The sequence below is a fragment of the Babylonia areolata genome, chromosome 12, assembly GCF_041734735.1.
Source record: "Babylonia areolata isolate BAREFJ2019XMU chromosome 12, ASM4173473v1, whole genome shotgun sequence".
Classification (NCBI taxonomy): domain Eukaryota; kingdom Metazoa; phylum Mollusca; class Gastropoda; order Neogastropoda; family Buccinidae; genus Babylonia; species Babylonia areolata.
The window spans coordinates 25,333,966-25,406,054 of NC_134887.1; the positions used below are offsets into that span (position 1 = coordinate 25,333,966).

General features: G+C 42.9%; 2 protein-coding genes across 2 annotated transcripts; one reads left to right on the plus strand and one right to left on the minus strand.

Moving 5' to 3' along the window:
- Positions 1 to 12,491: 12,491 nt before the first annotated feature.
- LOC143287871 (adhesion G protein-coupled receptor L4-like) lies at positions 12,492 to 25,098 on the plus strand. The gene is made up of 6 exons (XM_076596108.1): positions 12,492 to 12,571; positions 13,829 to 13,944; positions 15,997 to 16,184; positions 17,564 to 17,634; positions 22,280 to 23,297; positions 24,901 to 25,098. Exons 1-6 carry the CDS (start codon positions 12,492 to 12,494, stop codon positions 25,096 to 25,098), a joined length of 1,671 nt encoding a protein of 556 aa, XP_076452223.1.
- An 11,235-nt stretch (positions 25,099 to 36,333) lies between these two features.
- Positions 36,334 to 41,617, minus strand: LOC143287872 (uncharacterized). The gene is made up of 4 exons (XM_076596109.1): positions 41,567 to 41,617; positions 40,266 to 40,402; positions 39,434 to 39,578; positions 36,334 to 36,447 (listed from the first exon to the last, which is right to left on the minus strand). Exons 1-4 carry the CDS (start codon positions 41,615 to 41,617, stop codon positions 36,334 to 36,336), a joined length of 447 nt encoding a protein of 148 aa, XP_076452224.1.
- Between the last annotated feature and the right edge of the window lie 30,472 nt (positions 41,618 to 72,089).

Genomic DNA, 72,089 nt, shown 5'->3' on the forward strand with positions numbered 1-72,089 from the left:
GGCATTCACTTTTCAGGGGGAGATCCTGCTCCTCTGTCAGGCCGTTCCTTACTTTGTCTTGGATAATTGTGGAATGACATGTTTGGTGCTTGTCAGATCTTTCACAAGCTTGAACGCTTGTTGTTGTTGTTGCACAGGCTGTCTTCAATGTCTTGGCACTGCTCCTCGATTCGTTCCTAATCTGCTCTTTTCATCCTTTTCTTGATCTCCTGGTTGAGAGCTTTGTTCTGCTTGGCCCCATCTACCTCAGTCTTCATCTTCTTCAGCTCCCTTCTATTGTCACACAGGTCCAGGACATCTGACGTGACCCAGGGCTTCTTTGCTGGTCGATGTTTGGAAAGAATCTCAGTAATAACATTTGTCATGGTTGAACATAATTCTTTTGTAGCCCTATTTTTTGATATTCTTCGGGTGAAGGTGGAATAAGATAAGATAAGATAAGATAAGATAAGATAAGAATAACTTTATTATCTCCACCTGGAGAATTTGGTCAGGTGCATTATCACAACATAGACAAGTAAACAACATGGGGACCATAACTGTAAAAGCCAACAACAGCCCCAACAAATATTACGAAGATACAAATGTAAAAAATATCACATACATCGTTTCATACATACATCCACACACTGCAGGTAATAACTAGTATTCTTAATGTAAAAACAGAAAGAATTAAGAAACATTATTTGAATATAATTATAAACATAGCCTACTATACTGCACATTGATTATAATAGACAGATAAGATAAGAATAAAGATGAATTGCGGAAAACCACAACCAGATAATCAGCACCCCCCCGCACCGCACCCCCCCCCACCCCACCCCACACACGCAGATAACTTGATCAAACAAGAGTAATAAACATATGTTCTCAAATAAAAGCATTTCACATATTCGCTTTTAAAAACATTGCAATTAATTATTACATCGTAATTATTAAACAGAAATATATTTAGAATATGGACGTTAGCATTAGACATATTCATTGTACATTCATCCTGCATATTGCACATTATTCTTCCTACATATTGCACATTCATTATAACCAATTGTCACGTTTTAAGCTCAGTAAACACACACACACACACACACACACACACACACACAAACAAACACAAACACACACCACAACTAGAACAAGGTACAGCCTATCATGCACGGACTTTCACACGTCTCACATGAGAGTGCGCGCGCGCACACACACACACACAGAGTTCTCAAGAATTTAAAAGGTGGATTGAACGTGGGATAAAAGTCTTCAGAGCTCTGGATTTCAACTTAAAAGTTCTGTAGCGTCGTCCTGATGGCAATAGCTCATAATACTTTGCTAAAATATGGGTGTCGTCAGTTGCTATCTGCCTGCTTTTTTTAACCACTCGACTTTCATACAGCTCTTGCATACTAGCTTGTTTCACTCCCACAATTTTACTGCATACACTCATGACATCGTTCAAAACACGCTTACTCCTCACTCCCAAACTTCCATACCAGCACATAAATGAAACTGTAAGCACAGACTCGATACAACATCGATAATAACTTTGAAGAATATTTGAATTTATACCAACATTTCTAAGCTTCTGTAAACAAAAAATTCTAGATTGACATTTCTTATGAATGGAATCAACATTTCTGTCAAAAGTCAGCTTATTGTCTAAGATGGTCCCTAAATATCTATATTCATTGACCCTCTCCACTGTTTGACCATCAATAACAAGGTCAGCTACAGGCAAGGGGTCTTTCCGAAAATCTATTAACATTTCTTTTGTTTTCAATACGTTGAGATCCAGATAGTTTCTCTCACACCAGGAACAGAACTTTTTAATTTCACTGAAATAAATAGCATCAGAGTTGGACAGATCTTCAATTGCTGAATCATCAGAATATTTTATGACAGGAGTTTCCTCCGTGCCTCTGCAGTCATTTGTGTACAGTGTAAAAAGAACAGGGGACAGCACTGTACCTTGGGGTACCACAAGGTCATGGTCACTTCCGACATCAGCTCCTGGGAAAGTTCTTGTCTTGGCAGTGCTCACACTTGACTGGAAATGCTTTTTGATAATAGTGTTGTCTATTTGGCTGTGGTACTGTCCGTCTGGGTGGTGCCAAGTCCGCCTTCTGGATGCTTTGTGGAGGCCGACCGTCTTGGCCATAATGTCGTTAACCATTGTATCTGGCAAATACCAGGAGCCTATGGCCTAAGGCTTCTGTTTTTTTTGAGTCTGCATTGCAGGACAGTCCACAAGTGCCTTTCTAGTTGTTGAAAGCATCGTCTCCTACTTTGGCGTTCCAGTCCCCTTGCACAATGACGATGTCTTTCTTGGGGGTTTGATCCAAAACTTCTTGCTCTTCGTGTAATTCCACAACCTCGTCGTCATAATTGCTTGGTGGTGCCTGACTACTACTACTGTCCACTGGAAACTACTGACCATTACTGTCCACTGACAACTACTGAACACTGACCACTACAGACCACTGACCACCGCTGACTACAACTGATCGCTGACCACTTCTGACCACTATTGGCCACCGCTAATCGCTAACCACCACTGACTGACCACTAATGCCCATTGCTGACCACCACTGACCGCCGACCACCACTGACCATTGCTGCCCACTGCTGCCCACTAACCATGACTGACCTCGGGGAATATAGACCTTGGGGAACATCGACATGCTTTCGAGCTTAGTTACCGTGCAGATATATAAAATATCCTCCCTCCTCCCACGCGCCCCACAAAGCAAAACAAAGTATTAAAGTCATGAACTGTCAGTGAAGGAAATGACAAATCAACGGTTACTTAAGTAAACGCTGAAATGTCGCAAAATCAACTGAAATATGGCCAATCCGCTGATAAGTCGTCGACCGGCGACATTTTGACGGTTCTCTGACATGCTGAATTGCAAGAATTCAGCAGTTAACAGAGGAGGTGACAATTCAGCGGTTAACACCCTCCTTGCATATAATATTGTCGCCGGCGACATTATGTGCAGGAGAGCGACAATATATGCAGTGAGGGTTTGCACATAAAAATTGTCGCCGGCGACAACATATGCTACAATATCTCACTTTGCCTGTGCCTCTGCATGTCTGCTGTGTGTGTCTGCCTGTGTATGCGTGTGTATGTGTCTGCCTGTTTGTATGTTTATGTCTGTGTGTGTGGTTCTGTGTGTCTGTTTTCTTGTTTAAAGCCAGCATGTATCCTTCAGTAAGTCAGTGTATATACAAACAGCTGTACGTTGTACCTGTGAGGCCAACAGAATCGCTGCAGCAGAGCAACGCAGACAGGCCAGGAAAAGCAGTGCCAGCAAGTCCCCGACAGCCGCCACCATCCCCTGTCCACACTGCGTCAGAACCTTCCGGGCGCGGATTGGCCTGACGAGTCATCTGCGCACCCACAGAGCCCAACCCACCCACCCCTAGGATGACTAGATGGTCCTCGTTGATCCCGACGGACGAACCACACATGTTGTACCTTGGGTTTCTGCTTATGAATATCATATGTACTTTTACATTTAGGCATGCAGGTATACATGCGTGCACGTGTGTGTGTGTGAGTTTTCGAATGTATGTGTGTGTGCGCGCGCGTCAGATGGTGTGTGTGTGTGTGTGTGTGTGTGTGTGTGTGTGTGTGTGTGTGTGTGTGTGTGTGAAAACAACCAATAAAAAGAACTGAAAACACGAACAATCCATGCAAACACGCATACCCCACCAAAAAAAACAAATTTTAAAAAGAAAAAAAAAAGAAGAAAAAAACAACCCCAACCATATGCCTTTAATGAATCACATTACATTGATTATCAATACTTATTACGGATTAAAATATCTGTTGATTAGTCAAGTTAGGATGTTATATTGCAATCTCATCTTTTAACTCACTCAGTACGGCCAGTCCTCTCTTCTCCTCTACACAGACCCCTCGGATGTCCAGTGGGTGTCTGAATGACCCAACCTTTAGCTTCCGTCGTCAGAATTGTGGTATTCTTTGTCAACATTCGCCTCTTCAGTATGAGAGCCTTCCGCTTGCAATATTTTGATGATGGCAACTGGGGTGAAACGCTGTTAACGTCGTCTCTTTCGCCGTTCGTATGGAGAGAGTTAAACAAAATTTCACCAATTATGATTATCAAACACACACACACACACACACACACACACACTAACTCACATGCGTGAACAGTTACTTTTCACTCACCAGTAACCGTCTTTTTCGCCTATCTTTGTCAAATAACACTTATGGCTAAAAGACGCTAAACTGAAAAAGGAGACAACAACAACAACAAAACACGCGCGCGCGCGTGCGAGTATCGACACGCTTCAACAATTGCCTGTAGCGGTTCTCTCTCTCCCTCTCTCTCTCAGGCTGAGCAGAGCACGTGTTCCCAGAATCTGCTACTGTCCGTAAGCGAATTTGTTACATACCTTAAATCTTCTCCTCTGTATACTTCTCGTTTCTCATTTTGAGTCCGTTTGTAATTTTTTTTTCTGATGGTGCAGTGCCAGTTCTATTTTATCCTCAGATTTGCGAGTTCTAAATTTTCCTAATGACGAAAGCGTGTCTTTTCAGCTTCAAACAATATACATCAAACCATTTAGCTTTTCTATATTTCTGCCAGTCCGGGTAAGTGTTTTTCATGCACACAGACACATGTGACAAATATTCTGTGAATTTTACAGCTGTTACTTCTAAATCTACATCATGCACTGTGTGTTTTTTGTCAAAAGATTTTGTGCCTCTGGGGAGTCGTCAATTTCCTCTTGTGTGGGTGGGTGTATGCTCGTGCGCGCCGGTGCGTGACAGACAGCTGGGCATTCAGAGAGAGTGAATGAGTGAGCGGCGCGCGTGCGTGTGTATCTATATGTGTGTGTGTGTGTGTGTGTGTGTGTGTGTGTGTGTGCGCGCGCGCGCGCGCGCGCATGTGTGAAGATTGAAGTTTACTTTCCGTCGTCCCAGACAATTTTCTCTATTTCAGTACACCCGTTATTGTTTACCACAACATATTCCTTGCGAATACACACCGATGTCTCAAAAGGCAAATGATCAGATTAAGACTGCTCTTCTACTACCACACCAAACAGCGAAAAAGGCGTATCAACAGTGTCACGGACCGTGTTGTCGTTATAATGATTTAAGGGAAAATATTATAATAAATTGTTGCGTGTTCTCCCATAGACCGAGACAAACCGGACTGAAAAAAAAGAAGTTTGCTGACACTAAGTTATCCTCCCTCAGCCCACCTTAAGCATTTACATACTCATGTACACACACACTCGTCTGTAGTTCACTGGCACGGAAATGTCTGTCTTGAATGGAACTGAAGAGCCGATATGCGATGAACGAAGACTGACATGGAAACAAAAATTAAAGACGACGACACTCAATGATGAACACTTCCAACAGTATCACTACGCAGGCTTCCTCATCTTTCTATAATGCACAGAAAAATAAGAAGGAAAAAAAACCGTCTGGAGATTGTAGAATGTGGGGAGCACCCTCAACCCACGGTTCAGACCGCCTAGTCCGCGGGCAGGTCCGCCTGAGCCACCTCACAAGTCAACAAACTTCAAACTGCAAAATCTTTACAACACTTCCCAACTCACACACATGCAAACCGAAACATTTCTCCCATGCAGTTCTCGTGCAACAGCAAATCTGCCGGCTTATACTGATTCAGCAATTCTGAAGTCACGTCCCTTAAGGTTCAACTGCACGCGAACGTAATTAAGCGCGTAAATATGCAACTGGTGCAACGTTCGTGACAAACTAACAGCAACAAATTATCATTAACGGTGCTGTCATCTGGACCTATGTCGGTAAAGTTTCCCCTTTTATCACAAGGACAGGTGTCGTCTTGTATGCACAAATAAAAAAAACCGTGACACAATTCAAGTATTTCTCACCATTCTCATTCGTGGTTTTATCCTCAGATTGTCTTGAACAGTCACGTAGAAACAGGTCATGACTGTGCCAGCCGAGTTCATCATCCGTCGATCAGTGTTTCAAAAGGATTGTTTGTCCCTACTCTGCTGTTGAGATCACAACAGATCGTGAAGTATGAATCATCAATATTGTTCATTAAATAAGATAAACAAAAGTCCAGATTCGCAATGCCGTTTTCCCAAATCGTTGATAATAATGGTGAGTCATTAGGAGGCAAGTAGGCAAAACCAAAATCACATCTTTGTTTATAGCAAATAATTTTGCAGGAACACATGAAACAGAGTATTTTCAAATGGAAATACGTTGTACTAGTTTTGCTAACGTTTACTTAACTAAAACCTAAGACACCTCCTGACATTTTACCGAGTACTGACAGGTTGGCATATTCAGATTACACTGAATTTTTATTCGAAAAAAACAAACAAACGTTTCGTTTATTCATTTATAGTCTGTTCATTTAAGATGACGATATTAGACTGAAACAAACAAACAACAACAAAACAACGCATCAGAGGAAGGCCCTCACCCCACCCCTTGTGCTTCTTTTTAGTAAATCTGATCCGCCGCTACCTTCTCGGCACCGATGTGACATCCGCCTGCATATTCGGTTCTTTTGTATTGTTGATGGTGATGATGGTGTTGTAGAAACGAATTATACATAAATATATACACTTTGCATTATCAAACCAGATGAAAAGTAGTCGCTGTTGTTGCTGTTCACCCCTACCCCTGCTCCCACAACCCCGTCCCCTCTCCCCCCCGCTTCCCTCCCACTCCCCTAGCTTTCCGAAGACATAAAAATGTACATTTTGCACGGACAAGAAAAACAAACAAACAAAGCGCCTTCTGGAACAGTGGCTTGTCAAAAGTGAGCACTGTTCAATGTTGCCTGGTCTGTCATACATCTCCAACTGGTGCAGCTGCAGGACATGTCACCTGACCTTGTGCCGATCATGGCCAGGAAGCACATTTGAGACACTCCTGCATGGTCACCACTATACAGAGCTTAGACTTCAGTGGCCAAGAGATGTCCCACCGTGTTTCATAGTGGCGTGTTCGATACAGATATCTCTAGCTGTTCTGTAAATATCAGTGCTGATGAATTCTTCCACTCTGAACCATGTCCTTCATTTTGACGGATCTCTGGGGATCTATATTTTCACCTGATTCCCTAGTATCACAACAGCTATAATGGACATGCTGTGAAAGGTGTTTAGACCGTCCAGAATAACACTGTTATAATGACAATGCCTTTTCCCGTCATGCTCAAACACCTTTTGTTTCATGTATTTTGAGTATGCGCATAATCACCAGATAAGGCTTTGCATCACCTTCAGGCACAGTTACCTACTCAATACTTGCACTGCCCAAGTAGTCAAGAACACACTGAAGGGTTCACGACACGTGTATTTCCCGGACGGCCAGAACACATGCACTTTTAGTTTCTGCCAGTACTTTCTTCGGCGCCTCAAAAAGTTCAGAATTAGAAAAGAAATCATGGTTGATTTAACAGAGCTGCCATTGAAAGTGTTGTTAACCTTCGCTGTTACTGTATAGTACGGAAACATTTCCAAGGCAGATATCGCAGCCCAGAACAGAATCGTAAAAACTGCCACCAAGATTACTGGGGCTGATCTGCGTTCTCTAGACGACGTATCATACGCGGCTACTCAAAAAAGCAAAATCAACCAGCCAGGACAAATCACATCCAGCTTTTGGGATTTTCGAGATGCTCGAGTGTGTGTGTGTGTGTGTGTGTGTGTGTGGGTGTGTGCAAGTTCTATATATATGCACACGTATGTATCCTAAATTCTACTGTATCTGTATTTGTGTCTGATTTTCGATTTATGTTTGTACCTTTTTATGTACTATCCCCACCCACCCCATCCACCACCCCCAATATTTCTTGAGACCCCGGTACACTTGGTAATAAAGACATTCTATTTTGTTGTATATATACATGCATACATAGATAGATATCTGTATTGACTATTCGTACAAAAATATTTCATCAGTTCCAATGAAGGCGTTAAATGAATAATCTGTAGCATTCACTTTCTCTGTTTCAGCAGATACAAGCCTGCTGAAGCCTTCAAAATCTAGGTCATTCTTCTTCACAAGGGCACAGCAGTTACCATATTCTGACAATGAATGTGAGTCTGATGACTCAGACTAGAATGATGATGGTTGTCACGGTCAGACTCGATAAAAATTTCCTCAGTGAAAAGAGTGTTAGTTTAAAGGGTTTATGTCAGGTCAGGTCATTAGATCTGCTACTGGTAACCTGTAATCCAGTACAACCTGTTCAGGGTCGGGTTGCCGGCGACTAAACCGGCACTCCCACCGCTCCCTTCCGGGACTGGTGAGGCGGGTGGCTAGACACCCTTTTGGAGATCCATAAAAGGGCGTTGGCTCAGGAGAGCCACCGACGGCCATCTAGCTCCACTGTGCTGTGGGCATGCCACACGCAGTTGGCCCCCGGGGTGTGTCTACCCATGCATGCGAAGTCTGGATCCGGCAGAATCTGCGGAAGAAACCTATCGGTTCAACGGAGAGGAAGGCGGTTACAGCAACGCACTGTGGAGTGCAGAGAGCATGATGAGACACCGAAAGGATATCTTGGTCATCCACTGCATCCGTGCTCATCCTCCAGTCGTCTCGACTTAGTCTTGCCACTGGAAATTGATGGACCCGGATGAGAGAGTGAGGTCGACGTTGCGCAACTCCTCTTCACTTTAAACAAACTCATCGCGCAAGTCATCAGTCATCCAAAATGACCTTTCATCCTTCATCATTTCATCACCCCCAAGTTCTGTGGCGACAGGCGAGCGACGAAACGACAGGTGTGGGTACACTGGCAGTCGCAGCCGCAGACCTGCACGCAGGCGGCTCAGGCCATAGGGTCGTTCTTCGTCGACAGGAGCAGCGACGGAGCTCGGCAGCCGTCTGAGCGTCTGAGCAGCCCTCTTTAGGAATGCACTGCTCACCTCCCTGGCATGAGGAAGGGGCTAGAAAAGGTGCCCTAAAAATTGCCTGCTCCATATCACCCTGGCCAGCATACCGCGGCTGGCGGGGACCCTACATCAGCGGTCGAAACAAAAAGAAAGAAAAGAAAAAAACAAGGATCGTTCCTCTCACCATTGGTGCTTGGAACATAAGGACTCTCCTGGACAGAGATAACGCGGACAGACCCCAAAGGAGAACGGCACTAGTTGCATCCGAACTCGCCAGATACAACATTGACATCACAGCCTTGAGTGAGACTCGGCTTGCAGGCGAAGGTGAGCTCTGTGAACAGGGATCTGGTTGCACCTTCTTCTGGAGTGGACGAGGAAGCGAATAGCGACGTGAGGCTGGCGTTGGTTTTGCAGTAAAAACAGCACTTGTCAGCAAGCTAGCTGGAATCCCAAAGGGAGTCAACGATAGGCTTATGACCATGAAACTCCCACTGGCATTTGGCCAGAAGCACCTCACCATTGTCAGTGCCTACGCCCCAACCATGACCAACCCGGATGAAGTGAAGGCGAAGTTCTACGAGGACCTTCACTCTGTCATTGCTGCTATCCCTAAAGCAGACAAGCTCATCATTATTGGGGACTTCAATGCTAGAGTTGGCTCTGACTACATCTCCTGGGATGGAGTGATTGGAAAGCACGGTGTGGGCCACTGTAACCCAAATGGATTGCTTTTGCTTCAGACCTGTGCAGAGCACGAACTGCTGATAACCAACACAGTTTTCTGCCTCCCTACCCGTAACAGGACGTCATGGATGCACCCTCGCTCAAAGCATTGGCATCTCATTGATTATGTCATCGTCAGGAAAAGGGATAGGCAAGATGTACGTGTAACAAAGACCATGTGTGGCGCCGAGTGTTGGACAGACCATCGCCTTGTAGTCTCGAAGCTGAATATTCGAATCCAACCCAAGAGACGCCCCCAAGGCCAGAAGGCTCCAAAACGCCTCAACATCGCTAAGCTGAAAAACATTACCATCAAACAGTCCTTTGTGGAGCTGCTGGAAGATCGTCTGGAATCCGCCTCTCTGGACAACCAGAATGTGGAGTCTGACTGGAGGACCCTGCGTGAGCTGATCTATAGTACAGCTTCAGAGACCCTGGGACCCATGACCAGAAAGCACAAAGACTGGTTTGATGAAAACTGTGATGAAATCAAGCAGCTTCTGGATGAGAAACGCCGTCTGCATCAAGCCTACCTGAGCAACCCAAAGTCCACATCAAAAAAGGATGCGTACGATGCCATCCGCAGGACTGTTCAGCAAAAGTTACACCAGATGCAGGATAAGTGGCTGAGTGACAAAGCTGATGAGATCCAGGGATATGCAGACAGACACGATATGAAGAGGTTCTATGATGCCTTAAAAGAAGTCTACGGCCCACATCCTCAGGATCATCCCCCCTCCTCAGTGCAGATGGGAATACCTTGATCGCCGAGAAGGAGAAAATTCTCGAACGCTGGGCTGAGCACTTCAACAGTGTCTTAAATCGCCCTTCCTCCATAAATGATGAAGCCATAGACCGTCTTCCACAAGTCCCCATCAACGAAGCACTGGACGATCCGCCAACACCTCTTGAGACCCAGAAAGCAATCCGTCTGCTATCCAGTGGCAAAGCACCTGGCTCAGACTCCATACCAGCAGAGGTCTACAAGGATGGAGGCACTGTGCTGACTGAGAAGCTCCATCAGCTGTACTCACTCATGTGGAAAGAAGAGACGATCCCCCAGGATTTCAAAGATGCATCTATCATTCACTTGTACAAGCGAAAGGGGAACCAGCAAGCCTGTGATAACCATCGGGGCATTTCCTTGCTCTCCATCGCAGGCAAGATACTTGCCAGGATCCTACTAAACCACCTCACAGCACACCTTGACCAAGGTCATTTGCCTGAGAGCCAATGTGGATTCCGGAAAGAGCACAGAACCACCGACATGGTGTCTGCTGCAAGGCAGCTGCAAGAGAAATGTCAGGAGCAAAATGCTGATCTGTTCTCCACCTATGTCGACCTCACTAAGGCCTTCGACACCGTGAGTAGAGAGGGACTGTGGAAGATCATGGCCAAGTACGGATGCCCTCGGAAATTTATTTCCTTGGTCAGCCAATTCCATGAAGGCATGCAGGCTCGAGTCCAGGGCAATGGCGAAACATCTGCTCCTTTTGCTGTCACAAATGGTGTCAAGCAAGGCTGCGTCCTGGCTCCAACGCTGTTCAGCCTCATGTTCTCTGCAATGCTTACTGATGCCTTCAGAGATGGCGATGTTGGAATCGGCCTAAAGTACCGAACAGATGGCAAGCTGTTTAACCTCAGAAGGCTTCAAGCAAAAACGAAGGTCATGACAGACATCATCAGAGACTTTTTGTTTGCTGATGATTGTGCCCTCAACGCTGGATCTGAAGCTGACATGCAACTCAGCGTCGACAAGTTTGCCACTGCCAGCAGGAACTTCGGCCTTACCATCAGCACGAGGAAAACTGAAGTTCTCCATCAGCCAGCCCCAGGGAAACCCTACGTTGAGCCCAACATCACAGTCAACGGTCAGAGACTCAGTGCGGTGGAGCGGTTCACATACCTTGGCAGCACACTGTCACGAAATGCGACCATCGACGATGAAGTGAACGTCAGGATTGCAAGAGCAAGCGCAACTTTTGGTAGACTCAATGCAAATGTCTGGAACAGAAGAGGCATTAGTCTTGAGACCAAGCTAAAGGTCTACAGAGCAGTAGTTCTCCCCACACTACTGTACGCCTGCGAAACTTGGACAGTGTACCAACGACATGCCAAGAAGCTGAACCACTTCCACACAACATGCCTCAGGAAGCTACTGAACATCAAGTGGCAAGACAGGACCCCAGACACAGAGGTGCTCGCAAAAGCCACCCTTCCCAGCATCTTTACCATCCTGATGCAGTCCCAGCTTCGCTGGGCTGGACACGTGGCGCGCATGCCAGACCATCGGCTGCCCAAAAGGCTCTTCTATGGCGAGCTGCAACAAGGGAAGAGATCACACGGAGGTCAGAAGAAGCGCTTCAGAGATACTCTGAAAGTCTCTCTGAAAGCGTTTGATATCAACCCTGACTCCTGGGAGGAATCTGCAGTGGACCGTGACAAATGGCGCGCTGCTGTGCACAAAGGCGCCAAGTTGTGCGAGGCCAACAGGACTGCTGCAGCTGTTCAGAAGAGGCAGGCCAGAAAGTCACGGGCAAACAAGCTCCCTGACAATGGTATGCCTGTCTTTGTCTGCCCCAACTGTCAGCGAACATTTCGTGCGCAGATTGGACTATTCAGCCATCTGCGCATTCACAGATAGATTCATGAGCATCCTCCCCCCCACCCCACCACCACCCTCCCCCCATCCCCCAGCTGGATGACAACGATGGTCATCATCGATCTCGATGGACACACCACCAGTTTAAAGGGTTAAGCGACACAGAGGTGATAAAATGTGCATGAAATCAGCTCAGCTGACTTGCGCAGTAGTGGTGCGAGCCGCGACTGGTCAGAGCTGCCACCTGGCGGCAAAGTTAAAATTCATGTCTTGTGAGAGGAGAAGCAGTCAACAGCCAGTTCTGCAGAGCACGTGCGGGAGTCATCAGCTGTGTGCTGAACTCAGGTGCGTTCAGTGCACTTATTTTAAAATAGATGGATAGTTCATTGGCCAGGAAAGCTGAAGCCACCTGGGCGCCAAACTGACACTTGTTTCCGGCTGTCAGTCCGTTGAGAAGTCGTCTGCTAACTGGTGGTAGTTTCTGAACTGTAACCGTTTATTTTCGATGAAATCATGTTATGCTTGCCCCCGCGACATGCCAAATGTTGTGTCTTGATTGATATCTGCTAATGGTTTATTTACCAAAGTTATAGGAAAACAGTGCAGTGACACGTAGTGCAAACTTGCTGTGGAGGCACACACACGATGGTAAGCTTAACTTACGCCGCGAGCAAGTGAAAGCTGTCGTCAAACAGCCATCGTAGCCAGCTGAGCGCTCGGCTACACATATGAAGTTACCGCATCGCGCTGTACTGACATAAGTGGCAAAATGGCTGATTGAACGCTTTCTCTGGCTTCAGTTAGCGAAGGGGCTCTAAGGAGGCATGCACTATCCACTTGTTTTTAGACCAGTGCGTTCAACGCCACAGTGACGGGCCGGTTTGGTGTGCTGTAGGCCGGTACAGCATGAACAATGAAAACTGTTGAGGTATGTGACATTGCTAGGAATCAAGTTATATTTTTTTCATTCCGTTATGGCGAGGAATGGCATTTGTGGGCCATCCATTTAGCTACATAAACGGCACGAATGTCGTGCTCATGAGTATTGTGTGAATTTTTGCGCGATGTGAATTTTGTTGATTATACCAGGATGCAGTTACACAGCTCGTACCTTTCCTTTAATGTAAAGTAAATAATTCGTCAATATTTTGTCGAGTTGAATAAATGAGCATGTATTGAGAGAGAAAAAAAGAAGAAGAAGAAATGAGGGATGGATAGATATTTGGTTTTTTTTGCTCGAAAGTCATACTTATTTAAAATTCAAGTGTCATTTTTGGCACATTTGCTCAGTGAAGTAGAGCTCTTGTGTGTGCATGTGTGGAACTCAGACATTGCCATGGTAACCAGCAAGTTTGTGGACTTTGGCTCCAAATTAAGATACATATTGTTTATTTATATGTTACATTTCCTAAGAAAATAAATTATGACTTTTTTGATTTACTGAAAAAATATATTTGTCTATTATATTTTTTGAAAAAATAATCTGAACACGTTACCTGCCAATTTGGCCAATGGCACGCTGTCTGAGGGGGTGCACATTGACACGCAAGGGCAAGCGAGGCTATTGCCAGGCGCTAATGACCGTCGAAGTTGTTCGTGCAGGGTTCTGGTTTCTGTTCTGCTCTCCATTTTTCTGGAGAGGCCGATGGTGGACGCCGAGGATGTCTGGTGCCTAAGGCTGGAGGCTGACAGTGGAGGAGACTCCAGGAGTGACGCAGGTTGAACTGTGTGCTAAGGGAGGATGGCCAGCGGGAAAATACCACGCCAAAGTTTCGTGACGTTTTTAACATTTTAAGTTTTGTTTCGTCAGCCCCAGTGATGAAGTAAACAAGAACCAGTCTGTGCTAAGTGTTAAATGGGGCAGTTACCTAGAGGATAACATTCTGTGGTTGCACAGATTATATATCACCTCCTATTATCATCACCCATTGTTTTACTTTGAACAATTATTCTGTGAATATAAAGCATAATATTCAACGTTTGGACTTCAAGTGTGTTTGTGTGCAGATAATGACTGCCATTTATATTTTTGTTTATATTTCTTCCTCACGGTCTTCCGACCTTGGCATTTCCTCCTAGGAAAATGGCTGAGTTGTGAGACCACTACCAGGTTGAAGAACTTTGTGGGTTGGCAATGATGATGGTCTTGAACTTGGAGCTGGTAATGCTGGTGACATGTCAGGATGACTGGTTATTGACAGAATGGTTGAAAGTTATTTCCTTTGGTAAGCTGTTCCATGTTATTTGCTGATCAACATGCCACAATTACATATGACAAGCACTTGTTCTGTTTTATTATTCATTGACCTGTGGGAAACTTCAGCCAAGTATGCATGAACCACAGGGTAGTTGAGTATAAGATTTCCAGTGTTATTCATAGGCATGCATTTTTCTATTATGGTGCATATATGATATCCTATGACATAGTGTAATGGTGTTGTCAGAATTGTGTATGTGTGGTAGGATGTGGAACGGTTAGGGTTATGGTCTGAAGGGGTTTGTATCTTTGGAAGCAGATGCTGAAAGAGGGACAGGCAAGACGATGATGCGTAAAACCAGCATTGGAAATCAGATGAACAGGTGCAAGCAAGTTGTGTTGAAAATAACCCACAAATTGTTTCATTTTATTATCTATTACGACATGATGATAAATATGTGTGACAACAAGTATGATGTGACACATAAATGTGCCATAAGAGAGAAACAGTATCAATTCTGATTTGGAAGAAAACTTTACAACTTGGACAGCAACTGTCAAAACATTTTTCAAAAATGCTCACAAGGTTTCTCTTCATGAGTTGTTCCAGTTTTCATTCTGTAATCCACGGGTATCTAACAAATGATAATCATTTTCAGTTTGTTCACATTTTCAGCTCTTTTTGTGAATGCTTCAAACTTGGCTTTTCTTTCAAATTTATAACATTCTCTAGAATGTTAATTTATTATCGTATGGCTTTGATTGTGAATAGTAATAAGGGTGCATCATTTGTGAGACTGAGTGGGTGCACACATCTTAATTTGTTTGGTTTTAGTGTGTGTGTGTGTGTGTGTGTGTGTGTGTGTGTGTGTTCTTCCCAAGTGCATCACTTATTGAATGGCCCTCGAGTGTGTGTGTGTGTGTGTGTGTGTGTTCTTCCCAAGTGCATCACTTATTGAATGGCCCTCGAGTGTGTGTGTGTGTGTGTGTGTGTGTGTGTGTGTGTTCTTCCCAAGTGCATCACTTATTGAATGGCCCTCGAATGTTGTGTGTGTGTGTGTGTGTGTGTGTGTGTGTGTGTGTGTTCTTCCCAAGTGCATCACTTATTGAATGGCCCTCGAATACACCATAACACAACGAAGTGAACGATGCTGAAAACACACATGCACACACAAAGATAAAATAAAGGATGGAGAGGTTGTAATTTTTTTTCAGTGCCCATATTATTCTATTTGAAGTGAATAAAATGTCTTCTTGGAATGAGCACTATGGCTATAAAACCCAGAAAAATTGCAGTCTGTTGAATCGGATTTGAATGCAAAAGTTCCAATGCCAAAAATGCACCATCTGACCCAACGAAACAACGCTATTGGCCGACTGCAGGCTGGACAGTCTCAAGCTGATGTCGCATGACATTTCAACGTGGCACGAAGCATCATGAGTTAGCTTTGAGCCAGAGTGGAAGGCACTGGTGTCACCGCAGACAGACAACGCACTGGACGACCAAGAGCAATGACAGCAGCCCAGGACCGCTTTATTCGCCTACAACATCTGTGAAACCGCTTCCCTTCAGCCTCATCCACAGTCCAGGCATTGAATGGAGTGCCACATGTCTCCGACCAGATCACCCGCAATTGGCTGCACGCTCGACGTTCGGTCAGAGGACCTGTTCTCAAAAGGCGCCACCGCTTAGACCGCCTCAGTGGGCCACCGAGCATCGCTTCTGGACTCCAGCCCGTCACTGGAACCACGTGCTATTCAGTGACGAATCGTAATTCCTTCTGGAACGTCACGACAGGAGGCGTTCTGAAGAATAAACGGACGTTATGTACCAAACTGCGTCCACAAAGCACCTGCTCGTGGTGGTGGGGGTGTAATGGTCTGGGGCGCCATCAGTGCCAATAGACGTAGTCAAATGGTGTGAGTCGACGGGGCTTTGAACGCCCAGCGCTATGTGGCTGATATCCTGCAGCCTCATGCTGTCCCACTTTTGGCTGCCTCACACGCCATTTTCATGCAGGATAATGCCAGACCGCACACGGCACATTATGCGCAGGTCTTCCTGGCTGTTAACAACGTTAACACGCTGCCCTGATCCTCACTGTCGCCAGATCTCAATCCAATTGAGCACATGTGGGACGAGCTGGACAGACGGCTCTGAGCCAGGGTCAACGCGCCGGAAAACTGGCAGGATGTGTTCCAAGCACTCGAAGAGGAGTGGCATGTTATCCCACAACAAGTGATCACCCATCTCATCAGTTCCATGTCCCTCCGGTGCCGAGCAGTCATTGCTGCCCAGGGCGAAAATACCCCATACTGATTCTGACTTGGTTCACTGGACAGTTCTTACCCATTTACCACACCTTTGGAACTGAATGAAATGTCAAAAGAACAACCTTAACGGCGTAACAAGTTTGGACGTTCTCGGTTCTTCCGTTATTTTTCTACAACTTTTTTTTCCGATTGGCAAGTTCAATGTAAAGGGTTGTTGCGTTTCTTATTTGAACAGTATATATAACTTTTGTGGACATACAAATCTTATATGTTTTCAATCACAGACGGCAAAATATCTGTCTATATAATCGGAAACCAGGAGATAGTAATTATCAATCTCACAAAGCAACACAAACATGTATACAAACCCAAAACATTTCAAATTGAATCAACGTCATGTATTTTGACATGTGTTTTGACGGAGGGGGTGGGGTGGGGTGGCAGAAAAAAATATTACAGAATGGACTGGAAAACCATTTGCAGAAACCCAGGCTTTGACACACAACCAACAGACCTGGAGGATTCTAGTGAACAGTTGTGTGTGTCTCTGGGGCAATGACTCTATACAGAGTTGAAGGAGAGGAAGTATTGGTAGCCCCCTCCATCCCCATCACCTGCATTTTTGACTCACTTGTGTAAACAAAGTGAGTCTATGTTATAACCCCGTGTTCGGTTGTCTGTATGTCCGTGTGTGTGTGTGTGTGTGTGTGTCTGAGAGAGAGAGAGAGTCCATGGTAAACTTAACAAATTCATTTCTCTGAAATGCTTTGTCTGCCAATATCAAATTTGGATTAAACATAGAAGAAAAAATCTTTAGTCATACCAATTGTAGCTTGTAAGTCTTCAGGATTAAACCGTATTTCCAGATCATGAACGCTTCGTGCGCTGAGGCTCTGGATCCAGAAAGATGTAATTGGCTGTTCACAGACGCTGGAGTGTGAGCCAAGTTTCGCTTTCTGAACGGAATGGCATCGGTTTTTTGTGGTTTTTGTTCGCAGTTAAAAGAAAAGAAATACAAATTATGGACAGATTACACTAAAGGACACGAACTACACCATCGACGTGTTTACTACATATGGAATTTTTTAAGTGAATACTGAATCAACTGGAATGAACATAAAAGGAATTGAATCAACGGTTTCGGTAAGCCTGGCGAAGGCAGATCTGGACAAAACGGCTACATGTTGCCGTGCGTCTGAGGCGATGGCAACGTCTTCTTCACCTTAAGCTTAGATATTTCTTAGATAATCGAGATACATCAAAATAACATAATTTAAACAGTGTTATCACTTCGAATACAGTAATCATTTTATCGCGATAAAAAAAGTTTAGATATCAATTTTGGTTGTTGGCATGCAGATGTGTTTCATCACTGTTAGAAAGTCTTTCTTTCGACCATAGCATTGTTACTTTAATGCTTCCGCCCCCCCTCCCCCAAAGCTTGATAATACTTTATACGGAACAAAATTGAACGATTTTCTCTCTCTTCTTTTCTTCTCATGCTTCCTGTTTTCGATAAAGTGTGTATCACAATTGAGTCTTGAAGTCCTTGCTTCTCTTCTCAGTTTTGTTCTGGTAGTTGTATAAATCAGCTGGAATCGCACTTGAGCCATTAAGGCTTTGTTTTTTTTGTTTTTGTTTTTTAACATTATAGTTATTATTTATTTATTTGTGCAAGCTTATCTATTACTTATTCACCTTTTTTTTTCCCTCAAGGCCTGACTAAGCGCGTTGGGTTACGCTGCTGGTCAGGCATCTGCTTGGCAGATGTGGTGTAGCGTATATGGATATGTCCGAACGCAGTGACGCCTCCTTGAGCTACTGAAACTGAAACTGTTTTACGATGCATTCTCAGCGTGCTGAAACTAAATTCCTATGCCCAATAAATTAAAGGAACAGAAGTGGCTCAGTTTAGGTAACAGCATGTATTACAGTATCAGTAGCTCAAGGAGGCGTCCCTGCGTTCGGACAAATCCATATACGCTGCACCACATCTGCCAAGCAGATGCCTGATCAGCAGCGAAACCCAACGCGCTCAGCAAGTCCTTGAGGAGGAAAAAAAAATGTATGTATAGTAGGCCAATTGCTTTTCCTGCTTCCTGTTTTGCTGCCGTGGATAATTTTTAAACTATTTAGTATTTATAAACAAGAAAACAAGCATTTGTCATAGCATTCTTGAACTTGAACTTGAATCAGACGTTTAAGGCCTGTGAAGGCCTGTTCGTCGTTCAGTTAGATACAGTATACCAGCATGCGTTGCCTAATGATAGCACTGGATCATAAATACTTGAAGAGTTGGCCCAATGAGCATCTAACCTAGCCTTGAAAGATGACAGTCACAACACTGTCTGGCAAACCGTTCCATTTATTAACGACTCGCTCAGTAAAGGAGGAACTGCGCACTTTCAGTCTACAATGTGATTTATTTAGCATTGAACTGTTACCTCTTCTGTCTCTACTTACTGCAGGTGATAGTTCGGGATTTGTGGTCTTGTAGATTCCGTGTATGTATCAAAAGCAATCAATCATATCTCCCCGGTGCCTCCTGTGTTGTAGACTAGGTAGCTTAAGGAAAGCGAGTCTTTCATGATCAGGCTTATTCTTCAAATCAGGATCAGGATTTGGGGCGTTGTTTTATACAACTTAGCCATTTTTGGCTTTTTATGCCCCTTCAGATTTACTCCTTTACATTGTTGGTCAGGTCGTTGACTAGCTCAGTCATTTTATCCATCAAAGTCATATTTAGTTTTTGTCAATAACTCGTGTTTATCTATGGGGTTCTTAAAAGTATTTATACTAGGTACACGTTTGATATTGTTTGTTCATTTGTTCCAATAATTTGTTACTCTGTTTCTAAATGTAAACTTTCTGAGATTTGTTCTTGAATACTGTTTAAATATTTTGTCTGTACTGTTTCCTGTAGTGTCTACCTTTGGAGTACAAAAAAGCATGCTTTGATTATATCGTCAAACCCATTTAATATTTTGTACGTCTGTATCAAGTCCCCTCTTTCTCTTCTTGCTTTAAGAGATGGTAGTTGTAAGTACTTTAATCTTTCTTGATATGAATAATCTTTTATGCTATAGACCAGCTTTGTTGCTCTTCTTTGAGCCCTTTCTATGGCTTGTGACTACTTTATTTGCGTTGGGTACCATACAGTGTTTCCATATTCTTGGACAGGTCTAACTAATGGTTTATATAACTGTAAGAAAGTAACATTATCTATAAATGTAAATGCTCTTTTTATTATTCCAATCATTCTGTTCGCTTTGTTTATACTATTTGTTATATGTTTGTCAAATGATAAATTTTTGTCAAATGTGACACCTAAGTCTTCATCACATTTTGATACTTTTATTTCTTTGTCTCCGATTTTCATTATGTATTCTTTCTCTGGGTTTGATTTCCCAATATGAAGTACTTTACATTTTTTAGCATTAAACTATAGATTCCATGTGTCTGACCATTTTACTAATGTTTCAATATCTTTTCGTAAATCCTGATAGAATTTTGGAGAGTTGTATAATTTTGTGTCATCTGCAAAAATTTTGCATGTACTCTTTAGTTCGCAAGGGAGATCATTTATGAATAAAGTAAATAGTACAGGTCCTAATATACTACCTTGTGGTATGCCACTTATAACATCAGCTTTACCAGAGAAGAAACTACCAATCCTAACCCTTTGAGTTCTTTTTGTTAGAAAGTCCCTTATCCACCCAAGTATGTTTCCTGTTATTCCATAAGATTCCAGTTTCTTTAGTAGTCTTTCATGTGGTACAGAGTCAAATGCTTTTTGGAAGTCTAAGTATAACACATTTATGTTTTCTCCCTTATCTATCTCTTTTGTAAAGTCCTCCATCACTTCCAGAAGTTGAGTCACACATGACCTATTTTTGCGGAATCCATGTTGGCACTCAGCATACAATTTATTATCAGTCATGTGCCTAACAATAGCCTCACTTATGAATGATTCTAATAATTTACATATGATACATGTTAAGCTCACTGGTCTGTAATTCCCTGGGTCTGTTCTTGTTCCTTTTTTGAAAATTGGTATAACTGTTGCTGTTTTCCAGTCTATGGGCACAGTCTTCTCCTCAATTGATTTGTTAAAGAGTATGTATAACGGGACTGCAGTCTCTTCACTCAGCTCTTTTAGTATTTTTGAAGGAATGGCATCTGGACCACAAGCTTTGTTTGGATTCAGAGTTTGAAGTTGTTGTTTTTTTATAGTCTCAACCGAAACATCTACACTATCCAAAATCTTACCATTTGACTTTGAAGCTGCATTTAGAGAAGGTACAGTACTTATATCTTCTTTTGTAAAAACACTAGAAAAAAAAATGAATTCAAAATATCTGCTTTTCCACAGTCTGTTTCTGCTGTGTCTCCATCTTATTAATGGACTCACTCCTGTTTTCATTTTAGTTTTTGATTATACATATCACCAGTTTCGTTGCCCGTCACATGACAGACTTGTCTCCCCATTGTAATGGCTTTTTGGGTAATCACCAAAAAATCACATTGCAATCACAGCAAGATACCAATGCATTTACTGATTTAGCGAAAACAAAACTAATTCTCGCTGAAGTCTCATGATTGACGCAACGTACTGTAATGACGATATAATGTAGTGTGATGACGAACTTAACTGAATGACGTCCATCCAGTTTGCAGTCAAGAACTTCTTCCGAATGAATCGTTGTTTTTCCTTCCTGGTGACCAGCCACACAAAAGAAAGCTGAGTAGATTGTGAAATTCCCCGTTACCCGTGCGTGATCGAAAACAGATTCAGAAATCTGCTTGCCAACAATTCCTTGGGAAAAGCGTACAAGGTCTTGATCAGTTGTGTACAGTCTGATGTTCGAGATGATTTTATTCTCATCGATCACCTCATGTTTCTTAATCAACGCAGTTGTGAGTGAATCAGTAGATCTGGTCTTCGATAAAAAAAAATGGTTAGCAAACTTTGAGACAGTCCATCTTCCACATATTTTAACATCAAGAGACTCATGGAAACACCAACTGAACAGAAGCACATTTCCTTTCCTTAGGAGCCTGTGGACAAATATCACATCTGAATCAAGTTTCTATTCTGGATTGAAACAACAACAAATCCAGAACCAGGGTTTCACCACTTTTCTTACACACATTGAAAAGTTTGCCGTTGAAGCTGCTAGCTTGCTGCAGACCGGTTCAGTATTAACGCAAAATGCAGAAGGTCTTGTTCTGACTCTCCAGCATACTAACTTATTGCCCCAGCGGTATCTGTCTGCATCAGATTTGGAAAAGACAGCATTCGAACATTTTCTTTGCTCAAATCAGATTATTCTTCCACGAATAAGTGTTGAGCGTTTTGGAAACAAGGCGCGTCACACGAGCATGTCCGTTGCGTTTTCATGTTTGAAAAGAACACGGGGACATTTCCTTTCCAACAGAGCGAGCTTTAACATTGAGAGGGATGAAAGTACAGGAGGGATCTTTAGGACACATGTCCTAGGTTCAGATGTTATCATCGTTTCTGCCTTTGATTCATCTTACACGCGTTTAGTCGAAAATGTAAGCCTTGTGTTTCGCCACAGAGTGGTTAGTCGGTATGGGTCGTCCCATGTGTGTGCATACTGGGACACTATTGAACACAGGTGGTCGGAGAAAGGTTGCCACGCCTTGAAGTCCAACGTATCACACACCCTGTGCCAGTGCCAGCACCTGTCCAGCTTTGCTCTTATCGTTAACGTGGCCAGGACAGTCAACAACACCAACAGTTTTGGACAAACCGTATTGACATATTACTGCCTACCCATCTCTATCATAGGACTTTCTTTGGCAGTTGCCACGTTTGCGTTCATCAGGGCCTTGTGGTGTGGCCGCAGCACTGTGCACGTCCATATGATGTCCAGTCTTTTGGCCAGTCAGATTTTATTTGTCAATGGAATCCGTATGACGCAGGTCACCGCCCTGTGTGAGTTCATAGCCATCTGCATGCACTACACGTTCCTCTGCACATTCTCCTGGATGTTGGTGGAGGGGATGTTTGTGTATGTGATGCTGGTGCATGCAACCAAGTACATTGCTGCTCCCTTATCTCCTTTCCTGCATTTCACCCTGATCACCTTCGCTTACGGCGTTCCACTCATGATAGTGGCCGTGTCTTTAGTCTTTCACTTCAACGATTACAATGCGGGCCTGTACTGCTGGCTGAGCACGGAGAATGCCTTGATATGGAGTTTTATGGCACCGGCCCTCATCGTTATCGCCATCAACTCCTTGATACTGTCTTTGGCCATCTACGTCATGTGTAAACATTCCCAGAAATCAAAAGCAATGCAAAACCGAAGTTTTTATGCCAGATTGGTTGTGTGGGGAAAAGGCGTGGTCATACTTCTTTTCCTTTTTGGGGTGACTTATCTGTTCGGTATCTTTCATCTCAACCAATATTCTGCGTTGTTTTCTTATATTTTCATTCATCTAAATGCTTGCCAAGGTGGTTTTATCTTTGTGTTTCTTTGCCTTGTGAATGACAAAGTTAAACATGAATATGTGCGATTAATCCGAAGGTTCCTGACCAAGTTTAATGTTGATCTGCCGTTCCGTTTAAGTGTACGTCATCGGAACATGTCAGGCAGTCACAGTGGATTCAGTGATAATCGCAGAAATGATATTCTGGACGATCTTTTAACAGGCTGGAAACGGACCGATTTGAATCTACCTGAAGAAAACGAAACACCACTGAACAGCAAGGGAAAAGGAAAGAATAATCTGTTTCGGATGTATTATGGTCTTATGTTCGACCATTTAAGTGGTATGGCTGCTGACACGGTTAAATCAGAAGCAGATATGGGTACGGAGTCCACCTGGATGCTAAATGTGGATGTAGATAACACAGCATTAGAAGACAGTGGCAACAAGAGCGAAACGGTACTGAACAGAACAAGCTCAGTGTCAAATGCGCAAGCGTCAAGTACAGCTCTTAACAATCATGCGAAGTCTTCAAATTTCAGAAATGTATCAAAAAATGTTACTGCTAACTTAAAATCTCATTCGCTGATGAATCATAAGAAAAATGTACTATTCTCGCTGAGAAAAAATCCAAGTGCAAATGACAACGTGATTCAGCCAAATGACAACCTTACACACAAAAAACGCGTTGCACTTGACGAAAATGACACACACGTCGGAGTGGAAAATATGACTGAAGGACAACATTCATCAACTCTTCATTCAGCCATTACTACAATTCCCGAGGACATTGACATGACTGATACAGGTATTCCATTGGGAAGTTCGTCTGGGAATATAATCGGAAACACCCACAATGAAACTGACCCATCCAGCAGTCTGAGTGAGACGGAGACTATACCAGAGATGATCATAAGAAAATTTCGCAACAAATCTTATTCGTCCAGAAGTTTGCATGAGATGGAGGGAATGAACCTACCATAGGCCAGAAGCCGACAGTTTCGTTGGAAAACTGTTCTATCCCTCTTTTAAAGCAAGACGAATATCATACCAGGGGCCACAAGAAGAGAAATTGGCTACAAAATTGATCCTGTATACACCAGATTGAATGAAATGGAGTGTGGGCGTACAAGAGGGACAAAGAGGACAACTTTTATTGTAAAAGTGATCAATCCCTTCCTTTGAGTGAGACAAAGACCCTGCCAGTGGCAGTGACAGTTCCATAAAACAGATTTGCCGTAGTTCCTCTATGTATTTATCCCTGTTTATTCTGTTTTTTCTTCTATTCTTTCTTTCCATTGTTCGATATTCTTTGTGAATTCTATTTCTTGCAATATTATTTCTTGGTTGTATTTAGATAGTGTGGATATTTCTCTCTTTGTTTCTGTTTTATATATATATCCCAAGATTTCTTTTGTTTGTCTATCGTGTGGGATACTTTTTTTTGTCTATGTTCCCATTGACAATGCAGTGAGGTTTTTTTTCTCTCTCTCTCTTATTTTGTGGGTAGTTAGAGAATACAGTAAGAAGTTCAGTGTACGCCTCTTTTTCCACTCATTGGGGTTTGGAGTTCCGTTCCCACTGGTGGTACCCTGTAGTCTACACTGATTCCTATGTCGTTTTAGGCATACACAAGGGGTGGTAGCTAGTCATAGCGGTACCCCAGCATTTCCGTGTGCTCACCTAAACTATCGGTTTTGTTTGGGCGTAGTGTCAGTGTGTCTCTGTTGTGATGTCTTTTAAGTCGGTCACGGGAAAAGGTCCCTACTGGGGGCCGGTTACAAGGTCAGCCACGGCCATAGCCAAGGAAGAGGTGGTTGACGTTGGAGAGGGTTCTCCGTTGCTGAAAACAAGGGGTTCTGGCTTCGGAATTTCTCAGCAGTTCCCTTCGTGGATCAAGGAGATGATGGGTACTCAGTGCAACACCCCTCAGTTACTCTAACGGAGGTTAGGGCAAATGTCACCACTCCTGGAGGAGCCTTTACAAGTCCAAGATTCCCCAGCCCAACCCAAGTTCGTTCTGAGGTAATCACCCCAGGCACTGGGTACGTCACTGGCGCTCTTGGGACTCTGACTTCCCGGGTTTTTTTTGTTTGTTTTGTTTTTTTAAATCTAACATGCCAGACAATTCTTCCCTAGTGGAGGACGACATTGCATCCCTCATCCTGTATTTGGAAAGAAAGAAGGAGGAGAGAAGGGAGTAGATGCGTCGACAGGAGCAGGAGAGAAGGGAGGAGATGCGTCGACAGGAGGAGGAGAGAAGGGAGGAGATGCGTCGACAGGAGGAGGAGAGAAGGGAGGAGATGCGTCGATAGGAGGAGGAGAGAAGGGAGGAGATGCGTCGACAGGAGGAGGAGAGAAGGGAAGAGATGCGTCGACAGGAGGAGGAGAGAAGGGAAGAGATGCGTCGACAGGATGAGGTGAGAAATGAGGAGATGCGTCGACAGGAGGAGAGAAGGGAGGAGATGCGTCGACAGGAGGAGGAGAGAAGGGAGTAGGAGATGCGTCGACAGGAGGAGGTGAGAAAGGAGATGCGTCGACAGGAGGAGAGAAGGGAGGAGATGCGTCGACTGGAGGAGAGAAGGAAGGAGAGGCGTCGACAGGAGACAGTTTCGGCAGTTAGAGCGAGAGAGGTTTGAGCTTTTAGCTCACACACACCTTGCTATGGAACCTAGCCGAGGGGAGGCTCTGGCAGTGGGACTGCCTACCTTTGCCCCTCCAATGCTGACTCCTCCAGAGTTACGTCCAGGCGACGATGTCGATGATTTTCTGGATCATTTTGAGGTAGTCGCTGACTCCAGTATTATGGAAGAAGACTCGCTCGCTCTATCTGACTAGCTCCTTGACAGGGAAGGCCTGGGAAGCGTTTAATAACTTGGAGAGTTCATATACAGGCTATCCCTGAACTCCTGTTCTTTTACGTGCGCTAAGTACATGCTGCACACGGGACCTCGGTTTATCGTCTCATCCGAATGACTAGCGTCCAGACCACCACTCAAGGTCTAGTGGAGGGGGAGAAAATACTGGCGACTCTGCCGGGATTCGAACCAGTGCGCTCAGATTCCCTCGCTTCCTAGGCGGATGTGTTACCTCTAGGCCATCACTCCACATTCAGGCTAAAGACCCCACCCTCAAGCGTCTCAGACAAGCAACAATGTCCAATGTTGACACAGGATGGGAGGGAATGGCATCTTGCACGATGCAAGGGGACCTTTTGTACCGCAGGTCCCACAAGAGAGGGGAGCATATCAAACAGCTGGTAGTGCCTCTGGGCCTCAGGCCAACTCCCTGGTACATGACATACGCATGGCAGGGCATCTGGAGGTTTGTCGGAAGCAGAGACAAGTGTGGCAACACGTATACTGGCCAGGGTTGCGCAAGGATGTTCGCCAATATTGTCGGTCATGTGATGTCTGTCAGTGCACTTCGCTGCTTGGCGAGGATCAGCATGTACCTTTACGTAGTGTAGCTGTGGTGTCAGATCCCTTAAAGGAAGTGAAACTGTCCTGTCCAATCCCGTCCTCCAGGATCACAGAAAAAGACTGCAGCTCATAGGTCTTGTCGGCAGGAAGCTCGGTGGAGCGGAATAGCGGTGCCATACCATAGTGTGGGGGGCACTGAGAATGGTTTGGCTGTACAGAGGTTTTGCCACTGCCTTTGCAGAGAGCGTTTTGTGCTGGAGGGCCACTGTCATCCTCTCAGGTGTCAGTCGACACCGCATAGCGCGGGCTGTGGAGCTCCAGTCTCACAGCCTCACCTTCAAAGACATCAAGGGTGTCGACAACTTGGGAGCAGACTGTGTGAGTAGTGACTGCGTAGTAACTGAAACTTTGACTCACACAGGGTTGACCTGTATGATGGCGCCATCCCACCATTTCCCCATATGATGGCAAGCGAGCAATTAATGAGTAAGAGCATTATTTTGATCTGCTACTCTAACACGAGAAATGGGTACCCATTCAAATGCACCACCTTTTTTTTCTTCAAATCTTTGCAACTATGTCTCGGTGAATCTTTTTGGCATGGACTGTATACAGTGTTTGCTATGTTTGTTTTGTTATGCTTGGCTGTCTTAGATATTTTGCGACAAATTCATGAAGCATATCAACCATGCGCCTGTCCTCGGTCAGTGGCCAAGATCTAAGCATCCCTTTCCTTTTCTTTTCTTTCCTCCCTCCTATAACACCCCCACACCTTTTTTCCCACCCACTCCATTCCCCCCCAAAAGAAAACAAAAAAACTGTTAGCAGATTCGAACAAAGCACATTCGGTTCGATATTAAGTTGACTTACAGGATAGGGGGGTGCAGTCCAGTCGCTGACAGAGAAAAAAAGGGAAAGGGAAAAGAGAGAAGAAAAATAAGTGACGTTACTTTGGTTTTAGAAACAAAATCAACAAATGAGTGTCTGTTGTGAAAAAGAAAAATAAGTGATGTTACTTTGGTTTTAGAAACAAAATCAACAAATGAGTGTCTGTTGTGAATTTTCATACGTCACCTTCGAGAAATTTGTAGAGATCTTTATTCGGATTAAGTGTGGACTGCGAGATTAAGTATGGCGCTCTGTTCGTGAACGAAGGGTATTACGGTGTAGGCCTTGTGTGCTTTATTTCATTCTATTGTGTGTTCGTGTGCCATCATTCGTAAAAATAAGCAAAAAAGAAGGGAGAAGGGCAAAGAAAAGGGAAGAAAAAAAAAGGAAAAAATAACAGTCGAGACAATGTCAGAGAAGACAGTCGACAGGGCGGAGTAAAAAGAGACAGGGCAGTGGAGGTGGAGAGGGAGACAGTGTAGAGACAGATGACTTAAATCACAACCCATTAATACGGGAGGAAGGCAACAGTTTACACAGAGAAAGATCAATGAGTAAACGAAGAACTGACTGCATAAACCCAGGACAATCGAAGATTACCGATTTCACCAGTAAAGAAGAAGACGAGCAAGAAATGGAGTAAAAAAATGAAGATAATCAGACGGAGTGTACTTATTGCTCAGCTAAACAGGATAGAGAGTAACACCTAAACAAATAAGCAACAGGTTGAGACACTGAATCTTCAAATTGAGAAGGTGTTATAGGAAATATTTGAACTCAGAAAAGAAAATGACTTTTTGAAGGAAAAAATACACACGCTTGAAATAACCAACGAAGACATTTTCGAGGATGTTGAAAGACTAGAGAAAAGGGTTAGAAAGGAAAAAGAACTCCGGAACACTTTGGAGCAGTATACAAGAAAGAACAATATACCAGCCGCCGTGGCGAAGTGGTTAGCGTCGCGGACTGACGGCTGGGAGGACGCGGGTTCAAATCCCAGCAGAGGTGGGTTTTTCGGCCCGTGGCCGGCTCCTACCCAGAGTTGAGTGTGCTGTGGGCTTAAATGGGGAGACTGGGACCACACAGTCGAGTGTCATCCACTCCAAGGATGCGTCTTTGGGTGTGTTGCTCTAATTACCTGACCAACACTGCAAGTGTCTGTATCTCTCGGGCCTGGTTAACGCCGGGATATCATTATGACAGGAAGCGTTGAGTACAGCCTTGTCACGCAGTCCCAAACCAAAATGGACCTCCACAGCAACATCGTTATCGTCATCCTCTTCCTCCTTTATCATCATCAATATAAACAAAACAGTCTCAATCAGTCTGTGGCCTTTCATGCCCTGCTCTCATGGTGACCTCAGTTTCGATACCCCTCCACTTCCGTGCTTGGGGTGAGTCCTGTCAATGTCTTCAGTGTCGGCAGATTTATGGGGGGCTGTTGTTTGAGGGACGTGGTGGCGGTCTCCACTCTGGGAGGGACGCTCACTCAGTCTGGCTCCGCGACTAAACCATTATTGTCGTTAGTAGGGGGCTTAGTAGATGGTGTCATAAGTACGTTAAATCAGAACAGGCACCACTGAACACCACCGAAGTGAGTCAGCAGCAGTGCAGGGTCTCCTCTGGTGTGTGGCCTCCTGGCGACCTACCATCGATGGTTCCCTGCGGACTGCCGACGCTGGAACTGTGACGGACGAATCCGGGTGTGGACGTGTATGGGGGAATCTAAATGAGCGGCGTGATAGTAATGCCACTGAAACGGTGCAGATGATGGGGCAGCAAAAAACAACAACAAAAAACAAAAGAAAGAAAGAACAATATAAAGATAGTGAATCTTCCAGACGATAGTCGGACAGTATCTTCAGAAGAAACACAGGAAAAGGTGATCAGTTTGATTCGAAGGGGTATGAAAATAGAATTCTTTCTTGCTGATCACATTAATGTTGCTCATAGAGTAGGGCCATTTAAACAAAATCAAAACCTGTTATAGTAAGATTAACAACAAGAAACATTAGGACAACCATCTTCAAAAAGAGAAAGGAATTTCACGGTAAAAATACAAATATACGGATCCATGAAGACCTGACAAAGCTAAATTTACAAAGGCTGTACGAGTACATAAATCTTCCAGGAGTTTTGTCAACATGGGCGTTTCAAGGAAGATTATACTGCAGACTGGACAACGGGAAAACCATATGTTGAGTGGGTGGCCTAGGCCAGAGGAATAGCCCAGCGGGCGGGGAGGGGGGGGGGGGGTCCAACCAAGAAGGGCGGTCCAAGCAGGAGGGATGGTCCAACGTGCGGTCCACCCAAGAGGGGCAGTCCAATCAAGTGGAGCAGTCCATCCAAGAGTAAGTCTCGTAGGCCAGTGAACTGGTGGAGTCTTTATGATATGTGAGGCCAGATCGAATCGGACCTCAGGTGTTTTAAAGGTCCATGGTGGGCTGTTTGGGAACGTAGAGAAATCTGAGATGCCACCGACATCCAGATCAGCATTTTCCACGTGGAGGGATGAAGTTTCTGTTGCCTTCAAATTTCTTGCTGAAAGGGTGGTTGAAGACACGACCGACGGCATGATTTTTCGGATCAGAAAACAGTTTCAAATAATTAATTATATTCAGGGTCAGCTTCAATCTGCGATTAGAGAGGCGGTTCCCCCGCCTCTTACAAGCTGTGCACAGGGGTGGTGCAGAACGCGCCGAAGCTGAGACGGAGCCCTTGGTGGTGTATCGGGTCCAGCAATTACAAATAAGCCGGTCTGGCCGAGCCGTAGACTACAAACCCGTAGTCCAGAGGTGCAAATTTGTTGTTGTTGTTGTTGTTGTTGATTGATATGGATACTTATATTGCGGTCGGAGACTAATTTCTAAGCGCTTTACAAATACGGGGTCATTTGCAAAAGAAGTTGCCTACCTGGGTATAGCCAACTGACGGCTGACACAGGGCGCTCATCACTCGTTTCCTGTGTCATTCAATCAGATTTCACGCATGCACACATACACACTCAGACAGACGTAACATTTTACGTGTATGACCGTTTTTACCCCGCCATGTAGGCAGCCATACTCCATTTTTTGGGGGGTGCATGATGGGTATCTTCCTGTTACCATAACCCACCAAACGCTGACATGGATTACAGGATCTTTAACGTGCGCATTTGATTTTCTGCGTGTATATACACACAAAGGGGGTTCAGGCACTAGCAGGTCTGCACATATGTTGACCCAGGAGATCAGAAAAATCTCCACCATTTACCCACCAGGCGCTGTCAACGAGATTCAAACCCGAGACCCTCAGACTGAAAGTCCAACGCTATTACGCCGAAAAGTGTTTTCATATCAGTGCCCCAGTCCTTGAGTGCGATGACTCGGATGATGTTCAGAGCTTATTGGCAGGAGGTTTTCAGTTGTTTAATGTGGCTGAGGAAATTCAGCTTCTAATCAAAAATGACACCCAAATTTTGGCGTCCTTTACCGCCGGGATGGTGGATTTTCCCAGACGGATTTCAGGGTTCAAATAGAACTGTCGAAAGTTGTGAAAATGGATACACTGAGTTTTCGTGGAAGAAAAGGTGAAGCCGTTCTCCTCTGCCCAGCACTGAATTCTGTCTACGCAGAGCTGGAGCCGCATTCAGCCACACATATAAAATGCCGAACTGGATGTCGGCGGCATCTCAGATTTCTCTAAGTTCCCCGACAGCCCACCGTGGACCTTTAAAACACCTGAAGTACTATTCGATCTGGCCTCATTCCGTAAAGTCTCCACCAGTTCACTGGCCTACAAGACTTACTTTTCCGAACTCAACTACAAATTCCCCACCTTTCAAAAAATCTTCACTGACGGTTCCAAGTTGGAGGACGGAGTCGCTGCATCTGCGTTCTGTCCCGCCTTTCCTGACCAGCCCTCAACGGAACACACCTTACCAGTGGTTCGTCCGTCGGGATCAACGAGGGCCATCTAGTCATCCTAGGGGTGGGTGGGTTGGGCTCTGTGGGTGCGCAGATGACTGGTCAGCCCAATCCGCGCCCGGAAGGTTCTGACGCAGTGTGGACAGGGGATGGTGGCGGCTGTCGGGGACTTGCTGGCACTGCTTTTCCTGGCCTGTCTGCGTTGCTCTGCTGCAGCGATTCTGTTGGCCTCACAAGATTTGGCGCCTTTGTGGACAGCTGAACGCCACTTTGGTCTGTCCATTGCATTCAGCTCCCATGTGTCGTGGCTGATGATGAAGGCCTTCAGAGAAGCTTTCAGAGTGTCTTTGAAGCGCTTCTTTTGGCCTCCATGGGAGCGCTTGCCATGTTGGAGTTCGCCGTACAGCAGTTTCCTGGGGAGCTGGTGGTCTGGCATGCGAACTACATGGCCTGCCCAGCGCAGCTGGGCCTGCATCAAGATGGTGTAGATGCTGGGCAAGTTTGCACGAGTGAGCACCTCTGTTTCAGGGATCTTCTCTTGCCACTTTATGCCGATAAGTTTTCTGAGGCTGGTGGTGTGGAAGTGGTTCAGCTTTTTGGCATGGCGTTTATAGACCGTCCATGATTCACATCCATAGAGCAGTGTGGTGAGAACTATGGCCTTGTATACTTTGAGCTTCGTCTCCAGGGTGATGCCTCTCCTGTTCCAAACGTTCTTATGGAGTCTAGATGTGGTGTAGCGTGTATGGATTTGTCCGAACGCAGTGACGCCTCCTTGAGAAAGTGAAACTGAAACTTATGGAGTCTGCTGAAGGCAGCACTGGCTTTGGCGAGTCTGGCATTCACCTCGTCGTCGATGACAACTGTACGAGAGAGTGTGCTGCCCAGGTATGTGAACTTGTCCACCGCGTTCAATCGTTGCCCGTTGATGAAGATGTTTGGTTCAACGTAAGGCTTTCCTGGAGCTGGCTGGTGCATCACCTCAGTCTTCTTTGTGCTGATTGTGAGGCCAAAGTTGTCACAGGCAGCAGAGAACTTGTCGACACTGTGTTGCATGTCAGCTTCGGAGGCAGCGTTGAGAGCGCAGTCGTCAGCAAACAGGAAGTCGTTGATGGTGTCTGTCCTCACCTTGGTTTTTGCTTGAAGCCTCCTGAGGTTGAAGAGTGAGCCATCTGTGTGGTACCTGATGCCAATGCCTACGTCAGCGTCTCTGAAGGCACATGAGACTCAACAGGGTGGGGGCAAGAACACACCCTTGCTTGACTCCGTTGGAGACAGGGAATGGTTCTGAAGTCTCTCCGTTGTCTTGGACTCGGGCCAGCATCGCATCGTGTAGTTGCCGTATGATGGTGATGAACTTTCTGGGACATCCGTACTTCTCCATGATTCTGCTAACAGTATCGAAGGCCTTGGTCAGATCGACATAGGTGGAGTAAAGGTCGGCGTTCTGTTCCTGACACTTCTCCTGGAGCTGCCTGGCAGCAAACACCATGTCGATAGTCCCGCGTTCTTTCCGGAAGCCACACTGGCTCTCTGGTAGGAGACCTTGCTCAAGGTGCGCTATGAGACGGTTGAGTAGCACTCTGGCCAGAGTCTTGCCTACTCCGGCACATTCTAAGATTATCCGTGTCAGTGTCAGCAGGATCTTCGCTTTCCAAGACTGTTTCTTCCTGCTGCTGCACTCCACTTTTGGAAGTAAAAATTCCCCAGTTAGCTTTGTCGTTGTTCAGGCGACACACACGCGCGCGCACACACACACGCATAAACAGTGGAGCGGTGGCCTTGTGACCGACTTAGAAACGAGTGTCACGGGTCTTAATTCACACACAGACCGAGAAGTCCTATGAATAGCCCAATAAACCGTTCATAATCCGGAAATAGAGCTTTATCCACAAAACTGACAACCTACTGTTGGTATGACTGTGAGGATTTTTTTCCAACTACGTTTAATCTAAATTTGGTATAGACAGACAAAATATTTCCAGAGAAACTACCATGTTAACGTTTACTACACACACACACACACACACACACACACACACACACAGTGGAGCGGTGGCCTAGTGGCCGACTAGGAAACGAGTGTCACGGGTCTTAATTCACACACAGACCGAGATATTCGCTTGCACCGCCCTCTTCCATTATGCAGACCTCGAGTTGTGGTCTGTGTGTGTCATTCGGATGAGACGCTGAACCGAAGTCCCACGAATAGCATGCACGTAGCGGACGCGAAAAACCAAAGACAACAAGAGAGTTATCCCTAGTAAAATTCCGCAGAAAATCCACTTCTATAGTAAAACAAAACACACTTGCACACAGAAAAAAAGGAGAGAGAAAAGAGGGTGGTGATGACCAACGCGAATTCCACGAACAGAAATCAGTGCTGCACAACAACAGATATATGATACAAAGGAATGTCTCTTTAGACACAGTGTGCACTCACTCGACACAGATACATATCATATGCCGCGCACACATGGTGTCACAGAGTTACTAATTGTGTTGATCAGTATCCATCTTCCAAAAACAATACATCAACAACAATAGCATTCATTATGCTTCTGTCTGTTTTATATTTCAAAAAGCAATTTAATGTACATACCAAAACAGAAAACATCCTCATAACTCATTTTGAAAAACTCTCTCTCTCTCTCCGTTCGCTACCGTGTTTCGAGACCACGGAATTCAGAATTCAGTGTTCAGGGGCCGAGGTCTTGTCGGGTGCGTAGCAACGTTACGCATTGGCGGAGGCCGTACGTACAACGTTGCCCCTAAAGAGGATGGGCATGGCGTGTGCGGAACGTAAAATTTGCTGCTACGTTCGACGTTCCTTTACGACAGCTCCCCCCCAGGCGTAAACCTATGCGTAGAACACGTGTCAGGAAGAAACATAGCGAACAGAGTATACTTTAGGTTACTGATGCGTCGAAATTTCAGACGTCAACGGATTCTGCGTGACCGTACCAACCCGTTTGATGTTTATGATGTGGACCTGTTTGCTAGGTTTCGTTTTCGACGGGAAGACATCGTTACTCTCGTCGACATATTTGGAGATGAGCTGGAGCATCTCCTCCAGAGAGGAGGTTCGCTACCTCCGTTGATGCAAGTGTTAGTTGCATTGCGTTTTTTGGCAACAGGGGGATTTCATCGAGTGATTGGGGATTTGTTCCAAATTGACAGACGGACAGTAGCAAGAGTTATTGATCGATTCTCCTCAGTGTTGTCTAGAAGACTGGGGGAATTTGTTAAGCTTCCTGTTTCACAGAGAGAAGCTGATGTGATGAAAGACAGGTTCTACCAGATTGCACGTTTTCCCAATGTACTTGGCTGCATAGACTGTACACATATTCCAATCATTGCACCTGTGGTCAACGAATTTGAATACGTCAACCGCCACGGCAACCACACAATTAATGTGCAGCTCATCTGCAATGCAGATATGGTGATCATCAACTGCATTGTGCGTTGGCCAGGGTCAGTGCATGACTCTCGCATTTTGCGTGAAAGTAATCTTTTTCGGAACTTTGAAGGACCACAGGCTCCACTTCAGGGTGTATTCCTTGGAGACAGTGGCTATATGATTCGCCCTTGGCTCTTGACTCCAATCCTCAACCCGGACGGCTGAGGATGTATGTATTCACACATACATAATATGTCTTCTGAATCAAAGTTGTACAAAGGCTACATTTCTAAGAAATCCATGAGAAACAACACATATGTAGAGTTTGTAATCTTACCATGTTAGTAGCATGCACATCGAATAGCTGTTCTTACCCTGAATCACCAAATACCACTCAGAGAGAGAGAGAGGGAGACAGAGAGAGACAGACAGACAGACAGACAGACAGACAGAGAATACTTACGCTTTATTCCTTCTAGAAGACATGACTCGTCCCCCAGAATGTCCAAAACGACATCGTGCCACCACGGAATGTCAGGAAGAGGACCGCCACCCGTGGGGGGGTTTTTCAGTTTGCTGCGGAGACGGATGGCATTGAGTCGAAGATCGGACCTTTTTTTTTTCACTTTCTGGGTCGGCCTGTGTGTTTTTCCTCTGGCATTGACACAGTTTGCAATATCCTCCCAGAGTTGTTGCTTTTTTTTAACCGTCACTGCGTTGTTCAGCCTGCAGAACAAGGCTGAAGCATGTTCTTTAACAAGCTCCAGCAAACAACGAATCTCCTCTTCCGTAAAATTTGTCGTCCTCTGTCTTGAGCTTTCAGTTTGGTCTTCCATGTTAGCAAGAGCAAGAGGACGAGATGTGCAGCGGAAACGGTTTTCCCGTTCGCTTTAGCTATTTTTAGCTTAACGTCATACGTACGCTTCACAACGCACGACGTAGCTCCGCGAGCAACTAAGTATGTGTCATGACCACACATTTACGCATTTGCGGAACTACGTCGTGCGTTGGCTTTCCGCGTTCGTAAGTTGATGCGTAACTGTCTTGATGTACGCATCCGACAAGACCTCGGCCCCAGGTAACGCACATCACTTCGATCTGTCATTTGACATGATCAAAGGAACCCGATGTCGAACACATTAATGGCCAGTCTGTCGACGTTCATGGTGCTAGAGTGGGACATCTGGTGCCTGGTGCAGGGCTGTAGAGAGAATGTCTTTCCGTCCACGGCCATCCTCTGTGATAAGGCCGGGCCTGCGTGGAGCGTCGTTCGTTGAGCAGGGAGAAGATTCTCTGTACATCAATACGTCTGTGGGTCATATGATGCCCAGAGTGCCTCACAAGCACTACACAGTAGGAAATGTGTGCAGTCTGACGTGTTGAGGTGCCTCTTCGTTCCGCAGAAAGATGGTGCTGTGGATGCTGGCCTGATACACGGACATCTTCTTGTCTGCGTGCGAACTGTTCTCTTCCACACATGGTGGAACCGAGGGCACGAACAGCATGTGCCGTCACATACCACTGAGCCGTTCACTGTGTTTGTGGAGCTGGACACCATGCTAGACAGCTCCAGGGGGCAGTTTGTCGTCAGAGAGGCGACACTGTTCGCTGTCTGCTGCTGGGACGTCAGGGGGCTGCAGCCGTTTTTCTGCCACGTCTTTCCAGTTCACGCCCTGACCAACATTACACATGCACAACCATATCAGTGTAGTGCTCTCTCTCTCTCTCTCTCTCACACACACACACACACAGACGGACGGACGGACAGACAGACAGACAGACGGACAGACAGAGGAGGGTGGGTGTCTGCTGACTGGAGGGAAATACTGAAAGAAAGAAGGAAAGCGAGTGAGATAGAATTAATATGAAAGAAATGTCAAACAGACTGAGGAGACACAGAGACAGGCAGATAGAAAGGGAAAGTGGGAGGAAAAGTATCCAAGTTTCATCACATCTGTACAACCATGCAAATAACAACACTATAATGAGTTGGTAAATGTAATCAAGTAATATGATGAAAATATAACAGACAATGCGCAACAAATAATGAAAAGAACAATGTGCAAACGATACAAAGAATACGAAGCAAGTAAGACAAAGAAACCATGCAAATAATGTTCACAACAGCATGCAAATAATATCAATAACAGTATGCAAATAATGCCGAATAATTTATGCAAATAATAAGACCAATAGCACAGGACCAACGCCTCGACTACACCACCCTTCACGGAACAGACCATAGCCACGAACAATTTGACCTTATGGGCAAAATGCCAATTGGCCGTTAAACTCGCCCATACGGCAGACCAGTAGCGTAATGCACAAGTGAAAGAGTTCACGAGTCATGCGTCTCAATACCAAAAGGCATGATAAAAAAACAACAGGGTTCTCGGTTACAGTGTCTGAGCAAAACTTGACAAAGGCCGACTTAAGCGGTAACTGATTTCAGCGACTAATACCGAAAGATCTGATGAATGGCAGTTTCTGATTCCAGCATCTACACAGTGGTGATATGGTGGACGAGAACACGACCATGATGCACGGGTCCCGGTGTGATAGCTTCAAATTACCTCCTCTTTGGATTTTACCCCGGCGTCATTCTGGGCTAGGGTCATTTATGGCTAGTCAAGATTGACATTTTCCAGTTAGAAATTACCACCTTTCTAGGGGTTAACCATTAAAAAAGGAAGGGGGTAGTTCTGTGCCAGCCTTTACTATTCACTCTCAACTGCAGCTAAATGAAAGTAAAGGTGGTGGACACGTATTTTGATAACTTGTGAAGCTCCTGCCCACAGCAACGTGGAGAAAATAAGGCGAGGACAGATCTGGGCAACCCCACATGACACTTTTTTTACATTACGAAAAAGTAGATGTAGAGGTAGTTCTAGACAAGCTTGCGCAGCCCGCCTCCTCCCCTCCTTATCACAACATGACAGAAGTAACAGGGAAGAGTCGTTTTGGGTTCCCACCCCCAAACCCCCACTTCCCTCACTACAACATGGCAGCAAGAAGGGGAATGCTTGCTCTCTTCTAGAGTGTACTGACAACCCCTCCATTCCTCTACATCACAACATAGCGTAAGTATCTTCTTATGTTCGTTTGTAGTCTGCGACAACCACGTTCAATCGTGTACAAGAGTGGGATTTTTTACGTGTATTTAACCCCGCCATGTAGACAGTCATACTCTGTTTTCCGGTGAATGGCAGAAGAATGAGGGATAACTCTCGGCTAGATGCTACTGGCACCACTTTCCCCCTCTTCCCTCTGCAATACAACATGGCGGCAAGAAGGGAATGGAAGCTCTCGTCCAGCTTGTAAAGCAAGCACTGTGCCTGTACTTTCATCCCTTCCTGCTACATTCCTTTCAGGGACAGCTTTTCATATGATTCAGGCTTCAGGTTTGTTCATTGAAAACCCAACGTGAACACCCTCCCTCCCAACCGAGGGTTGAATATCAACGGGGGGAGGTGAGGTCAGGTCTGACTGGGCCAAATTCAGCCCGGGTGTCATTCCAGCGAAGTCTATAAAGATCCTAAGACTAGCATGGATCAAGAACGGGATAGGGGAGAAAAACTGTCCAAACAACAAAAATCGAAGAACAAAATGATACAAAATGCATATGCTAAATTTATCCCCAGTTCACTGGAAGTTAATGTCAGCTAAGTAGGGGTGGGGGTAACTTCTAACAAGGCCAAATGTACCCCTCCCCAAAGGGACATGGGAGGATTAACTCACTCAGTAAGGCCAGTCCTCTCTTCTCCTCTGCACAGACCCCTCGGATGTCCAGTGGGTGTCTCAATGACCCAACCTTTAGCTTCCGTCGTCAGAATTGTGGTATTCTTTGTCAACATTCACCTCTTAGTATAAGAGCGTTCCGCTTGCAATATTTTGATGATGGTAATTGGGATGAAACGCTGTTAACGTCGTCTCTTTCGCCGTTCGTATGAAGAGAGTTAAAATCCAAGTATGAGGACCTCACATCTGACCAGCAGAAGTTTCCACTCGGGGATCAGTCCAGGCTAGTCTGCAAAGACTCTGGGGTTAATGTGGACTCACAGACTTGACGCAGGGGTAAGAGCCAACTGGGCATGAATAGGCTGCTATACCGGGTACATCAGGCTACGACTAAGACTTTAAACACAATATTCATTTCGTTATATATCCATCAATTCATTTTACTCCACTGTTCTCCTGACTATGGTGGTGTGAGTGGTAAGACGATAAACCCATGGTTTGTGCAAGACTACCCACAAGAAGAGAGTTATCTCTGGCAACATAATGTTGTGAAAAAGAGTGGTGGTGGAGGACTGCAGGAATGTGTTTTTATGGTGCAGCAGAGCAGAACAAATTTCATACAGTCCAAAGAGAAATCTTGTGACAATGAACACACACCACAATACCACCAGTCCAGTCCAGTTTAGTCCAGTCCAGAACAATACAATGTTGAACAGTCCAGTGCAGTGCAGAACAGTACAAACGTAACAGTTCCTGATTCCGGCGTCTGAATTTTTTTTAAACTGAGAATCTTTAAAAAAGGAAAAAGAAAAAAAAGTTATGATTCCAGTATCTGAACACTGGAAAATAATACTGAAGACAGATATCCTGATTCCAGCGTCTAAACATCGAAAGACCTGACAGAGGGCTGAATTGGCATACCTTGAAAAAAAGGTGGGTCTTGAGCTCATAAGCTCCATATGTTCCCAGTCGCTTTGAGCAGTCAGTGAGCAGCAGTTCGCTGATGAAATCCCGCGTCACAGTATTGAGCGTGTGAGGGATGTGGGCTACTCCTGTCTTCATGCCCCTGTATAGACACAATAGTCAATGATAAGGTTTACAGTACAGAAAGACTGGTTTTTAACAAAACATTCAATAAAAACAGAACCCGAAAAGACACAATATGTAAAGATATGCATAATAAAATACGTTGACCATTTTCATGTAGAAATAATTGACCTGGGACTTTCATTCGAAAAAAAACAACAAACAACACACTACAGATAATACATAGTTATTGATCAATACATTGATGAAATAGAATTCCTGAAAAGAATTCACCAATAGCGACATGCAAAAACATTATAAAAACAATAATGACAACAAAAAACAAACAAACAAAAACACGAAAGAAAGGATGGACCATTTTACAGTGAGTCTTCTTTTTTTTCTCTTCTTTTCTTTTTCTTTTAACAATGTCAATCAAAATGTTCAAGTCTACAGTTGCCATTGGCACAATATTGTTAACATGGCTTTGTAGCACATTGTGTTGCACTGTGTTGTATCGTATTGTTGTGTTTTGTGGTGTGTTGAATGGCATTCTGTTCCATGCCATCCCCAACCCTTCTCTTTCCGGGTGTCGCGATCGTGTGTGTGTGTGTGTGTGTGTGCGTGTGAGAGAGAGAGAGAGTTTGTGCAACACGTGCACCTATGTGTAAGAAGGCTGGTGCCTTATGATGAGTTTTCTGAGTTCTGAGTTGTATGGACTACTTACTCAACCAGGCTGGTTCTGAGCTCTTCCCTGGTGACGTCGGCCCAGTCCTTGTCCCCAAAGCCTACTCCATACGGTAAGTGACTCATTCCCAACAGCATGTGGAGGGCCATCACCCCCAAGGAATAACAGTCCCGGGCCTGCAAACCACACACCCCACGTCAGCACACAGCCCGCAACGATGTCCGTTCACAACCCGAAATGACGTCAGCACACAAACAACCCGCAACGACGTCAGTACACAGCCAGGACCCACGTCAGCACACAACCCGTAACGATGTCAGTTCACAACCCGCTACAATGTAAGCACACAACCCGCTACAACATCACACACAGCTCATAACACAACCCATACCAACACAACCCACAACAACATCACACACAACACATAACGTCACACACAAACCATAACAACGTCACACACAACGCATACTGTCACACACAACCCATAACAACACAACCCATAACGTAACACCCAACACACAACAACGTCACACACAACCCATATCGTCACACGCAACCCATAACGTCACACGCAACACACAACAACATCACACACAACACATAACAATGTCACACACAACCCATAACAACGTCACACACAACAACGTCAAACACAACACATAACATCATACACAACCCATAACAACGTACACAAAACCCATAACACCGTCACACACAACCCATAATGTCACACGCAACACATTGAACTTGTCTTTTATACGTACATTCTAGTTAATTCAGTATCCACTTTAAAATATTCATATGAAGTGAATACGTCGATGGTGTATTAGTGTCACTGGGTGTATTTTGTCCAGAATTTGTATTTTCTTTTTTTTTAATTGTGAACAAGAAAAAATGAGGTCATGCCATCTTCAAGCCCAAACATCAATTGTCATTTTCTGGATCGGATCCTCAATGAACTAAACTGTTCATGATGTGGAAATAGGCTACAGTTTTATCCGGAAGACTTATAACCTATTACTGGTATGACTGTGAAGTTATTTTTCCTCCCATGTTCAATCCAAATTTGGTATTGGCAGACAAAGTATTTCCATGGAAATACACACACACACACACACACACACACACACACACGCACACACACACACGCACACAGCCGAACATTGGATTATTACATAGATTCACGCTGTTTACACAAGTGAGTCAAAAAAGAGAGACAGATGCCAGCCTGACCTTCACATAAACTTAGTGTGCTGTCCAGGCCTCGAGACACAGTGAGGCAGCCAGGCGCACCGTGACACAGACAGACGGACAAACAGACTGAGGCACGGAATACTCACACACTCACGCATGGATTTCTTCCATTCTGGGATCAGCACCTCTGGTGCCATGTATTCCAACGTTCCCACCATCCACGATGATGCTTTCTTCTGGCAGACACAAAACCCAGCATCACATCCCTCTTGTTAGCGACCACACAAATGTATACCCACACCACCATCACCACTTTTTCTTTCAGGCACCTAAACTACTAAAATTAAGGAAACGGAACAATTTCAAGGACCACAAGAAACTGATGTCCAAAAAAGATTATCAGATGGCCATGTCACGGAAGAGGTTAACCTTAAGACGAACAAGAGGCAAAACCTTCATTGTTCACGCGTATTTCCTGCTGGACAAGAGAGAGAGAAAGAGAGAGAGAGAGAGAAAGAACGAAGAAGGTATCAGTCCTTCAAAAATTCAGTTCAGTTCAGTAGCTCAAGGAGACGTCACTGCGTTCGGACAAATCCGTATACTACGCTACGCCACATCTGCCTGACCAGCATCATAACCCGATGCGCTTAGTCTGACCAGAGGCACTAAACTTAGCGAGATGAATCACTCAGCGCTTCGCGTGAAGCCGCCGCGCGAGCAGCTCTCGCCCGGAAATAGTATGCGCCCTCAAGCGGCCAGACAGTTACGGCAGCAGAGGAAATGGCTTGGTGTTCTGCTGTAAACTGCAAAAACTCGCGCAAAAAAGGATGGACATTGTTCCGATTTCCCAAAGATGAAGACAGGTAAGCGTTTCATGATTTTGTTTAATGAAGTATCGTGTTGATATGGACATTTATGTCGTTATTACATTCGTTAGTCAGAGCTTTGTTTAGCCGAGTGTGCAAAGTGAAAGTAGTTTTCAGCAAAACCGAAAGTAGAGCTGTGAAAGGTATCCGTGACGTTTTGTGATTGTGACTTTGGGTCTGGGACAGACAACATTAGAGCGGCATCAAAACTGAACCCAAAATGAGGCACTGTTTTAGTGATTAGAACCATAGTGATGCATTGATATAATTATGCAACACTGAATGTGTTGCTATGGTTGTAGTGTAGTGGTTATGGTAGACTGCTCAGCTAGCAGTCATAGTAATAGTAATCACTACTTGCAGTAGACGCCAGTCAAATCTTTCTAGTAATCAGTAATCACTCAGTTTAGCAGGAATGGCAGTAATAGTAGAAGCAGTTGCAGGAGCAGCAGCAACAGCAGCAGTAGTAGCAGCACCAGCTTTGTCATCATCATCATCATCTTCATCATCATCAGTAGTAGTTGTTGTTGTCGTGGTAGTAGTAATAGTACTGAGAAGGATGAAGAGAACAACTGAGGATGAAATGATACCAGTTTCTATAAATTGAAAACTGAATGAAAATAAATATTGAAATGCTATATTGCTTTTTTTGTACAGATGCAAAAAGTGGGTTCAGAACACCAGGCGAGCTGATCTACAGGGAAAAACCAGCGAGTACCTGTACACTGACTGCAAACTTTGCTCTGAACATTTTGAGCCAAATCAGTTTATGAATCCCAGTGCGGAAAAATTGAGTCTTGTGTGGAATGCTGTCCCCACATTATTCAACATTCCAAATCCACCACCTAAAGTCACAACAAAAAGAAAAATGCCCTGTCGACAGGATCACCCTGCAAGTTCCAAAAAAGCCAGAACCAGCCATGAATCACAGTAAAAAGCAGGTAATTTAATTTACTGTATATATTTGTATGTTTTTAAATTGCTGTAGCTTTTATATGTACAAGTGTTTTGATATAATTATGTCAGACTTGTTATCTCTGTGATAATATTATTTAGAACTGTGTATATCACATTGTGTGGGGTGTGGATGAGGAGAGTGAAAAGGTAAAACATAAATGAACATATATGTCATTATTTCTGTCGCCTTGTCAGTGTTTCTCTCTCTCTCTCTCTCTCTCTCTCTCTCTCTCTCTCTCTCTCTCTCTTTGCTGTATCTCTTTTAAAACCTATGGAGAATCTGCAAAATTATGTCGATAACCCACGTATTTATTTTGGGGGACATGCCGCAGACAGTCAACACACGCACATGCTTTTTCTGTGTTGCTTCTCCTTTGCGCCTGGCTGCTATCTACTGTCTGGGGGAAGGGAGAGGGTGGTGAGGGACGCGGCGCGCCGCGAGCGAGCGAGGCTTCAGTTTTGCACATAGGGGAAAGAAGGGAGTGTGCCCTCTCCCTCCTTCTACACTCTCTGGTCTGACCTTGGCTTGGTGCAGAATAAAATAAGATATAACAAGAAAGGCAAGGGCTTCAAGACTCACTTGTGATACACTTTAAAAAAATGTAATCGTTAAAATGTGTTCTGTATTTGTTATTATATAGCTTCGGGTAAAAAAAAAAAGAAAGAAAAAAAAAAAAAAATTCCTGATGGCAGATTCGAACCCCGCGTGTTCGGGTGAGAAGAAACTGTCTTACCCAATACACTATCGTGGCTCCTTAACTGGCGTTAAAAAAAAAAAAACATTTAAACATGCTTTTTTAAAGGGCGATAAATCGATTGCGGTATTTGCAGTGAGAACGCTGTTTAAATCATATTATTCTGGTGTATCTTGGGCATTCAAAACATCTTCAAGGGCAATAAAAAATTCTTTTTAAGTCCGCGGTAAAGGAGACGTGCTTATCGCCGCAATCACACTGCAACATTTAGCCGTTTCCTCTGGAAATGTACAACACGGTCGATTCAATTTCTCTTTTATGTTCACTCTAGTTTTATAGTTTTAAAGTTGATATAAAAATTGAGTATTTTGTTAAACTAATAACATGTAGAGCCAAGTACAAGTACTTCTAAACGTCGTATGAAGTGAAAAGGACTTCATTTTGAGAAGTCAAGACTGGAAATTTTTACGTTTCATCAAGGGTATTAACTCTCATGGTTTATTATTTTTAACTGTGAATTCCGACTGATTTTGTTGCTATTTTTATGGCAGTTTGAGGTATAATCCAGTAAGTGATGAGGCGTTCACAAATCTTTCTCTGAATAAATATTTAACGGTCTCCTTCTCCAACTTTCCATCACATGTTATCGTGTATTGTCGATTGAATATAGGACTGAACGGGCAGGTCAACAACTTGAAACAAAATGGCGTCCTTCGCGTTCGCGAGGAATATGAGCACCCGCTTTGAATATGTATAAATATGTTTACGCAGTTGATTTTTGCCCATGACCTTCAGGGCTCAGCCAGTAGATCTATAAAGTCCACTCGTAGTATTGATTTTAGTATTTTCCGAAAAAGACCATTTGGGCGAATGAACATAGCGAAAGCCCTGTACACTGAGAGTAAAACACACAAGCTTTTTATGTATTGAGTATAATTTCAAAATGTAATGTTTAAGAGGAGAAAGATCAGTTTGAAGCAAATTAACCCCCCTAGCATTAATTACAGATTAATTTCCCTTTTTTACTATCTGCATCAAAGACATGCACCAGAAATATAACTTCCATGCTTAGCAAAAAAAGTTCCTGTTTGAACAAAAAATGATCAAAATGACTGCTCTTGTTGTGTCAGAATATCAGATCAAAGTGCCAAATTTAGAGAATAAAAAAATATAAATATATCAGTAAATTCAGTTTGCATATGATTTGGCTTCTTTAAAAAAAAAAATTGTGCCCATCCCAGAGGTGCAATATTGTTTTAAACAAGATGACTGGAAAGAACTGAATTTTTCCTATTTTTATGCCAAATTTAGTGTCAACTGACAAAGTAGTTGCAGAGAAAATGGCAATGTTAAAGTTTACCATGGACACACAGACACACACAGTCGTATAAGTAGTTGATTCAATCACAAATTGTATAATAATAATAATTATTATTATTATTCATTTTATTTTCTAACTTAGAGTTTCTTGTTTTCTTTTTCCTTATACCCTCCACACACTATACCCAACATACACATATTCTCCTCCATAATGCCCCCCATTCGCAAACATGCAATCAGGTTATGCAGTGGAATGCTAGATCTTCACAAATTTACCATATCTCATCCAACATTTGGCAAATAATAACTACCAAACACTTATATTACAATCACTTAATGTTCAGAAGAATAAATTACCCAAGCTTCCAGGTTATTATTATCCATCTGTGCACCAGCATGTAGATACTGCCACAAAAATCAGTGCCGCACTATATATTCAAGAAGGAATAGAGTACAGTGTATGCTCTCCACCAGCACCCAACACCACTCCAGATTTTAATTCATGCGCGGCACGTGTTAAGTTCAGTGATCACCTTACTCTACGTGTCGCCTCTGTGTATTTACCGAGAGGCCCTAACGAAGTAAATACGGAATGGTTACATAATATTCAGGATAATGAAAAATGGTTGATTGTGGGGAGATTTTAACGCCCATTCTCCTTTTTGGGACAAAGATTGTGGAGCCTATCAGTTACTTGTAACCGCTTTGTAGAAAATATTGTTGATTCCTCCTTGAGCCTTTTAAATGATGGCAGCGTTACCAGAATCCCTGATATTGTCACTCACAAGACATCTGCTATAGATCTGTCTTTCATATCTCCTACGTTGTATTCAGAATGTAAATGGACGACATATAAAGATACAATGGGAAGTGATCACTTACCGATCATCATGACTTTTAATGAAACTCAAAGACCTTCAGAATTTCAAAAAGATAAAATTCCAAGATGTAACTATAAAGATGCTAACTGGGAGAACTTCGAAAGTATGCTTGCTAGCTATAACACAGAGTTCATAAACACCGCGGATATAGATACATTATATTCCTTCTTTACTGACACCATTTTACAAGCTGCCGACATATAAATTCCAAAATACAATTCACTTAAATCAAGCAAGCATTCAGGAAATATTTGGTGGACACCAGCCTGTGAAGCAGCAGTAGATAATAAAAAAAAATCTAAATTTATAACTTATCTGAACAACAAATCACCAGAGAATCTTACTGAAAAGAAAAAGGCAAACCATCATAGCAACATGGTCATTGCACAGGCAAAAAGACAATACTGGTCTTCCTTCTGTAATAGGGAGATTTCTGATCATAAAGATACTAAAAAGGTATGGAAATTTTTTTTTAATGAAATCAAAGAAGGCATAAATTTGCCATCTTGTCCTATTAAGATAAAAGAAAAAGATTTCCCGTCCAATGTAGGGAAGGCAGAAACATTTGTAAAAATGTTCTCGGAGTCTATGCGATTGGAAGGTCTCTCACTTGAAAACAGAAAACACAGAACCGAAGTTTCAGTTTTCAGTTTCAGTAGCTCAAGGAGGCCTCACTGCGTTCGGACAAATCCATATACGCTACACCACATCTGCCAAGCAGATGCCTGACCAGCAGCGTAACCGAAGAAGAGAGCAAAAGTAATTATACAGATCCAAGTCCTAATAAAAGTCAGTACATCAATGCTCCACTCACACTCAACGAGGTTAAAGAAGCATTAGTATCCCTCCCTAAAAAGAAAACATCTGTAGGACTTGATGCAGTCTCAAAAGAGATGCTGAGACATTTACCAGAAAATGTTGTTTTTATTGTTTGAGATTTTTCAAAAGTGCTGGATTGATAGTTTAATGCCAACACAATGGAAACAGTCTATTGTGATACCAGTTCATAAACAAAGAAAATGCAAAACAGATAAGAGCAGCTACAGGCCAGTTGCACTAACATCACATACGGGTAAACTAATGGAAAGAATAGTTTTGAGAAGGCTGATGTACTATTGTCATAAAAAATAGATTATCGCAATTAACCAAGCGGGCTTTCAAAGAGGTAGATCTGCAATTGATAATTTCGTAAAACTTAAAACACATGTAAAACAACAATTCGCTAGAAGAAAAAACGTTCTTGCAACTTTCTTTGGTGTGGAAAAAAGCCTATGATCAAGTCTGGCATGCAAAGTTACTCTTTAAACTGAAATCTGTTGGCTTTTCAGGACATCTCTATGATTATATCAAAGATTTCCCGAGTAAAAGAAGTATACAGGTACGGGTCGGGAATACGTACTCAAATCCTAAAACTCTTCACATGGGATTACCCCAAGGTTCTGTTATTGCCCCTGTTCTATTTAATCTTATTGAACGACTTACCTAAACACTTATCAAAAGATGTGATCCTAGTGCAATACGCAGATGATATATGTATGTGGATGAATGTAACTATGAAACGGAATACATCCGAAAGGGCTTTAAACTACATCAAGAAATATTTCCAAAGAGAAATAGATTAAACAAATATACTGCTGATAATGGTCTTACATTATCATCAGAAAAAACCCACGTTATGCTTTTTAACAATGGTACAAACCCAGAAGAATTACCAACATTTAAGATTGAAAATTAGACAATTCAGTATAAAGATACTGTTAAGTTTTTAGGATTGATACTTACTTCAAAACTAACTTGGAATAGCCATATTGAATATATCATAATAAAAGCAAGGAAATCTTTAAACTTACTAAAAATTGTGAGTACTCAGTACTGGGGACAAGATACAACGATTTTGAAACATTTATCATCATCACTTATTCGATCCAAACTATCCTATGGACAAGAAGTCTTTTTTAATGTTCCAAAATATTTGCTAAAGAAACTTCAAAGCATAGACTGTAAAGCATATACACTTGCCCTTGGAGTACCTTTCCATACATCGACCCTCGGAACATACAAAGAAATAGGAGTACTACCTTTAGATGAATACCGAAACCTCGCATGTGCTAAATACGTATTGAGAAGCTCAACAACTGAAAATTATACATCAGAGGAAGTAAAAATTATATCCGAAAACATCTTCCTCAAAAGAGCTAAAAAACCAAAAGAAAACATATCTTATTTAACACCCATTGGCACGTTTGTGTCAAACCTGTTCAAAAAGTCTAAATTTAATTCAGATGACGTAAACACACAGAAGACCGTAAGTCCATACCCCATCTGAGAAATGAATAAAGCACATTTTGACGTTAATCATACTCACATTAAAAAGAATTAAAATCCGAATATCATGGCAACGGAAGTCCGAGTACACCTTCAAAATAGATACTGTGATCATTTACAGATCTACACAGACGGCTCACTATTAGACAATGGCCAAGCAGGTTCAGCTTTCGTCATACCAGAACTGAAAACGGAAAGATCATACTATATTGGTAAAAATCGTTCAATATTTACTGCTGAACTTATTGCTGTTCTTATGGCTCTAAATCATATTTTTGATCTTCCAATTTGCCTTCTACAAGTCTTGTTTTGCGTTGATTCCAAATCTGTATTATGTGCTTTAAACTCATCAAATTGTAAGGAACAAATCAAAGATCATAATAGAAATCAGCCACATTTTACATCTGTTAAGCTTGAAAGGAACACATATTACGTTTTGCTGGGTTCCTTCATATCTAGGTATTCTCTACAATGAATGGGCTGACAGGGCTGCAAGAAAAGGTGCAAAAAACGAACAGGGAGCCATAGAACTTGATGTGCCTCTATCTGTACAAGAGGGTTATCGAATACTAGAAAAAAACATCGTGGAACAAAGTCAGGGAATTATACCAGGAAAACGGCAAAGCTTTAAACCATAGTGTAATTAATGTTCAACGACCGGGAAATATCAGTCAAATACATGCAGTAATTCAATAAGATTAAGACAGATTCATACATTATCAAACAGGATAAAACTGAACGCTTTTATAACTAAGTTCAGCAAAGATGTCTGATGTATATGTGATGTGGAGAACATATTTCTAGCAACCACGTAATATTCGAATGTCAGAATCCAAAATGTTTTTTTTGCCAGACTTCACCAAAAGTTCTTTTGAATGTGTTATTAACAATTCCAATATGTTATTTGTTATTGCAGAAGGATTGCTGCGTAGTCCTATATGACATTTGTTATAGTTGTTATAGTTTGTTTTTCGTCTTATATCACTTCATGTGGAAAGACGTTAAACTGAAGACAGGAAGAAGAAGAAGAAGAACAAGAACAACAACACACACACACACACGCACGCACGCACGCACGCACGCACGCACGCGCACGCACGCACACACACACACACACACACACACACACACAGATAACCAAACACCGGGTTAAAACATAGACTCACTTTGTTTACACAAGTGAGTTATTAAAATGAATGAATAAATGAATAAATAAACAAATAAATAAATGAATGAATTAAGTAAAACTAGACATGAAAAAAAGATAAATAAATAAAATAAAATAATATGAATATCACTGATTAATTAAAACACACACACACACACACACGTATCGCAGATTCCACAAAACACACACACACACACACACACACACACACACCAGATATGCTACAAATAACAGTCTCACAGATATGAACGCACAAACTAATTCACACAATCTCAACACTACAACCTGCACATAAAAGCAATGAGTCCCAACACACACACACACACACACACACACACACACACACACACACACACCAGATATGCTACAAATAACAGTCTCACAGATATGAACGCACAAACTAATTCACACAATCCCAACACTACAACCTGCACATAAAAGCAATGAGTCCCAACACAAACTCGCACACATACACGCACACACATACATTTATACCCCCGCACCCCCCCCCCCCAACCCCCCCGACCCCCATCACTCGCACACATACACGCACACACATGCATTTATACCCCCGCACCCCCCCCCCCAACCCCCCCGACCCCCATCACTCGCACACATACACGCACACACATGCATTTATACCCCCGCACCCCCCCACCCCCCAACCCCCCCGACCCCCATCACTCGCACACATACACGCACACACATGCATTTATACCCCCGCACCCCACCCCCCCAACCCCCCCGACCCCCATCACTCGCACACATACACGCACACACATGCATTTATACCCCCGCACCCCCCCCCCCCAACCCCCCCGACCCCCATCACTCGCACACATACACGCACACACATGCATTTATACCCCCGCACCCACCCCCCAACCCCCCGACCCCCATCACTCGCACACATACACCACATGCATTTATACCCCCGCACCCCCCCCCCACCACCCCCCCGACCCCCATCCTCCACATTACCCCCTTAGCGCACATAAAAGAACCCACGGCAACAAAAGGGTTGTCCATGGCAAAATTCTGTAGAAAAATCCACTTCGATGGGAAAAACATATAAAACTGCAGACAGGAAAAAATACAAAACAATGGATGGCCCTCTCAGTGTAGCGACGCGCTCTCCCTGGGGAGAGCAGCCCGAATTTCACACAGAGAAATCTGTTGTAAAAAAAAAAAAAAAAAAAAAAAAAAAAAAGAGAAATACACACACACACACACACACACACACACACACACACACACACACACACACACATTCCTACATATCACAGCTCTCTCTCTAGCTCTCTCTCACACACACACGCACGCACACAGATCTCTCTCTCTCTCTCACACACACACACACACACACACACACACACACACACACACACACACACACCGATTTGCCGCAAGAGGGTTTGGAAAAGATCGCTGATGCCATGAACTTGGCGCCTAGCATGTTGCTCAGTCTAATGTTTTTGGGAAAGCCCAGACAGAGTGTTCCATTCAGAAGAAATCTTCGCGTTGTTGGTTTGGAAGTGATGTTAATATTGGTTTTGAAGTGATATCAATATTCGTTTGATTAGCAAAGGATCGTGCACTACCTTTCATGCAAGACCAACGGCCGCTCCTTCTCTCTGTCTTTCTTTCTTTTACGGCGATCAGTTGTGTGATGGCCTTGCACTGCCTGTATTTTTTTAGGCACTCATTTACTTTTCTTATGATCTCTGACTTTCCCACAAGTAGACCGCTCGCTGGTGTTGAGCATCCAGCAAACCTGACAGCTCGCTCATTTCCCTCAACACCTGCATGTCCAGGGCAGTAATATCAATGTTAGCTTTTGAATCTGAAAGTTGCGTATTGCCTCATGCAACTTTCCACTTTCAACGTTTTGTAGTAGGCTCATTACGTCAGTCAGACTCATGGCATACTCATTTCCAGGCGCATGTGGAGAGCATGTGTCACAACTTCAACTTCCATTGTCAGACTGGAGGTTGTACGTGAAATTCTCTTCCCTAATTGTTTTTTTTTTCCGTTTTGCTTTGAGTGAACACCCAGTCGGATTGTTCTTTGGTGACTGAGCCATCTGTATATATTATAATGCCCTCTTCTTTATTGTTTTCTTTCATGAGTAACTTCACCTCCGCATCAGTTCTGCTCTCTGGCCATTCCCTACAATGTCTTCCCAGAATGGGTGAAATGGCTGTGTTGAAGAGATGTTTGAGGTTTTCAGTGTTTTCCTCACATGTTTTTTTTCCTTTCAGGTCTTGTACCAGGCATACAAGCTGGACTGCGCTTTCTCCCTGGCCCACCCTTGATCTTCCGCGTCCTTGACGGCTGCCTTTTGGTTCCTTTGCTGCATTATGCAGTGGGTTTGTTGTTGTTGTTGTTGTTTTAATTTTTTTTTTCATTCTCTGAAATAGGCTTTAACCTGTTCTAAATTATTTCTGGCCTGTATTGAAAGGTTAAGCAGGCATCGCATGGTCTCAGTTGAAGTGTTTTTCGTTGTTCCGAGGATCAGCCTCATTCCGACATTTTGAATTCTTTCTAAGTTTAGTAGGCCGCTTTGAGACAGTGTTGTTAGCCCGAGTCCGCAGTCGATCACACTGAGAACGAGTGACAGGTGTAGCCGGAAGAGGTGGCGTTGTTCAATGCCTTTAGCTGCATTTAAGACTGAAAAACCCTTTTTGCATTTTAGAACAGTGCTTTCAGTGTGTTTTCTGAAGGTCAGTATCCTGTCGAACTGTATTCCTAGATACCGTTGACAGTCAGTTTTCTCGATACGAACGATTGAGACAGCTGGTGGTGATTTGCTCGCAGATTAGTTGATAAGAGTGCACAACAGCGTTTGGGCTTTCACAGTATTTATGGAAGACCCCGTCTCCTTGCACCAATGGTTGATATTGTTCAGTTGCTTACGGACGGCTGTATTTCTTTATTGAGCATCTTTCGAAATTTAAAAACTGGGCCATCGTCCTCAACAGTAAGCACCCGAGCTACTCAATTGCTGTTCAATTCTGCAAGTCCTTTCTTGCAGACATTGCAGAGGACAGGAGAGAGCGGAGATCCTTGTGGCAGTCCCATGGAGGGTCAGAGGATGTAGACATCCAGTCTCCAAGACGAAGGACGACGGTTCTTTCCTGAGGTGTTGCTGCTATCTATCTTATTAGCTTTCTCCATACTAGCAGCTCCATGGGGTGTGCAAACTGGGCTTTGTTGTAAGCATTTTACAGGTCATTTGCTACTGGTGATGTTTCTTCCTTCCTTTGAAATACTTCATATACCTCACATGCGAAAGCAGCTGCATCTTACCATAACAATGGACAATTACCTGTTCTGTTACCACCTTGATTTGGAGGGAGAATGTGTCTCTGTTCAAGATCCCTTGCGAGTTTCCTGGCTATTATGCTTTCCATGAGCTTTCAAGCCAACTTTTGCATAGTTAGGATCCGGTAGCCGCTGACCTGACGATGATCATTCCCTGGTTTGGGTTTGGGTTTCACGAAGCTGTGTGTCCAGTCCTCCGGCACGACACGTGGGAACTGTTTTGATACAGATTGAAACGTTGCTTCTGTCTCTTTCCGATAGCTCCTTGATATCCGAGTAGCGAACTTTGTCTGGGCCAGGAGCAGTATCTTTCTTGCATCTTGCTATTGGTTCATTTAGATCATCTATTGTAATGACATCATCGGGTTTCGTCTGCAAACGCGTTTGGCTTGGTTCCTCCACATATTTCTTCTTTTCATCTATTTTTCCCCACTCTGTTGCATGAACCGTTTGAACAGAACAGAGTACTTCAGAAGCTAACAACATATTCCACTTGTTACTGACATTCATTTGTACAGCAGCTTGCGATATTTTACTGTCTGTTTTATCACTGGACCAATATCAATAAAACAACAACAACGAAAAGATCTAATAATTTATTTAAGTTGCAGTAGTAGCAGCAGAATTGTTCAATCATTGTACTGTGTATCATCTATGATTAACAGCCAACACGCAGACGTGCGCATACACATAGTCCTTATACACATCCATCCATCCATTCACAAGAGTTGCCACCCAGACCCAGCCTACCACACCTACACACAAACATCCACAAACACACGACTCCCACCCTCCCACCCACCCACCCACCCACTGACTACCCCCCTTCCTCCTCCCCTCCCCTCCCCCCCTCCCCCCCACACACTTACATCAGTATTGTCCAAAAACTGGCAGACTCCAAAGTCAGCCAGCATGACGTGCCCCTCTCTGTCCAGAAGGATGTTGTCCGGCTTCACGTCACGGTGCACGATGTAACTCTGCCCACACACCACACACACTGCAAGGCTTCACACCAACACAAAGTACCAGTACCCCCCCCCCCCCCCCTCTCTCTCTCATTCTGTCTCAAGGTACAAGAGTTCATCGAATTTTATATTTGTATTTTTCTTGTCTGTCAACAATAAAACCGACAAAAACCTCATGCATCTGTGCCACTGTATGCGTACCCTGTGTACGTGATCCAAGCCCTCGACAATTTCAGCTAGGTAGAACTGCAGCTGGTGATGGCTGAAGTGGACGTCCTGCTCTTCCAGCCTTCTGATCAGGCCCAGGAGGTCTCCTGCGGGTGCGTAGTCTGCGGCAGAGACACCAATACTCAATGGAATGCGACAGATACAGAAATACCTCATTGAATGCGACAGATACATAAATACCCCACAGAATGCGACAGATACACAAATACCCCATTGAATGGGGCAGATACTTAAATACCCAACAGAATGTGACAAATACACCAATACCCCATAGAATGTGACAAATACACCAATACCCCATAAAATGTGACAAATACACCAATACCCCATTGAATGCTACACATATACCAGTATCCAATTTGCTGACTGCTAGCGCTCTGGGTCACTGCACACTAAGCAGGTACAGCGCATTATAAATGCCCATTATCATCATCATCAGTAGTAGTAGTAGTAGTAGCAAGATTGAACTTCTGAGTAAAAGAAATAAAGACGAAATAACAAACAACAACAAAGAAATAATTGGGAAAAAAAAGAAGAAGAAGAAAAAAAAAATGGTAGTAAACCTACCGAGCACCATGAACATATGCGTGGCTGTGCTGAAGGTACCATGGTAACCAACAACAAAGGGTGCTCCTTGCAGCTCCCGCAGGGCCCTCAATTCCCGTGCTAGGTACGCCTTTTTCTTGGCTTTCTTGGACTTCAGTATTTGTTTAATGGCAAACACCTGACCATGCTTCTCCCCTTTCTCTTTACGGGCACACAGCACCTTCGACAGAGCTGGAAAAAGAAAAAAAAATATATGTATGTATATATATATATATATATATATATATATATATATATCTATATCTGTGTGTGTGTGTGTGTGTGCGCGCGCGCGTTAATAAACATAAACCACCCCATATATATATATATATATATATATATATATATATATATATATATATATATATAATACACAACACCATCGCTCAGCTATCATATGCATATTGTGACGCTACCTGATGAATCACACGTGGCTACCAAACTAGTGCTAAACCCAGCATGAACTTGGACATCGCCGAAAACAAAGCACTTCGCGAACTCAAACGGAAACTTATGGCCAATAGAGAACTATTACTATTACACAGTATTAGAATTAGTACTGCTGACAATGGAGCTGTCGTCGTACGAGACACCAGTAAATATAAGAACATGTGGAAAATAACTTTCAGTGTAGCGACGCACTCTTTCTTGGGAGAGCAACCCGAATTTCACACAGAAAAATCTGTTGTTACAAACAAAAGAGTAATGCAATAATACAACACAATATGAGATCATAGACAAACACTGGAATGATTCTTCTATTAGTGATGACACTCACAGATCGGCCAGGCTTAACCGAAGCGAGGTGAGAAAACACATTTTATCACTTACCTAAAATTGACGAAAATATGACTGATCCCTCAGGCCGTCCGATAGTCTCTAGTATTGGTGGACCTATTGAAACAGTTTAAACTTGTAGACAGTTGGCTGAGAAATTACGTTACCGAGCTGCTTAGTTTTGTATAGGAAGTCTCCTACAGACATACTTAATATGATTCAAAAAATGGAATACCACTTTGGGTTCTTTTATTTTTAATGAAAATGTTATGTTCGTAACATAGACGTTGTCAAAGAGCCCCGTTAAAATACACACCGATAACTGGAAGAAATTCACAGACCATGTCAAGTTCTATGGAGGGGTACCTGTTCATCATTCTACCCAACCATGAATTTTACAGTCAAAAGCTTGCATACATTTTGTATTTATAATTTCTTTCTTGGATATTCTTTTAAAATGAAAGTCGCTTCATCACCATTGATCTATTCACAAAGCAGATTCACACACATGCATTTCATTTCATGCCACCCCCGCCATTGTATAAAGGAAGTATCATTTAATCAGTTTTTACGCTTACGATGTATTTGTTCCAGCGTACAGACTTTAGAAGGAATAGTGAGGTCATGCTGTTGTTGTTGTTTAAGCGTGGTAACCCCGTTCCTCTACTCCAAAAAGCCAAATCTAAATCAGAAAATACCATAAGGCCTTCTACTCTGAAGTATTTAAAGCCAGTAAAACCACATTGCCCTCAACCACCCTCTTAAACGTGGCTCAAAAAACAACTGCGAATACTCCACAACAGCGATACAATGAGATTTTAATGTCATCTATGCTTCCCCTCCAACTGAAGTCAAAAAAGCTACAGGCTGTTCTGAATGTACAAAAACAATTTGTGATCTGCTCAGAACACCTCGTAGAAACTCATTTTTATTCAGTTCACAAGCGAAAAAGACCTTCACGACCAGAGAAAAATTGAGCTGTGAAAGAAAAAAAAATCTGCTATGTTGGGGAAACTAAAAACTCTCTTAGTTATGACTATTTTACTTACACAGGTTTAAGATATATCAGGGGAAAACAACACACAGAAACGTTCGTGACAAAATATCTTAAATCTCCCTACCACTCTCTTCAGTCTCCAGTGCAGCGTTCTAAAAAGGGTTGACAATGCGATTCTCAATTCCACACTGAAAAGGGGACAATTTCGGATCGAAAAGCTGAAACAGTATCTGCTCTGGGTTTGAATGCTTGGATATTTTGCCCGGAAAAATTGGCCGTTTGTGAGTGTCACCTTTTACCATATACCCTCGATACTCAAATCCGATTCTCACATTATATGGGTTTATTTAATTTCAACCATGATTATCAATGTCTTGTTAGCCTAAGCACTGTTATTGTAATGAACTCATTCTGTGTACGTTTGTTTTTGGTTTGGTTACTAATTTTATTTTATTTATTATTATTATATAATATACATAATTATATACATTTATATATATTATTATTATCTTTTTTTCTCAAGGCCTGACTAAGCGCATTGGGTTACGCTGCTGGTCAGGCATCTGCTTGGCAGATGTGGTGTAGCGTATATGGATTTGTCCGAACGCAGTGACGCCTCCTTGAGCAACTGATACTGATACTCATGCGTGTGTGTGTGTGTGTGTGTGTGTGTGTGTGTGTGTGGAAGTCGAAGTCGAAATATTTTAATTGTCAGACCACATATCCATAACAATGGAGTTCACAAGGACAAACAGAATTAATAGAAGGAAATGAATTTTAGGACAACCATTGAACTACATGGGCATCGATAGCGATTCTAGAGCATTTGCTCGTAATGAAAACGCTTTGAATACAAACTTGCATATACTAACACTCAATCTCTCACTCGCACAAGATAACAACATGGACATCTTAGATGCACTTGGATGTTTGTGAAATTTAGCAGGAATAAACTGAGAACGCAGGGAACAGTACTTAGGGCAGACCAAAAGAAAATGCATTTCGGTTTCCGGAGTGTCATCACAAAAAGGACAATTCCTACTTTGCCCATCATAGTTAAACTGCAAAAAGTGTGAGCGTAAGTTGGACATTCCAATTCTAAACTGCGAAAAAACACGGCGCATATTTATACATTTGACATTATTCAAGTAAGGTTTAAGTGACAAGGACTGGTTGTAAGCTGAATACACATCATAAAAATCGTGAGACTGGAGAGCTGAATGCCAGTCTTGAGTAAAGCAATCAACTAGACGCTGCTTAAATTCAGTCATAAACATTTTGACATTACCAACTGACTGAGCCTCCCAAACAACACCAAATCCAAATTTATACAAAACATTTCTCACAGAGCAAGCCCAAGTACAATAATTATGACTTTGCAATGATAACATCATATTATAAGTTTTCTTAGGGAAACGGTCATTATCCATAAAAACAATACGAAGCCAAAATTTAAGACACTTGGAGTAGGTGGTCACATACAGGGGATAGCGACCAAGTTCACCGTAAATCAAGTGTCTTGGTGCTCTCTGACTCACGCCCAAAAGACGTTTCATTGCAGACAAGTGCACCCTTTCAAAGCACTCTTGATTTCCAGTCAAGCCCCAAACTTATGCTCCGTATGTCAAAATTGGTTTGATTTGCATGTCAAATAGTTTGAAAAAAATACTAGGGGAGTGTTCACCAATAGACCAAAGCATTTTAAAGATAGCTGCACATCCCTTTCTCGCACGTTCAGACAAATCACGCATAGAGGGTTGGAAAGAAAGTCGGGTTGTAAGGACACCAAGATACTTGTACATGCTAACAGTTTTCAGTTGTGCATCACCGAACATCCATGCCTCGTTCTGTGCAAGAAAACCTCCATTTCTAAAGACAACAATATTTGATTGATCAAGGTTTACAACTAAGTCAAGGCGTCTGGCGGTTTCGAACAAAACATTCAGTTGGGTTTGAAGACCAATTATGCTGTCAGATAACAAGGCAACATCATCGGCGAATAACAAGATCAAAATCTGGATAAACTCTGGTGAAAGCTGAATGCCGTACCTACCATGATTATTAATTTCTTTTGTTAACTCATTAATGAACAATGAAAACAATGCAGGAGAACATACTTCGCCTTGTTTCAGCACGCGAGGACATAGAAAAGTATCTGTGAGGTCACCTCCGACGCGAACACGCGCCTTAACAACTGTGTAAATACTTTTCAGTGCATTTAAAAATTTTCCATTGATACCATTGACACTCAGAATTCTCCAGAGCTTATCTCTTCTAACAGTATCGAAAGCTTTTCGAAAATCAATAAATGCAACATACAATTTTCTATGTCTGAGTAGTGTGTGTGTGTGTGTGTGTGTGTGTGTGTGTGTGTGTGTGTGTGTGTGTGTGTGTGTGTGTGTGCGTGTGTGTGGATGTGTGCATCTAGCAGGATTGTTTGGATGATGTCTATGCGAATATATCTGAATATTTGTTGTCGACATGTGCAGACTTTTACGTCACTATATACACGATAAAAAATATATATACCCTATTTGAACTATCTTCAAGCTTTTATCCCAGCACTGGTGGTTGCATATGGTGGTTGTGTGTGTGTGTGTGTGTGTGTGTGTGTGTGTGTGTGTGTGTGTGCGTGTGTGTGCGTGCGTGCGTGCGTGCGTGCGTGCGTGTGTGTGTGTGTGTGTGTGTGTGTGTGTGTGTGTGTATTCGTAATTAATCTAACGTCTGTTCACTGATGTGATTTTAGACGTGGAAAATAGTGTGCGCAGTGTATGTGTTTATGTGTATGGGAACGTGTTCGAACTGTTTACAGTTACAAATGTAACAAGAAATCGAAATCTGGAATCGAGAAGGAAATTTGGGCAATGGAAGCAAACTAAGGAAACCAATTGATTAACCACAAAACTGTCCATCTGACGAACGAGAAAAAGAACCATAAAATCAGCTAACTGGTAAAAACAGTAAAGAGTCATGTGTTAGAATACTTACAGGTAATGAACTTGTGTGTGTGTGTGTGTGTGTTGTAGTTGTGCATACTCAATCATGTTCGTGAAGTTGTTTCCATGAAATGCGTTTGCGTGGCGTAAAAACGTGGGATTATCAGCGTGTCTCACGTGCTGGGATCGCCCACACCACTGCATGCTAGAGTGTGTCACTGTCAGGTATAATCACCTCAGAGAGCAGCGGCTAAAACTTCAAGTGGAGTTTAACTGGGAGGTGAACACAGAGAAAGACTGAAATGTGACATATTTGGGAACAAAGAGAGAGACTGAAATGTGACATATTTGGGAACAAAGAGAGAGACTGAAATGTGACATATTTGGGAACAAAGAGATAGTGGAAGATCGGGTGGGTGTGAGGCAGAGACAGAGGTAACTATTTACTGAGGTGAAGAGAGAGAGACAGCAACAGCGATAGATATGGGGATACGTGTGATTAACTGGATACATATGATTAACTGGATACATATGATTAACTCGCCAAATGTTGACTTGTATAAATTTGCACCAGCTGTACACCGCGATTTGGCATTGAAATCCCGTAAAGAAGGCCAGAGACCAAAATATTTGTGGGGGTGGGGGTGGGGGTCGGGGGATGGGGAATTGCTGGACTTGGCTCCTGTCTTTTTTGTACGCATATTTTATTCATATCACGATAATGAAGATTAAAACTGATGATTTATTTACATGGCTGTCTATTCTGTGATGGTATCTGTAATAACCATGTGTAAACTACTGTACATAGCTGACCAAATTATATATACTTTTGCTCGCCGTCAAAAACTAAATTTTGGTCGTTTATTGAAATGTTGTGTAAGTTTGTTCTGGACAGTCTTAGTCAAATGGGATAAGCAATTCACCAATATCGATGGTTATATGTCTGTTTCTCCAGATAAGATTAATCTGTTAAATATGTCAATGACAAACAATTTTTATGTTTTTGTCTGTCGAATCCTAACAAAGTGTTTCCAGAGAATATTTATTAGTAAAATTCATCACACACACACACACGCACACACACACACACGCGCGCACGCACGCACGCACGCACGCATACACACACGAATAACAGTTTTTGCATTGAATTAACTCATTTTGTTTTTCCACGCAAGCCAAAAACGACTTACGTATTTGCACTGTTATCTATTTTCAGTATGTGACTATTAAAAGGATGTAAAAAATGACTGGCGTGTTCACATGGTTGTCTGTTCTGTGGTGGTGATAATGACTGATGACGACGATTGCACTGGACGATGACGATGGAGTATAGTCTATGTAGGAAATGAAGGAGGGCAAGAGAGGGTGGCGGCGAGAGACATGCAGACAAATAGACACAGAACCACTGACACTAACAGAGAGACATACACAGACTGGGGGGTAGAGACAGGCAGACAAATAGACACAGAACCACTGACACTAAGAGAGAGACATACACAGACTGGGAGGTAGAGACAGGCAGACAAATAGACACAGAACCACTGACACAAAGAGAGAGACATACACAGACTGGGAGGTAGAGACAGGGGCAAAGGGAGACAAACAGACAATTAGAGCAACAACAAACAAGAAAGGCAAAGCCTTCAAGACTCACTTGTGATACACTTTTAAAAAAATCCAAGTTTTTAGGTATTGAGTATAATGCATTTACTGTTATATTTATATTTTTTGTATTCTCTAAACTTGGCACTTTGATCTGATATTCGACCCAACAAAGGATCTGTCATTATTATCATTTTTTGTTCAAACAGGAACTTCTTTTGCTAAGCATGGAAGTTTTATTTATTGCAAACGTTTTGGTTTAGATAGCAGAACAAGGGAAATTACTCTGCTGGGGAACTTACTTTGCTTTAAACTGATCTTTCTCATCTTAAACATTACATTTTGAAATTATACTCAACACATAAAAAGCTTGGATTTTTTTTTAAAAGTGCATCACAAGTGAGTCTTGAAGGCCTTGCCTCTCATGTTTCAAAATATAATGTTTAAGATGAGAAAGATCAGTTTAAAGCAAATTAACTCCACTAGCATTACAGAGTAATTTCCCTTTTTTACTATCTGCACCAAAACGTTTGCAAAATAAATAAAAATTCCATGCTTAGCAAAAGAAGTTCCTGTTTGAACAAAAAATGATAATAATGACTGCTCTAGCTGTTGGGCCAGAATATCAGATCAAAGTGCCAAGTTTAGAGAATACAAAAAATATAAATATAACAGTAAATGCAGTTTGCATATAATTAGGCTTCATTCTTTATTTTTTTGTGCCAATCCCAGAAGCGCAATATTGTTTTAAACAAGATGACTGGAAAGAACTGGATTTTTCCTATTTTTATGCCAAATTTGGTGTCAACTGACAAAGTAGTTGCAGAGAAAATGTCAATGTTAAAGTTTGCCACGGACACACAGACACACAGACACAGACACAGACACACACACACACACACACACACACACACAGACAACCGAACACCGGGTTAAAACATAGACTCACTTTGTTTACACAAGTGAGTCAAAAATGAAATAGAATAAAATAAAGATAAACGTAGTGAGGAATGACAGAGAAGTGACACACGTGGAAAGCGATAAAGAGAGAGAGAGAGATGGAAAGATAGAGAGACAGACACACGGACATACAGAGACACCTCTAGGCTAATGCATAAAGTATGAAAGAGATGCAGAGACACATACAGACAAACATTGACAGACACAGAGACAGACAAACATTGACAGATTCAGAGACAAACACTGACAGACACAGACAGACAAACACTGACAGACACAGAGACAGACAAACATCGACAGATACATAGACAAACAAACATCGACAGATACAGAGACAGACAAACATCGACAGGTACATAAACATCGACAGACACAGAGACAAACACTGACAGACACAGAGACAGACAAACATCGAAAGACACAGAGACAGACAAACATCGACAGATACATAGACAGACAAACATCGACAGACACAGAGACAGACAAACATCGACAGACACAGAGACAGACAAACATCGACAGATACATAGACAGACAAACATCGACAGACACAGAGACAGACAAACATCGACAGATACATACAGACAAACGTTGACAGACACAGATACAAACATCGACAGACACAGAGACAGACAAACGTTGACAGATACAGATACAAACATCGACAGACACAGAGACAGACAAACATCGACAGATACATAGACAGACAAACATCGACAGACACAGAGACAGACAAACATCGACAGATACATACAGACAAACGTTGACAGACACAGATACAAACATCGACAGACACAGAGACAGACAAACGTTGACAGACACAGATACAAACATCGACAGACACAGAGACAGACAAACATCGACAGACACAGAGACAGACAAACATCGACAGACACAGAGACAGACAAACATCGACAGATACATACAGACAAACGTTGACAGACACAGATACAAACATCGACAGACACAGAGACAGACAAACGTTGACAGATACAGATACAAACATCGACAGACACAGAGACAGACAAACATCGACAGATACAGAGACAGAGATGCAGATTCACATACAGACAAACATCGACAGACACAGTGAGAGACAGACAGAAGACGAAGAGACAAAGACAAAGAACGAGCGGTCATATTACGGCGGGTAGCGATGGTGGAGAGTAGAGAAAAGTCCTCCATCTGCAGCGTGTCCCCCTCTTCCTGCCCCTGCAGACTGGACGCCGGGTCTGTGGCTGCCTCTGGTGCCTGGCTGTCCGTCACGGTCGGCACACTCAACACTGAGGGCAGTGGTGACAGTCATTTTTACGTGAAGTGTGCAGTTCATATGATGCAGTTGTACGGCAGACAAACAGTTAGTTCTAAACTGACGAATTCACAATACACAAAACGAGGTTTTTGTAAATAAACATGGAAACAAAGATAAAAAACAACAACCTCGATTAAAAGAAAAGGATAAATATTTGAAGAAGAAAAAACTTATGTCACCTTCGTGAAATTTGTTACAGCAACCCTATATTGTGTATACATGTTAGTCACGTATGCGCGCACAAGTGTGTGTGTGTGTGTGCGTGCGTGCGTGCGTGTATGCGTGTGTGTGTGTGTGTGTGTGTGTGTGTGTGTGTGTGTGTGTGTGCGCGCGCGCGCAGTTATTAATAAATCACCAGTTTCATAATTGCAAAAACGTACCTTTGAGTGCCTTGTTCAGTAAACAGTGTGTCAGTATTATTCTGGAAATTTCTTTCCCACAACACCACCAAGAATCCCACACAAACATTCCATTTCATTCTGACGAAATCTTCTAGAATATTTAAACATGACAGGCATAGCGTTCAAGACTGGTGTACAATACCTTCCCAATGGATCACAGGATTCGTTGAACAGAAAAAGGACACTGTAAAACCGGTCATCAGATCATTTTGAAATACGTCACTGTTGTGACCTTTAACCTGTAGCATTAACTTGAACTTTGTCATACTCGTATTTGGGCCAGAGTCAATCACTGTATAAGGCTGACTGAAATCGAACGAGTATCTCAAAATGTATCAAACTTCCACATTTTTCTTTCTCTCGCTGTGCCAAATTCTGTGATCTTCAATCCTGACCCCAGATCTCTACTCTCTGCAGTACTTTTTCCCCCTTTCAGTCTGCATTCCTAGACTGCCCCGCCTTCACCCGCATCTACGCGAATGACGGTTTTTATCCCGCCATATAGGCAGCCACAGTCCTTTTTCGGGGTGTGCATCAGTGCTTGGTTTCTGAGAACACTGATATGGATCACTGACATTAATTAAATTTGATCTCTTGATTGTATATAGACACGAGAAGGATTAAGGACTAGCAGTTCTGCATATGTTGACCAGGAAGACCGGGAAAATCCCCACCTTTGATACACCAGAAACCGATACTGGGATCGAACCCAAGACCCTCAGACTGAAAGTCCGATGCTTTACCATTCAGCTATTGCACCTAGCGTTGAGTCAAGGTTTTTGTTCTCTCCATGAAGAATCTATGTATAAAGTACGATGAGCTGGTGAAGATTGCAAGACATTATCTCTTTTGTTACTAGTAACAAGCTTTGTCCTATTATAACAAACCTAAACGTGCTTGACCTTTGACGCTGAATTTCAAGACGGATGGTGCTGTCACCATGACTAGTTAATACTCCAAGGTAGATCACAAGATGGCAATTGGATGAAAGAGATGCCAATCAAGATTTCCACTGGCCTTGACTTCTGGCCTGTTACTCTGCTTATATCATTATAATGAATGGATTGGCTGTTTGGTCTTATTCGTCATTCGTAACTTCCATCTTACCAAGTTTGGCTACTGTGCCACTTGTGATTGCGGAAAAATGCCAGTGTTAGAATTTACCAAGGACACACACACGCACGCGCGTGGGAGGAATGGGGGGCCTAGGGGAAGGGGAGTGCTTGGGGAAGGAGGGGGGGGGGGTGCTTGGGGAAGGAGGGGGGGGGGGGGGTAATTACACGCTCTTTGTTTTACACATTTGAGCCAACAGGTCACGTAAAAAAAAAAAGTGCAGTTAAAGTTTACATTTAAGAAAACTTTCCAATGAGAAATTCGCTCCCTTCGGAAGAAAACGTGTTACCTCTCCATCCCATTCCCTTTTACGAACATCAATTTTCCACCAGCAGGATTTCACTCCGGCTTATATTTTTCTCTAATTGGGATTTTACGCAAGAATTTGACTCATGAAAACAATATTACCATTCTTCTCGATAATAACTTACTCCTCAAGATTTTAGCCTCACAGTTTCTGTTCAGACTTTTTAAGATAAATCCCACCGGGCCAGATACAGTAAATAATATATATGTGTTTTTTCTTCACAGCATTAGAGGGATTTGCAGAAGACTGATATAGGCATACCAGGCATGTTCCTATAAGTATAATGAAGACATGTGAAAATAGATCACGTTTCGACTGCCCGTTCTAATTATATCCTTTGTCGTAGTGGGCTTTGGTGGAGTTATACTTTCCTGTATCATTCATTCATTCATTTGTACATTCATTCATTCATTTCGTCAATCTATTGTAGAAATGCTGTGGTGCGAACTTGTTTTTGTTGTTTTTTTAACAGTTCGTTGGTCTGGCTGGCTCAGTCGGACGAACGTCGAGTTAACAGTCAAATGGATGTGATTTCGAATCACGGACACCCAACTCAAAAAGATGGCATCTTCACTGCCCATCGTAACGTGTTGTCGTTCTGGCGGTGTTGCTGTGGTAGTGTATGGGTCCCCCTCTCCCCCAGGTTTCCTGGATTACATGACCCGAGGTAGGCCTGTGTCGACGGTAAACCCGAATGTAACAAACTGACTACCAATAGTGGACAAACACTTAACTGTCTGCAGAACACGGGAATTTGGTTTCCGGATTCGCCAGACAATCAACGGGAATGAAATCACATGCAAGAAATCAGTCATAAAAGAGCATTTATAAGAACGGCAACTACTGCTATTCACTAACCGTTGGTCCGCCCTCTGATCTGATACCACGCCTTCAGATGATCTTTAACAATGCTGCCAGTGGGCAATGGGTGGCGCTGTAGTATAGCGACGCGCTCTCCCTGGGGACAACAGCCCGAATTTCACGCAGAGAAATCTGTTGTGATAAAAAACAAAACAAAAAACAAACAAAAACAAAAACAAAAAACAACAAAAAAACACATACAAATACAGTCATTCTCTTTTTTTTCTTTTAAGAAAAAAGATCATGTTTCCCCTCTCTTGCTTCAGTTTCATTAGCTGCCCATCCAGCAGAGAATTCAGTACAAAATCGGCATGCCGGCTTATCACCATTTCGAAGTTTCCCTCCCATCTTACCATCTTCTGTCCTTCATATTTACACTCCATCCCGTTCTCTCAGGTCTTCTGGAGAAAAGCTCCTCCGAGTGCCCAAAGTCTCTTCAAAAACATTTGGTCAAAGGGCTATTCAGTATCAATCACCTTTTGTTTGGAACTCTCTTCCCCTGGATCTCCGGCACTCACCAATTGTGTCCTCTTTCAAAAGAAAACTAAAAACCCACCTGTTCAAAATGGTTTTTGGGATTTTTATAGAAGCATAGTCCTTTGTCTCCTCCCACCCTCTGCACTCCCCTTGTTTCCCCCTTCCATTGGAATATTCTCGTGTTGTATGTGTGTGTGGGCGCGGCGCGCGCGCGTGTGTGTGGGGTATTTTGTACCTTTTTTATGAGAATTATTCATATCTGCAATTTGAATTATTGTATTGATGGATACAGATTTTGATTTACCACTTCTATGTCCTCATGTGCTCTTGTATGGTATAATACACTAATGTATATATGTAGTGTGCTTCATGTGAGGCGCTTGGAGCCCATCATTTTGGGAGCTTGCGCCATATATGTACAATATATTATTATTAGCATTATTATTAGCATTATTATCATAAATGACCCACCCATATGACGTTTCAGCGCGCAGCACACAATTCCGGGGGTGAGCACCTGTTGGCCGAAAACTCGCTGAACTGTTTCAGGAAAGTTTGGAAAATTATATATATATATCAAACATTTTCAGGGCCACACAGTCGCATCGGTATGCAAACGTTACCAAGGCGGAGTATGAACAAAGTTTACCTGATTTGTGTTAACAAATAGGCCTGTTTTGCACTGGGTTTTCTTTAGAGGCGCTTTGTCTGCATTTCCCCAAGGCGGCTTTGGCTCGACCTCTTTCGCGAAGGCCCTGCTCAGCTTTAATCAACTGACAGACGCAGCAGCCGAGTGGTTAAAACGTTAGACTTTCAATCTAAGGTCCCATGTTCGAATCCCGGTCACGGCACCTGGTGGGTAAAGGATAGAGATTGTTCCGATCTCCCAGATCAAAAGATGTGCAGACCTGCTAGTGTCTGAATTGAACCCCCATAGTGTGTGTACGTATGCTGAATATAAATACGACGCAAGTTAAAGACCCCGTGGTCCATGTTAGCGTTCGGTGCGTTATCAGTGGAAATAAGAACATATCCAGCATGCACGTCTCACATTTGACAACTTGGGAGGTAGATGACACTAACAAGAGAGGCAAGGCCTTCAAGACTCACTTGTGATACACTTAAAAAAAATCTTATCGTTAAAATGTGTTCTGTATTTGTTATTATAAAGCTTCGCGTTTAAAAAAGAAAAAGAAAAAAAAAGTCCTAACCAGCTTCGAACCCCGCGTGTTCGGGTGAGAAGAAACTGCCTTATCCGTTACACTATCGTGGCTCCTTAACTGACGTTCTAAAATTTAACATTTGAACATACTTTTATTTAAAGGGCGAAAAATCAATTGCGGTATTCGCAGTGAGAACGCTGGTTAAATCATATTATTCTGGTGTATCTTGGGCATTCAAAAAATCTTTAAGGGCAATAAAAAATTCTTTTTAATGGCTATCGCCGCAATCACACTGCAACATTTAGCCGTTTTCTCTAGATCTAGATAGATGTACAAGTTTAGTTACACCCGCCGGGAATGTAGTACGACACGGTCGATTCGATTTCTCTTTTATGTTCATTCTAGTTTTATAGTTTTAAAGTTGATATGAAAATTGAGTATTTTGTTAAACTAATAACATGTAGAGCCAAGTACAAGTACTTCTAAACGTCGTAAGAAGTGAAAAGGACTTCATTTTGAGAAAAGTCAAGACTGGAAATTTTTTCGTTTCATCGTGATCAGTTCAAGGGCATTAACTCGCATGGTTTACAATTTTTAACTGTGAATTCCGACTGATTCTGTGGATATTTTTATGGCAGTTTGGGGCATAATCCAGTAAGTGATGAGGCGTTCACAAATCTTTCTCTGAATAAATATTTAACGGTCTCCTTCTCCAACTTTCCATCACATGTTATCATGTATTGTCCATTGAATATAGGATTGCATGGGCATGTCAACAACTTGAAACAAAATGGCGTCGTTCGCGTTCGCGAAGAATATAAGCACGTGCTTTGAATGTGTATAAATATGTGTACGCAACTGATTTTTGCCCATGACCTTCAGGGCTCAGCCAACAGATCTGTAAAGTCCACTCGTAGTATTGATTTTAGTATTTTCCGAAAAAGACCACTTGGGTGAATGAATATAGTGAAAGCCCTGTACACTGAGAGTAAAACACACAAGCTTTTTATGTATTGAGTATAATTTCAAAATGTAATGTTTAAGATGAGAAAGATCAGTTTAAAGCAAATTAAGTCCCCTAGCATTAATTACAGAGTAATTTCCCTTTTTTACTATCTGCACCAAAACGTTTGCAAAATAAATAAAACTTCCATGCTTAGCAAAAGAAGTTCCTGTTTGAACAAAAAATGATCATAATGACTGCTCTTGTTGTTGTGTCAGAATATCGGATCAAAGTGCCAAGTTTAGAGAATACAAAAAATATAAATATAACAGTAAATGCAGTTTGCATATAATTAGGCTTCATTTTTTTGTGTGCCCATCCCAGAGGTTCAATATTGTTTTAAATAAGATGACTGGAAAGAACTGAATTTTTCCTATTTTTATGCCTAATTTGGTGTCAACTGACAAAGTATTTGCAGAGAAAATGTCAATGTTAAAGTTTACCACACACAAACACACACACACACACACACACACACACACACACAACCGAACACCGGGTTAAAACATACTTTGTTTACACAAGTGAGTCAACAAGCTGGAAATGAACTTTTTGAACAATTTTGATATCGGCGTACGCGTAACACCAATAGACCGCTGGAGAGTTCCGTGCTTACATGACTTATAGAAGCGCTTCACATGATCTGTGCTCTCGAAGTTGATTGGCTCTCCGCTCCAAAGTTGCAAGCATTAAAAGCGACGGAGAATGGCAGAACGAGCGAAACAGCAGACTTCTTTTTCGACGTTTTTCTTCATTAAAAAACAGAAGAAAAGTGCACACAATAGCACATCATTGTACAGAGTATGGTTGTAGCAATGGAGGCTATCAACTGAAGAAATGGGGGACAGCACATGTTTGCTGCTTTTGTCTATGTCGATCGCCTTTGGCATCGCTTGCAATTTCGAGTAAAAGTTAGATACACATTCGCAAGATCAAAACCGCGGTCTATTGCGACCAATCCAAAAAAACAAACAAACAACAACAACAAAAAACCAACAAAAAAACAACAACAACAACAACAACAAAAAAGGTACGGCGAAAACGGGACAGATGGTATCAACTAAAAAAAATCCCCAGTGTTTCGCCTCTGATGGGGATCGGACCCACGGAGTTATAACATGATCTTAGGGGCGCTATTCCAGTGGTTAACTTAACACTACTACTATACTGTCATGCTGGTCAGTTCTCGTCGTCAACCACTTCACCACAGTCGCCTGCAGGCCTTTTCGAGCTCTACTGCTGTCGTCTACAAGACCCTTTTGTTGGTCTTCCCTTGTACACGACTCGTACAATGCTTTGTTTCCGAAGCGTTTCACCCATGCCGTGGGTTCTGTTCAACATTTTGTACAGCTTTTGTGTACGAAGCTGTTGTGTCTTTTTGTTCAGACACTATACTGTGTAGTGAAGATACTTCTATTGCAAAGAGTGCGTGAGTTTTACGCGTGCGTGTATTTGCTCCATTCAAGGCTTCGTTCAGCTGGGATGAAGCGAATGGCAAGATGTTCTCAGCTCTGGGTGGGTAAGCAAGACAATGAGGTCCTTCGGAGCCATTGTAAGGTCAACGAGCACGAGCTCCATGCCCCGGCTCTTCACCTACCACACTCCTCCACTGTTTGTTTTATTTTCTTTTTCTTTTTGTTGTTGTTGGGGTTTTTTTGGGGTTTTTTTTATCGGTTGGTCGGAAAATCGAGACCTTTCCCCGGGAGCGACTGTCAAAGGGGCTAGTGGAGATTAAATGACTGTTCATCACTTTGACAGCCACCACCTTGCCTAATCAACTGTTGTCTTATTCTTCAATCTTGACAACATAGGGTCTCCTTGTCCATTACAAGCCCAGCATTGTGGAGTTGGCCCCCGATCACTTTGACAACCCATATCGTTAGTAATAAGGTGCACTCAGTCAGTTCAAAGGCAATAGACGGAAAAATAGATGGCAATATTCTTTTATCTGTTACATTAATTTTTTTTTTTTTTAAACGGAGTGCAGCGGGAATTTGACAGTCGATCTCGTCGGGATCTACGCGAAGCGCCGAGCTTCTAGTCACCAAGCTACTTCGAAAAGGAAGTGAGGATACATATCCAAACTGCACGCTGGAAAATGACCAAGTTTGAGGTAGCCTATGTAGTGGCATTTCATCGAATCACCAACTTATGATTGTCGTAAACTGTCAGTGTTGGAGAATTATCTAGATCGGCGGAATAGGCAATCAGAACGCGCGTGACATCCGCGTCCATGACATCATATATGACATTAAAACGGACATAACATTTCCTATAATTACTAATACACGGCAAACACAAACAACAACAAAAAAGAAGGAAAGAAAAGACGAAAGAATATGAATGAATGAATAAATAAATACATAAATAAATAAATAGATAAACAAATAAATAAACAAATGAATAAATAAATAATGAATGAATGAATAAAACCGGGACTGGAAAGAAAAAGGGGAAAAAAATTATAACAGGCGGTTTCAAATTCAAAGCGTCAAAATTAATTATATGAATGCGTGTAAAAATACATCTTAAACAAATGTAGAATGTTTTTCAATAACGGAAAGAAGAAAATAAATAAAGGTCGGTGGGAAGCATGACTCGACTGAGCATTCAGGTTTGGAGAAGTAACGGGCGAAAGGAGCAGACACAAGGAATTGATACAACAACTGACAAAGTACACACAGAAAAAGCAAATAATTATTCAAAAACAACTTACTTGTTCTGAGTTAAACTGAAGAATAAAAAGCGTGAGTTTAAAATCAGCAGTTTCACAGCAGCAAACAAAGCCCTGGTGAACGCAAAACCTACAGGAGCGTCGTGAAATCTCCACGTGTAGTTGATGAAATTGTCGAAAGTGACCAAACTAAACAACAAATTCCCGAGGTGGTCGGCGGGACCACGTGACTGAGGTTTAGTGATTTCACTTCCGTACTCCGATACTAATATATAACGGAGGGTTAAGTCGGGAAAGGGGCACACACAACACAAAGAGAGGTGGTGTCAATGTGGAAAAGAGGTCACCTTGTGTCCATGTGTGAAACAAGGAAAGTCCCCTGTATCCAATGTCCAGTGACTATCGCTGTCAGTGTCGGCGTTACACTTTATTGAAACTGACCATAGTGAAGAAGAATGAAATGTTTCGTATCGTACCATAGCCTATAATTCATTAAAAATTGTGCACGTTATCTACCGAAATATGTGCAATCACTATAACGGCATCAAATAAAAAAAAAAGAAGCAACTATTCAAACAACAAATCACAGCACACACAATACAAAGAGAGGTGGTGTCAATGTGGAAAAGGGGTCACCATGTGTCCATGTGTGAAACAAGGAAAGTGAAAAAGAAGCAGAGTGCCAAGATCACGATGTCATGTATATCTGATTTCTTTGGATGAATATCACCGTCGGTGTTGGTATCACACTTTATTCAAACTGACAACAAAT

Bases quoted from the DNA above. Each gene is read 5' to 3' on its own strand.
- LOC143287872 (XM_076596109.1), bottom strand. From the start codon at position 41,617: ATGGCACCAGAGGTGCTGATCCCAGAATGGAAGAAATCCATGCGTGAG. The intron at 40,403-41,566 runs GTGAGTATTCCG...TGTGGTTTGCAG, and splicing joins AGAAATCCATGCGTGAGTGT to GCCCGGGACTGTTATTCCTT. The intron at 36,448-39,433 runs GTATGCCAATTC...AATGTTGGTCAG, and splicing joins AGACCCACCTTTTTTTCAAG to GGCGTGAACTGGAAAGACGT.
- LOC143287871 (XM_076596108.1), top strand. From the start codon at position 12,492: ATGTCTTGTGAGAGGAGAAGCAGTCAACAGCCAGTTCTGCAGAGCACG. The intron at 13,945-15,996 runs GTTGAACTGTGT...GCTTCCCTTCAG, and splicing joins AGACTCCAGGAGTGACGCAG to CCTCATCCACAGTCCAGGCA. The intron at 16,185-17,563 runs GTGACGAATCGT...CCGTATTTCCAG, and splicing joins CTGGAACCACGTGCTATTCA to ATCATGAACGCTTCGTGCGC.